Raw genomic sequence first — 72089 nt, forward strand, 5'->3', positions numbered from 1 at the left:
CTTTATTCTATTGTATTTTATTTGGTTTTATTTATCCTATCCTTGACTGCTGCTCTCATTCTTGTTCTTCAGTGGTGCTGACGTCTGTAGTCATGAAGTGTTTTGAAAGGCTCCTCCAGCAACTCAAAGCTGCCTCCCCCACAACTCTGACCCACACCAGTTTCCCTACAGGGCAAACTGGTCCACAGAGGATGCCATCACCACTGCTCTCCACACAGCCTTGGAACACTGGGACCGCTCAGGAACCTACATCAGGATGCTGTTTGTCAACTGTAGTTCGGCGTTCAACACTACCAGCTCTGACATCCTGCTGGAAAAGTTGGCTGGCTTGGACTTGTCTTCCCTCATCTGCTCCTGGATCAAAAACTTCCTGACCAACCAACCACAGGTTGTTAAGGTGGGTCAGCTCTGCTCCTCCATCCTGACACTCAGCACCAGCTCCCCCCAGGGCTGTGTGCTGAGCCCCCTCCTGTATGCCCTCTACACATATGACTGTGGCCCCATTCACCCCTCAAACACCATCATCAAGTTCACCGATGACACAATGGTGGTCGGCCTGATCACGGGGGGTGATGAATCAGCCTACAGGGAGGAAATATGGGAGATGGCAGGGTGGTGCAGCAAGAGAGGGGACCATAGTCCACTTTACTTCAGCAGAGTCTGTGTAGAGAGAGCAGCCTCCTTCAAGTTCCTGGGGACCCACATTTCTGAGGACCTCACCTGGACTGCCAACACAGCAGCACTGGTAAAAAAGGCCCAGCAGTGACTCCACTTCCTGCGTGTCCTGCAGAGGAACCACCTGGAGGAGAAGCTGCAGGTGTCCTTCTACCGAGCCACCATAGAACCAGTGCTGATGTACTGTGTGTCTGTCTGGTTGGCTGCCTGCTCTGCTGCAGACAGGAGGGCTCTGCAGAGGGTCCCCAGGACTGCAGAAAGGATCGTCGGCTGCCCCGCCTGGGGAGCCCCTCCCACCTCGGTCAACACCTGTTCAACCTGCTGCCATCAAGGACAAGATTCAGGTCACACAAAGGCAGGAGAACAGGATGAGGAACAGTTGTTACCCCTGGCTCTTGAACACTACACATTAATACACAACAAAACTTCACAGACTCACTTCTTCTTCTACTATCTCACTGTGCTATATTAGTATGTTCAGTATATCATAACCCTCCTCTGTGCAATAACTGGCATTTGTGCAATATTTTCTTATTTAAGTTTTATAGGGAAAGGCTCTGAACTGTGGCAGCTGCTACATTTTCGTCATGCTCTGTGTTTGATGACAATAACAGCTTTCTGTTCTGTTCTCTGTACTCGAGTTGCTGTAATGCACAAATTTCCCCGTCGTGGGATCATTAAAGTTTTATCTTATCTAAATGAAGGACGGTGGTGGGGGTGCAGGGTTGCAGGCTACTGCTTCTTTCATGTTTTTATTGGGAGGACTGATGGATGTGGTTCAATAATCATGCTCTTATTGTGTTACCAGTCGTTCCCCAGATTTCACTGTGAGGTGAATTTTGGTTTTTCCTTTGAAGTGGTCAAATCTGTACCTGTAAGCTGGAGTGAAACATGAGGTTTGCAGTCTTCCTGTTAGATGTGCTGATGATAACTTTAAAGATAAATACATCAATAATCGAGCTCAGAGGAAGAGGATTAGGAGGTCATGCTGAAGTCTGCTGTGAAACGATCGTGGATCACAGCTCAGATTTGCTGTCTGGGAGAAAACAGGCAAATAATTCACACTGAGGAGGAGGAGGAGGACACTCTCCACCCACGCTCTTTATTTCAGAACCAGGTGCCACATGAGCATGAACTCTATAACCAGAAGTGCAGGATAACAAAAAGTCAACATGTCACTTTGCATCAGTGACTGCAAAAGAATTCATTCCACAATAAGGAAGAGTTACTGTTGAGAAATGCTGCCGTCTGCACTGAGGTGGGAGTTTAACAGTGGAAGATGTATGGAAGACATATGTCCTGCCCACACAGTCATTTCTGAAAGGTGCTCTTCTTGCAGCATCATGAATCATCACTAAATTCAAGTTTAGAGCGTGTTGTTATCCCAGAGAGTGACGTGATGTTTTTGATGCTGGCTGCATCTCACTCTTATATAAATGTGTCCTTTGACCTCAGTCCTTTCATATAGTTGTGATGATCCTGAGTTTGTGATCCTTGCTTCTTAGAGTATGTATTTCTGGCTCCAGTCCAGCCCCATTTGTATTTTTTCTCTGTGACTTCCAGCAAATAAAGCTGAGTTTAAGTTTATTCGCTGTCCTCTAGGTCCCGTATTTGGGTCCTACTCTGCCACCACACAGCTGTCCCATCACACAAATATTCATCACTGAGAGTTAATGTTCCCGATTTTAGAGACGTGCGAAGTTCACATTAGGTGGTTAGAGGGATGATGGCATTGTAGTCAGCATATAAAAGATGGATGTAGCTTCCAGGTCTGAGAAGTGAAGCGTGTGCAGTGGTGTCTCACACCTATATCCTCTAGTGTCCAGCAGGGGGCAGCTCCTCTGCAAAAAGCAGTCTGATTGTATAAAATGAGAAAATGCGCCTGCTGCTCAACCGATCACTGAACTCAGTAAACTGTTTCCTGATGATCTTATGGTCTTCTCTCACTATGATTACAGGCTTTCTGGGTTTTCTACAGAAACATAAGGTCACTGTGAACCTGAATGAAGAATAAAAGTCAAAGTGGAACACAGGAAATGTTGAGATGTGACACTGAATGATATCATAAGAACAGCTGCTGTAATCACAGATCAGACTGACCTGCCTGAAGGGGCTGTTTGCTTCATACTGCTCTCACTGGTATTGTATCACTTCCTGTGCTGTTTTGTGTGTTCTGTGTAGCTCATTTAATTCCAAATCTTTAGGTAACAACTTATTTAATAGTATAATCTTCACATGCTTTATCCCGAACATACTTTCTGCTGGATCACCTGTAAATTATATCCACATTATTCACTTAGTGTGTTTTTATGAATTTTATAGCTTAGCATAGCTATTAGCTTAGCTCTTAGCTGACTCACTAGCAGCATGGCTTCTTCTCCTGTCTCTCCTGCACTTTCTGGGTGTCACATGTTTAGTTACTCCTCGGCCTCCTTTAGCAGTAAAGGTACTTGTAATAAATGTAGTCTGTTTGTAGCTCTGGAGGCCAGGCTTTCTGAATTGGAGACTCGGCTCCGCACCCTGGAAAATCCTGTATCTAGCCAGGCCCCGAGCAGCAGGGAAAACAGGCCAGCTGGGTGACGGTGAGGAGGAAGCGTAGTCCTAAGCAGAAGCCCCGGGTAAGATAAGATAGATAAGATAGTGTTTATTTGTCACATGCACAGTTATACACAGTACAATGCACAGTGAAATGTATTTTGTACCTGCAACCATATATACACACACATATAAATAAGAAGAATAAAAATAAAAAAAAGTAATTCACACTATACACTATACTCTATATACTATACACTATACACACTTTTTAAATTATAATATTTACATTGTGCAATAATGGTCCAGTTAGGGCTCAGAGTTGAGCAGACGGATGGCTTGTGGGTAAAAACTCTTCTTCAGCCTTTCAGTCTTAGTCCTCAGGCAGCGGTAACGCCGGCCTGATGGGAGCAGGGAGAAGAGAGAGTGTCCGGGGTGGCTGGGCTGTTTTAGGATCTTCATGGCCCTCAGCCTGCACTGCTTGGTGTAAATGTCCTGCAGGTTGGGGAGGGTGGTTCTGATGGTCCGTTCAGCTGAACGAACCACCCTTTTTAGGGCCATGAAGTCCTGCTTGGTGCAGTTTCCCATCCAGGTGGTGATGCTCCCACGCATGATGCTCTCGATGGTGCAGGTGTAAAAGTTCCTGAGCACCTTGAGTGGGAGCTTGAAGTCTCTCAGCCGCCTGAGGAGGTAGAGACGCTGTCTGGCCTTCTTCACAGTGATGTTTATGTGATGAGTCCAGGACAGGTCCTGTGAGATGGTCACTCCCAGGTATTTGAAAGTGTCCACTCTTTCCACCTCAGCACCACTGATGACAAGTGGATGGTAGTCCCTCTGCTGCTTCCTGCTGAAGTCCACGATCAGTTCCTTCGTTTTGCTGACGTTGAGCAGGAGGTGGTTCTCCTGGCACCAGTTCTCCAGGCGGGAGACCTCTCTCCTGTAGGCTGTCTCCTCATTGTGAGAGATTAGTCCCACAACAGCAGTGTCGTCAGCAAACTTGATGATGACGTTGGACTCTGACGTGGCCTCGCAGTCATGGGTGTACAGTGAGTACAGTAGAGGGCTGAGCACACAGCCTTGGGGGGATCCAGTGTTGAGGGTGAGGGAGGATGAGGTGAGGTGACCCACTCGTACCACCTGTGGTCTGCTGGTCAGGAAGCTGTGAACCCACCTGCACAGGGATGGGCCCAGGCCCAGGTCCAGCAGCTTAGAGACCAGCCTGGAGGGAACTATGGTGTTGAATGCTGAGCTGTAATCTACAAACAGCACTCTCACATAGTTCCCCTTACCAGTGTCTATGTGTGAAAGGGTCTTGTGGAGGAGGAAGGATATGGCGTCATCTGTGGATCTGTCTGGCCGGTATGCAAACTGTAGTGGGTCGAGGGTGGTGGGCAGTGAGGAGGTGATGAATGTCTTGATGAGTCTCTCAAAACACTTCATCACCACAGAGGTGAGCGCTATGGGCCTGAAGTCATTGGGGCTGCTGGGGTGTGGTTTCTTTGGGACAGGGACTATGATGGACTTTTTAAAGCAGGTGGGAATCACACACAGTTTCAGTGAGAGGTTGAATATCAGTGTAAACACAGGTGCCAGCTGGTCAGCGCAGGTCTTAAGGACACGTCCACTAATACCGTCTGGTCCAGCCGCTTTCCTGGTGTTTACACGTCTAAACGCCCTCCTCACGTCGCGCTCCGTCACAGTGAGTGTCTCCGCCCCTCCGGCCGGGAGCGCAGCGGGCTGTCGGCTTCCCGACTCAAAGCACGCAAAGAAGATGTTGAGTTCATCAGCCAGAGAAGCGTCGGCACTCACCGGGTGTGTGTGTGGTGCTTTGTAGTCCGTGATGGTGCGTAGTCCCTGCCACAGTCCCCTGGGGTCAGACTGTTGTAGTTGCTGTTCCAGTCTGCGGCCGTAGCGATGTTTAGCCTCTTTCACCGCTCTGCGGACGTTGTATGATGCAACCTTGTAGTCCTCCATGTTCCCAGAGGCGAGGCCGGAGTTGTAGGCAACGGTGCGGGACCTCAGGGCGTCGCGGACAGATTTATCCACCCACGGCTTCTGGTTGGGAAAAGTCCTGATGGTCCTCCTAAGTGAAGTGTCTTCAACAACTTTCCCAATAAATCCCACAACAGTTTCCGTAAACTCCTCGATGTCTCCGCCCGCGCTGCTGCGAAACATGTCCCAGTCGGTTGAATCCAACGCACCCTGCAGAGCGGCCTCTGTTTGATCAGACCACCGTGTCACTTCTCTCACAGCAGGGGGTTCCTGCCTGAGCCGTTGTTTGTATTTCGGCATGAGAAGCACAGAGGTGTGGTCAGACTTCCCAAAAGGCGGAAGAGGCTTTGCTTTGTAGCCATCTTTGAATGGAGAATAGCAGTGGTCTAGGGTCCTCTCTCCTCTGGTGGGGCAGTCGATGTGTTGAATCAACTCCGGTATCACCTTTTTCAAGTTTGCACTGTTAAAGTCCCCGGCTACGATGAGAGCCGCATCACGCTGGTTAGCCTGATAGGTGGAAATCGCCTCATGTAGCTCGGATAGTGCAGTGTTTGTGTCCGCCTGAGGTGGAATATAGACGGCGCTGAAGATGACCGAAGTGAACTCGCAGGGCAGGTAGTGGGGACGGCATTTCAGGGTTAGGAGCTCCAGGTTAGGTGAACATGATTGTTTCAGAAGGACAACATTCCTACTGTCACACCAGTTGTTATTAATCATTAGGCACACACCTCCTCCTCTTGATTTTCCAGACTCACTCGTTCTGTCCGTGCGATGAACACTGAAGAACTCCGACGGCTGTACGGCGTGGTCCGGTATGAGGGGAGTCAGCCATGTCTCCGTGAGACAGATGATGTTGCAGTCCCTTATGTCCCTCTGAAACTGTATCCTGGCCCTGAGTTCGTCCAGCTTGTTATCCAGTGACTGGACATTAGCCAACAGGATGCTTGGCAGTGGCGTTTGGTGCGCTCTGCGCCTCAGCCTCTCTCTTACGCCGGCTCTTTTCCCTCGGGGCCTTGTCCGTGACCTGGTCCGTCCTTTGTTTGAGCTGGCCGACTGGAAACGCAGTATCTCCCGAGGCCAAGTCGGGTCGGGAGAAAAAGGTGTCAGAATACAGCCAGAGTGCTGTATTCTGATATTAAAAAGAGTCTGTCTGTCATACGTGATATGACACAGAGCAGGCGGAATTATAAAGTCCAAAATTAGAGCTAAACCTAATATATACAAACAAAGCGTAGGAGCAGGTACGACAGCTGCTGACCTCACCGGCGCCATCTTGAAGGATGGTACACCACCAACCTGTTCACGTCTCTAACCGTTTTTCTCCTCTCAGCGACACACCCGCCGAGGAACAAACTCTGGTTATTGGCGACTCTGTTTTGAGAAACGTGAAGCTAGAGACACCGGCGACCATAGTCAAATGTCTTCCAGGGGCCAGAGCAGGCGACATTCATGGAAATCTGAAACTGCTGGCTAAGGCTAATCGTAGATTTGGTAAGATCGTTATTCACGTCGGCAGTAATGACACCCGGTTACGCCAATCGGAGGTCACTAAAATTAATATTGAATCAGTGTGTAACTCAGCAGGCTTCTCAGGACAACAAAGGTGAATATTAAAATCCCCAACAATTAAAACTTGGCATAATTTCTGTCATGGTCCCCGCCCTCTCCGGGCCAGCAGTGTGTTGTATGGGTGTGTTTTGTTCTTTGGGCAGGCTCGACAGTTGCTCCACCCTCTGGCCGGCCTCCTCCAGCCGTGTGTGGCACACCTGATCTCAATCACTGTTTACTCACCTGTTTTCCCTGAGGCTCACTTGCTGGGTATTTAAGCCAAAGGAAGTCTTCAGTCCTTGCCGGATCGTTGCCTCTATCAGAGCTGAGCCGGGGTCTGTTGGGGTGCGAGTCAAGAATTCTGTGGGTCAGTAAACGTGCTACCAGACCGACGGAGGGTTGGAGACAAGCCTGTGTAATCCCGGACCTCCTCACTCAAAACTTTTGTTGGATTTGTGAAAATAAAAACTGGAAACATTTTACGTCTGCCTCTGCAGTTGGGTCCTTCCTTTTCCTGAACATCATGACAGAACGATCCGGCCAGCTGGACCCAGCAGAAGCAGCGTCACTGCAGGGAGTGCTCTCATCTCTCGGAGAGCAGCTGCAGAAACACGATCAAGTACTCCGGCATCTGATGGCAGATCAAGCAGCGGTGACTCGTAAGATGGACGAAATTGGAAATGTGTTGCAAATGCTATGCTCACCCAGTCGTGCCTCTCCTACAGCTTCTCCTCTGGAAGAGAGCACTTCGCAGTCTGGCACTGTGCATTCCCCGGAGGGCGCTGCCGCTTCCTCAAGTTCCCCGGAGCCCCCGGAACGAGCTCTTCCCTCTCCTGCTCTCTTCTCCGGTGAGTTAGAAGAGGCTCCAGGCTTCCTGATGCAGTGTTCACTTGTGTTTAAACAGCTCCAGAGGACATATGCTGCGGACAGTGCAAAGATTGCATACATGTCTACACTAATGAGAGGAAGGGCATTACATTGGGCACAGACGGTTATTAATGCTAATGATGATCTTTCATATGCTGAGTTTTTGAACAAGTTTAAGTGCGTGTTTGTAAAAAGGGATAGCTGTGACCAAGCAGCCCAGCGCATGTTTAACCTACGACAGGGCGAACGGCGTGTGTCGGATTATGCCATTGACTTCTGGATTCTTGCTGAGGAGACAGGATGGGGGGTGAAAGCCTTACGGGGGGCCTTCCTCAACGGTCTCGCGAACTACATCCATGATGAACTGGCAACTAAAGAGCTCCCATCTTCTCTGAATCAGTTAGTAGCAATGTGCACCAAATTAGATGACCGTGTCCATGAGCGACGCAAACAATTTCGCCCCAGACCCAAGAATCCTCACGCTCAGCCTGTTCCTTCTGATGAATTGATGGGCGCAGGCCCGTCTTTTGGGAATGAAGTGGAAGCCATGCAACTGGGCCGCACACACCTCACCCCAGAAGAACGTAGTCACAGGTTGGCAGCTGGTGAGTGCCTTTACTGTGGTGAGATGGGTCATTTTCTTTTCTCCTGCCCACGGCGGCCAAAAGGCAGGGCCCGTCAGTCCAAGTAGGGGTGCTGGCGGGTGAGTCCTCCTCCCTACCACGTCTAATGGTGCCAGTTATTCTGTCTGTTAATGATGATGATTTCACCCTGCAGGCATTGGTGGACTCCGGTGCTGAACAAAACTTTCTGGATTCAGCTCTTGCTCAACAATTAAAACTACCTCTTATTCACCTCCCACATCCTCTGCAGGTCAAAGCTCTTGATGGTCGCTGGCTGGCGGAAGTAACGTGTCAAACTGAACCCATTTCACTACTCATTTCTGGCAATCACCGTGAGTACCTCTCCTTTTTCATCATCCACTCTCCTCAGAGCCCTCTGGTCCTGGGACATCCCTGGTTACAAAAACACAACCCCGTGATCGATTGGTCACACAACAAAATTTCCACCTGGAGCCAGGATTGTCACAAACAGTGTCTTCTGTCAGCCCAGCCTCCATCCTCTGCCCCGTCTGAAACCCCTGGTTCTGAGGTTCCCAATCTCTCTAATATACCTGTTTGTTACCATGATCTGGCAGATGTTTTCCGCAAAGACTTAGCATTATCCTTGCCTCCCCATCGCCCTTACGACTGTGCGATAGAGTTGTTTCCTGGAGCTCCACTCCCAGCGAGTCGACTATACAGTTTGTCTAAACCTGAAAGAGAAGCGATGGAGACATATATTCATGACTCTCTAAAAGCTGGGATAATCCGTCCTTCCTCCTCTCCATTAGCTGCGGGTTTTTTTTTTGTGGAGAAAAAGGACAAGACTCTTAGGCCTTGCATTGATTTTCGGGGGCTTAACCAGATCACGGTGCGGAACAAATATCCTTTACCGCTACTCTCCTCAGCCTTTGAACTGTTGCAGGGGGCCTCTGTATTTACAAAACTAGATCTCCGAAATGCCTACCACCTAGTCCGCATCCGTGAGGGGGATGAGTGGAAAACGGCGTTTAACACCCATCTCGGCCATTTTGAATATTTGGTGATGCCGTTTGGTCTGACCAATGCCCCAGCTGTCTTTCAGGCATTGGTAAATGATGTTCTTCGAGATTTTCTGAACCGTTTTGTATTTGTATATCTGGATGACATTTTAATTTTTTCAAGAACCCCGCAAGAGCACCAGGAACACGTTCGCCAAGTCCTGCAGAGACTGCTGGAAAATCGGTTATTCATTAAAGGGGAGAAATGTGAGTTCCACGTCCAAACGGTGTCTTTCCTGGGATTTGTCATCGCGCCTGACAGCATTCAACCAGACCCAACTAAGGTAAAAACTGTGGTGGACTGGCCCACGCCTTCCACCCGGAAACAGTTGCAGAGTTTTTTAGGGTTTGCCAATTTCTATCGTCGATTCATCAGAGACTATAGTCGTGTTGTGTCCCCATTAACCGCTCTCACTTCCCCTAAGCAGCCCTTTCTCTGGACGACTCATGCTCAGGAGACGTTTGACCACCTCAAGGATCTCTTTGCTACCGCCCCTATTCTGATACAACCGGATTTGTCACAACCGTTCATTGTGGAGGTGGATGCCTCAGATGCTGGGGTAGGAGCTGTAATATCCCAGCGAAAGAATGATAAATTGCATCCATGTGCTTTCTTCTCTCGCCGTCTTTCTCCTGCAGAGCGGAACTATGATATTGGTGACCGGGAGCTCCTGGCTGTGAAGCTAGCACTGGAGGAATGGCGTCATTGGCTTGAGGGAGCTGAACAACCCTTTATTGTCTGGACGGACCATAAAAATCTCTCATACATTCAAAAGGCCAAGAGATTAAATGCACGCCAAGCTAGGTGGTCACTGTTCTTCACCAGGTTTAACTTCACCATCTCTTACCGCCCTGGCTCCCGTAACGGCAAACCTGACGCCCTTTCTCGTCTGTTTTCTGATCCTGAGCTCCCTCGGCCAGAAGAACCTATCCTTCCAGTGTCCCGGGTGATTGGGGCTTTGACCTGGGAACTGGAGTCTTTGATCCGAGCTGCGCAAAGGGACGAACCGGATCCCGGGACCGGTCCTGCCAACCGAATGTACGTACCCACCTCAGTCCGGTCCCAGGTGCTGCATTGGGCTCACACTGCTCGCTTTACCTGCCATCCTGGTGTGTTCCGAACAATCACGTTTCTTCAGCGCTCATTCTGGTGGCCCTCATTAACCCGAGATGTCCGCGACTACATTGGTGCCTGCACCGTCTGTGCCCGGAATAAGGTCTCCTCGTCTCCCTCCACTGGCTTATTAAGACCTTTGCCCGTACCTGGACGTCCTTGGAGCCACATCTCCCTCGATTTTGTCACAGGCTTGCCCCCATCCTCAGGTAACACTGTTATCATGACTATCATTGATCGTTTCTCAAAAGCAGCTCACCTTGTTGCTCTGCCTAAGCTTCCGACAGCCCTGGAAACAGCCCGCCTGCTCACGGACCATGTATTCCGTCTTCATGGGATTCCTCAGGATGTCGTTTCAGATCGCGGCCCCCAGTTCACGTCTCACGTTTGGAGGGAGTTCTGTACTGCCATTGGCGCTCGGGTTAGTCTATCTTCAGGTTTTCATCCTCAAACCAACGGCCAGACTGAACGTATGAACCAGGAACTGGAGGCGGCTCTCCGTTGTGTGACCTCCTCTAATCAGACCACTTGGAGTACTCAGCTGGCATGGGTGGAATATGCCCATAACACTATGACGTCCTCGGCTACCGGATTGTCTCCCTTTGAAGCCAGTTTGGGTTATCAACCCCCTTTGTTCCCGAATCAGGAGATCGACTTGAATGTACCCTCAGTCCAGCACCATCTTCGTCGTTGTCGACGGACGTGGAACTCTACCCGAGCTGCCCTTCTTCGCACTTCTGCCCGGAATAAACGACTGGCTGACCGGCGCCGCCGTCCTGCACCCACGTATGCCCCCGGGCAGAAGGTTTGGCTGTCTACTAAGCATATCAATCTCCGATCGGAATCAAAAAAACTATCTCCTTCATTTATTGGCCCTTTTGTGATCAGCTCTGTCATTAATCCTGTCTCCGTCCGGTTGACCCTACCTCGCCACATGAGGATTTGTAATTCTTTCCATGTCTCGCAGATCAAGCCAGTCAGATCTAGCCGCCTGTGCCCTCCGGCCGAACCCCCTCCGCCCACCCGGGTCGTTGGTGGCCAGCCTGTTTACACCGTCCGTCGGTTGTTGGATGTCCGCCGGCGGGGTCGTGGCCTTCAGTACCTGGTGGATTGGGAGGGGTATGGTCCGGAAGAGCGTACTTGGGTGCCTCGTTCTGCGATCCTGGACCCTTCCATGGTCCGGGAGTTCCGTCGGGGGCGCCCAGACAGGCCTGGGCGGTCGCCGGGAGGCTCCCGTTGAGGGGGGGGTACTGTCATGGTCCCCGCCCTCTCCGGGCCAGCAGTGTGTTGTATGGGTGTGTTTTGTTCTTTGGGCAGGCTCGACAGTTGCTCCACCCTCTGGCCGGCCTCCTCCAGCCGTGTGTGGCACACCTGATCTCAATCACTGTTTACTCACCTGTTTTCCCTGAGGCTCACTTGCTGGGTATTTAAGCCAAAGGAAGTCTTCAGTCCTTGCCGGATCGTTGCCTCTATCAGAGCTGAGCCGGGGTCTGTTGGGGTGCGAGTCAAGAATTCTGTGGGTCAGTAAACGTGCTGCCAGACCGACGGAGGGTTGGAGACAAGCCTGTGTAATCCCGGACCTCCTCACTCAAAACTTTTGTTGGATTTGTGAAAATAAAAACTGGAAACATTTTACGTCTGCCTCTGCAGTTGGGTCCTTCCTTTTCCTGAACATCATGACAATTTCAGCAAAGAGATCCAAGAAGTCACTTAGAAACTCCTTATTATACCTTGGTGGACAATGCACCACACCACAGTGTAGAGCAGGAGAGTGACCAAACTCAAAAGAAACTGGAGGAGACAACTCTTAAGGCCGTTACACACGGACTCATTGAGTAAAAACAACATGAAATTCCAAATCTTTCGGATACGAACATGTAGTGTAAGCTGCATACACACCGGATGTGTTGCGTTTTTGAGAATAAATCATCCTCATGAAATGCAGTGTGAAAAAAAAATGAAGTTGACATCAAGTGATGATGAACTGGTTCGGATTTTATTAAAGAAGAAAAGGAAAAAACAGAGATTCTGGATCATCCTATTCTCAAGAGAAGGCAGCAGCAAGGAGAATTTTAGGATCTGATCCCGGAGTTTCAGCTGTATCATGGCCGCTTCTGCATGTATTTCAGGATGTCAGAGGGGCAGCTTGAGCTCATGTTGGGAGAATTGGGACCACATCTGAGAAAAATAATTTCAGAGAGCCGATTGACCCGGAGCAGCGTCTAGCTGTGTGTTTGAGGTAAAATATTTTCATATCATTTTATACTGTGTTGTGCCAGTAATCATCTCCTAAAAAGTGATTTGTGATGTTTCTCTGTGGTTTTGATATCTCTGCTTATATTGGTAAACAGACTGTAGTCAAAAGGATTTATGAAGTACTTATATATACAGTGTAGAAAATACTGGTTTTGCAAGTATCTTTCTAGATCTTTGTTACTGTGTGTATGTATATATATATATATATATATATATATATATATATATATATATATATATATATATATATATATATATATATATATGTGTGTGTGTGTGTGTGTGTGTGTGTAAAGATGGCGATTTTGTGTGAAATCTTTTAGTTTTTATTATGATAAATATTTAAAATTGTTTGGACTCAAATCAGGAGGTTTTTACAGATCTCTTAGCACTGCTGATTCTTTCACTACCATTGCCAGCAGTTTTCTCCTTGGGATTTTCACTGTGGCCCAAATAGTGAAAGGAGCTTGTGACATCATCTGGAGAACCATGAAACGCAGTCATATGCCATGCCCTACAGTGGAGACATGGCAGAAAACTGAGGAATGGTGGAACTTCCCACACTGTATAGGTGCACTGGATGGGAAGCACATCATCATATAGGCACCCCCAAACTCTGGCTCTTCGTCTTACAATTATAAAGGGACATTTTCTATAGTCTTGCTGGCAATTGTCAATGCAGACTATAAATTTCTTGCAGTTGAAGTTGGAAGTTTTGACAGCAACAGTGATGGAGGCATCTTTGCCAATTCCCTTCTTGGCAAATCCCTTCAATCAGATGAGCTCCATGTCCCACCTGCCTATCCTCTAACTTCTGCACCAGACCTGGGACCAGTGCCATATGTGGTTGTTGCTGAGGTTTTCCCTATGAAACCATTCCTCCTTCAGCCTTATCCAGGACGCCACCTTCAGGAGGACAGGTAGGTATTCAATTACCTCCTCTCGAGGGCCCCCCGGGTTGTTGAAAATGCCTTTGAAATTCTCAGCCAATGCTGGAGAGTGTACTACAGAAGGCTGCAAGTCTGCCCTGATGTAGCTGACAGTATTGTGAAAGCTACCTGCATACGTCCAACATCCTTAACAATTCTGAGCATCCCGACAGCAGTGAGCCAGGTGAAGATGCTGATGCAGAAGCCTCAGAGGAAACGGAGCTTTGGCCGAGGCTCTGACAGCCGCTGCACCTCGTCCCGGTATGCTGACTCATCCCCGCCTGATATGAGCCCCACCACAGTGGTGTCATCCGCAAACTTAATGATGCAGTTACTGGCATGTATGGAGGTGCAGTCATGTGTGTAGAGGGTGAAGAGTAGGGGACTCAGCACACAGCCCTGTGGAGAGCCGGTGCTGAGGCTGATGGCTGAAGAGAGGTGGGGACCTACTCTTACCCTCTGGGAACGGTCTGTCAGGAAGTCCTTGATCCAAAGACAGGTGGAGCGTGGTATCCCCAGATCTGACAGTTTAGTCACCAGTCTGCCAGGAAGGATGGTGTTAAACGCCGAGCTGAAGTCCACAAAGAGCAGCCGAGGGTAGTTCCCCCCCTGCTCCAGGTGAGAGAAGGCAGAGTGGAGGGCCGTGGCAATGGCGTCCTCTGTGGACCGGTTGGCTCTGTAGGCAAACTGGTGGGGGTCTATTCTGGGGGAGAGACTGGAGATGACGTGAGCCCGGACAAGCTTTTCAAAGCACTTCATAACAATTGGTGTGAGTGCTACTGGCCTGTAGTCATTCAAACCTCTGATAGTGTTCTTCTTGGGGATGGGGACGATAATGGAGGACTTCAGGCAGGAAGGGACAGCAGCCTGGCTCAGGGACTGGTTAAAAATGCTGGTAAAAATACCAGCCAGCTGAGCCGCACAGACCTTCAGTATCCGTCCAGAGACACCATCGGGCCCCACAGCTTTCCTGGGGTTCACAGTTTCCAGCATACGCCTCACCTCTTGCTCTTGCAGCCTGAGGATGCTGCTGCTGCCTGCTGAGGGATGTTGGATGGCTGTCTCTGGTTGCTGTACCGCAAAGCGTGCAAAGAAGCTGTTCAGCTCCTCTGCCAGATTGATGTTACGCTGATCAACTAACAGGCTGGGTTTGTAGTTCAAAATATGCCGAACCCCTTGCCACACCTGCCTGAAGTCGTGGCTCTGGAAACAGTCCTCAATCCTCCTCTTGTACACAGCCTTGGCCTCCCTGATGCCCCTCTTCAGGTTGGCTCTGGCAGCGCTGTAAAGCGCCCCATCACCAGCTCTGAAGGCGATGTTCCTCTCTCTGAGTAAGCTCTGCACCTTTCCATTCATCCATGGCTTTCTATTTGGAAAAACCCGGATATTCTTGTCCACAGTTACAGTGTCGGTGCAGAACTTGATGTAGTCCAGAACAGCCGAGGTGTACTGCTCCAGGTCCTGGTGCTTGAATACGTCCCAGTCAGTTGTTTCAAAGCAGTCCTGCAGCTGTTGAGAGGCACCTTCAGGCCAGGTCTGAACAGTCTTAGATGTAGAAAGAGCAGTTTTGCTGAGGGGGGTGTATGCTGGAATCATAAGCAGGGACAGATGGTCTGACTGGCCCAGATGTGGCAGTGGCACAGCCCTGAAACCCAGCTTGATGTTAGAGTAGACTTTATCCAGTGTGTTGTTCCCTCTTGTAGGGCATTTAACATGCTGATGGAACTTGGGTAGAACAGTCTTTAAATCGACATGGTTAAAGTCTCCTGCAATGATGTGTACAGCCTCAGGATATCTGCTCTGTTGACTGCAAACCGTGTCATGTAAGAGACTAACAGCCGAGTTAGCATTAGCATCAGGGGGAAGATAAACAACAGTGATCAAAACAGCTGTAAACTCACGGGGCAGATAGATGGGCCTGCATTTAACAGTCATGTACTCCAGGTCCGGAGAGCAGTGGCTGTTCACAGTCATACTGTCTGTACACCAGCTGTTGTTTACATACAAGCACACACCCCCTCCTCTGCTCTTACCGGAGGTCCGCATTCTGTCATGCCGGTGCGTTGTCCTGCCGGCTAGCTCGATGGCTGCATCAGGAATGGATGAATGAAGCCAGGTCTCAGTGAAGAGCAAAACGCAGCAGTCCTTCACGGTCCTGTTTGTAGCCACCAGCAGTCTCAACTCATCCATTTTATTCGGGAGTGATCTTACATTGGCGAGGAAAACACTGGGTAACGGAGGTCTATGAGGCCGTTTACGTAGCCTCTCCAAAACGCCAGCTCTGCCGCCTCTTTTCTGCCTCCTTTCTCTGCGCCGTCTCCGTCTGCGACCCCCCCCTCACAGGGATGATGAACCACAAAGAGCCAGGTGGTCTGGCGATGTCCACCGGTATGTTGTGAGAGTGGAGGAAGTCAGCCATAACCGCCTGCTCACTTTGTGCTCCTATATGTAGGAGTTCGTGCCGTCTGTATGTTATAATGTCCGCCCGACATAATGGTGATGTGTTGAGCCACAGTTGAAGCACACATAACAACATACACAATTTCACAGAGCACCGAAAAGGAGAGCACTGAGCCGCTGCGACTATGCGCGCCGCCATCTTTGTTGGATGTGCATTCCCACAATGCAATGCAATGCAACAGCTTTGCATTCATTTTTCAATTTGCTTCATTTTTAAATTAATATTTAATCGCACTATAGATTACAAAATGCAGTGCCAGTCAAAAGTCTGAGCAGACTCACATATGAATGGTTGAGCGAGTCTCACAGTGTGACTGGAACAGTATATATTTTTTTTTCATTGTAAATCAATAATATCTGCAGTCAGAAAGCTCTTAACAAGCTAGAAAAGCAGTTTGACGAAGTACTCAAGACACTAAACTCCGACTATGTGTCATGATATTTGGTGATATTTGATGTTCGGTACACGGCTGCAAACAACATAATTGTAAGCATCCAGTGACTTATATGCGCTGCAAATTCTCTCCGGTGTATATGCTGGGTTTCTCCACCAAATACACGCATATATCCGCCCACAGATACTGGGCCACTTGCTAACATACCACAGGGATCGGAGTCGGTTGCCGGTGGTCAAAATTAGTTTTTGCAGGTAGTTTTCACGATCTTTCCTTGATAATCCCTTCTCATAGATTAAAACGCTATTGAACTCCGCTGTACTTCCGTTTCCAAAATGCGCGCGCATCGCTACCTACGTCATCATTGTTTACAAACAGTAAAAGGGTCTATAGAACAGCATATTTTTAAAAATGTAATTTGTTTCTGACTGACAGAGCCTCATGAAATGTTTCAGAATTTAAAAAACTTTAAGCCATTTTATTTAACTGAGTTTAAATAAACTGTGCAAGAAATGTGTTGTGCCACTGCTTATGTCTTTGTCCTCCCTCTTCTTCCCCACATAAGTGTCCTTCAGATTCCTCCATAACTTCTTAATCTCTTCAGCTAACAAAACAACACACAACACTTGTAGATTGTCCATCACTGTAAAAGCAACGGCAGATGAAAAGAAATCGCGGCACTTTGGTAATACAGTGAATGATGCAATCATTCCAGTGATAGATATAAAATTAAATTAATTAAAAAAACTAACAAATAAGCAATACAAGTAGATACCTTGATCAACATGAAATGATGTTATGATAGCTGAGTAGTTTAGCATAACATAAATTTAAAAAATCCTGCTACTCTGCCAATACAGAGCTGAATATCAGCCCACTGCTATCATAGGGAAGCTCCTCAGCTATCTTCTTCCACACGTCTTTATAATCATTATCTTTATCAATTTTGTCTCTTTTGTCATACAGGACAGCTTTCTGTGAAACAACTACATCAACTCCATCATGTTGAATGTTTTGATTGCATTACCACTCGACAATGCTCTGATTGGTCAGATCTGTTTGTTCGCAGGAGAAACGTCGGAAAAATCGAACTTGATCCAAAAACATAAATGCCACAAATTCGTTCTGTGATATGATGCGGTCGGTGTGAACAGCTGCATTAAAACAGGCGAGCTGGAAAAATATTTTTAACGCATAAAACATCCACATGAAATTCATGGGTCCAGTGTGTAAAGGCCTTTACAGTCAAAGTTTGATTTGAAAACAGTCACTCAACCTCCACCACGAGCCAATCTGTGGTCGGTGAAGAAATAAAAGTTTGGTTCGTTTCAGGTCTGATGGGATCCTAATGGGAGCCATGGCCCAAGCATCAGTAGAGAGGGGAGTTCACACCAAAGGCAGCAAATTCTGGAGATTCACTCCCAGCGTAGGTATAATGGGTTGGGGTGCGAAGGTGGGATCACCTGATCTGAGCCAACAACAAGTACCAGCCAAGAGTCAACAGGATCCAGGGAGCGCCACAAAATGATGAGATGAGGAACCAATCCAATTTGGGAGAGGAAACCTCTGGAAGACCATGCCAAAGAAGCCTTTAGCTTCACCGAACATCTTACTCTGGCATTTGTGATGCTTCTTCCAGCAAAGTGAACCCAGAGGTCTGCAAAGGAAAACTGGCACTCCAGTTGTCCACCATCCAGGTCAAAGACGTGTTGAGCCTGACTGTCCGCAGGACTCCGATTGCTTATTCGCAGGATCCATTTTAAATGGTCAGTTAAATGTCGGATGGTCCAACAGCCTGTCGCTGATTGGTTCAAGCAGAAAACTACGTGATTGGTTGATTGCTGGTGTCTTTGATATCAAGTGAAGCCTGAGCAGGCAGGTATGTTACAAATGAGTGTTCCTTAGGTAGCTGGTAGCCAGCTTGTGATAACAGGTTGAAGTGGCAGTGGATTTAGACTCAGGAATGACCACAACAGCACAGGAATGATGGAGGGAACTTTAGCTGTCGGAGGAAACCTAATTCTGACCTATTACTAAAACTGAAGCAACAATAGTCTGATGGAGAGTACAGGCACAAGCTGGTTTTTAAATACTGCTCATTGATGAGAAGATCTGAAGCCTGGAAAACAGAGGCTCACAACTGCACCTGAGAAGAGGGAGAGAAATCAAAGGGAACCCCAGGCTGCCCGGACCATCAATGAAACGACCACAGAAGTCCAGAGCAGATGTTATGACTGGATTTTATACACTTTATGCATTTGAACACTACTCACAGCACCACCTTTAAGACTACCTGTCACTCAGACAAATTACAATCTGGCCAAATATATTTGGTGACTTATCTCGGTATTTGTATTTATTATCAAATTTGATAATATTATCATATTATCAACTTTCTGAGAGGATGAATGATTGATGTCACTTGCTCTTATTTTGAAATTTTAGCTTGCCCGGCGCCTTGCTGTCTCATTTCTGAAAACATTTGAGGAGAAAAGAGAAAACTGTCTTCACTGATCAACAGCAGCTCCCCCCTCGCCTCCTGTTTCTCACCCAGTCATTACAGACCCTCCTCCTCATCGCTCTGCTCCACCTTCTCACTCCTGCCACACTGATGAGCCTCGTCTCTCCCGTTGCCTGGTAACCCAGCTAATGACAGGGGCTAATTTAACACTGCAGCTATCTACAAGGAAGAAGGTGGCGATGGGCTTGGTGTCAGTTTGGATGTGACTTAGTGAAAGTTGACTCATTCCTGCAGACCTCCTCAGGATGTCTGACCAGGTCTGTCCTGTCAGTGCGTTCATGCAGTATCAGGACGGACCTGCCATCACCGTGTGCACACTGAGCCGGAGTCAGACCCATAAAACGGCTCTGTGAACGTAATCTCACTGCAGCAGGGTGGAGACATGGCACAAATGAGATAAATCAGTTATCTGCAATCAGTCTGCTGCAGCCCTGCCATTTTACAGGAAACATGCACACTCCTAAAACTAAACCTTTATGGACTTAAATAAATACCAGAGTACTGATTATTTATCAGAGCAGTGAATGAATGCAACAGTCTCACTGCAATTCAGGAAATATTCACAAAAATGGAAGCGTGCCTGGGCACTTTTCTTTTAAAGACGCATCTTTTAATCAGGCTCCTCTGTCAGAGTTAATTCATTTCATTTTACAGGCAATGAGGTGATTATTGAGAAAACAAATTCCTTTATTTCACAAATGTAAATACACACACACACACACACCGATCCTGCCACAGGCTCACCGACAGAAACCTTGTTACCATTTTTCCTTCCTGCAGACGGTTGAGTTTGACTGTCGAACATTTTTTCAGCGCTGGTCTCACCTACACCTGTGTTTACCAAAAAAAGCCACCTCCTCAGTGTGCCGCCATATTGAAAATACCTGAAGTCACAGAATTCATTCTTGTGTTCTGATTGGTTCTTGGGAACCAATTTAGGGGCTTTTGACGACACAATGATAATTCAGACTAGACAGGAACGATATTTAGTGGGATTTTACACAAAATTATTTGATTGGCGTGTAATACGTGTGGAAAACATGCCATCAATATCATTCTCATTTTGACAGAGGCTGCCTTTCACAGCTTTTGCATCTGAACTCTTCAATTATTCTGATGAGTTGTTTTGGTGAAGTGGGTTACCTTGAAGATGTAACAAACAGCAGGAAGAACCTGTCACCTGCACTGTTTAAAAAAATAAAAATCCATTAAAAAAGTACTGTCCTTGTAGTTCTCGGGGAGGACATTACCCATTTTTTTCCATAAATGAAAAATTCTGTAGCTTCACAGTATATCCTCTATAATATTTACAGATATTTCCTTCAACTCTAAAATGGAAAATTCACTTTAGTTACCGTATATTTTCTGTACCATTAACAGACACTTCTGTTAATGGTACTATGCAAAACTGTGTGTATGTTACCATTCACAGGTATTTTCTCTTTCCTCCCTCTGTCTCTCTCCCCTCAGCCCCAAATCCATTTAGTTCAGTTTTCAAATCATTTCAGCCTCATCTTCACTCAAACATTCCCATTATCTCCAGGATCCAGACATTTTTCATTCAGTGAGCTTTTCCAACACGACCAATGATCGATCATTGATCACTGATCAGTGTGTTCTGTGTCAGCAGCTTCATCCAGATCAGTGTGATGTAACAATGATGCTACAGTAACTACAGTAAATGTTTCAGAGGAACTGACAGTCTGACAGCTGCAGCTGCCTCATTATAAATCTGTGACATCAATTTCAATTCAATTCAATTTTATTTATATAGCGCCAAATCAGTATAAACAAAGTAAATAAGGTTAATGAAAAGAAACAGTGCATTATGGGAACCCCCCAGCAGACTAGGCCTATAGCAGCATAACTAAGAGATGGTTCAGGGTCACCTGATCCAGCCCTAACTATAAGCTTGATCATAAAGGAAAGTTTTAAGCCTAATCTTAAAAATAGAGAGGGTGTCTGTCTCCTGAATCCAAGCTGGGAGCTGGTTCCACAGAAGAGGGGCCTGAAAGCTGAAGGCTCTGCCTCCCATTCTACTCTTAAGTATCCTAGGAACCACAAGTAAGCCAGCAGTCTGAGAGCGAAGTGCTCTGTTGGGGTGATATGGTACTATGAGGTCTTTGAGATAAGATGGGGCCTGATTATTCAAGACCTTGTAGGTGAGGAGAAGGATTTTAAATTCTATTCTAGATTTAACAGGGAGCCAATGAAGAGAAGCCAATATGGGAGAAATCTGCTCTCTCTTTCTAGTCCCTGTCAGTACTCTAGCTGCAGCATTTTGGATCAGCTGAAGGCTTTTCAGGGAGCTTTTAGGACAGCCTGATAATAATGAATTACAATAATCCAGCCTAGAAGTAATAAATGCATCAATTAGCTTTTCAGAATCACTCTGAGAAAGGATGTTTCTAATTTTAGAAATATTGCACAAATGCAAAAAAGCGGTCCTACATATTTGTTTAATATGTGCATTGAAGGACATATCCTGGTCAAAAATGACTCCAAGATTTCTCACAGTGTTACTGGAGGCCAAAGTAATGCCATCCAGAGTAAGTATCTGGTTAGACACCATGTTTCTAAGATTTGTGGGGCCGAGAACAAGAATTTCAGTTTGATCTGAATTTAGAAGCAGGAAATTAGAGGTCATCCAGGTCTTAATGTCTTTAAGACATTCCTGCAGTTTAACTAATTGATGTGTGTCATCTGGCTTCATTGATAGGTAAAGCTGAGTATCATCTGCATAACAATGAAAATTGATGCAGTGCTTTCTAATAATACTGCCTAAGGGAAGCATGTATAATGTAAATAAAATTGGTCCTAGCACAGAACCCTGTGGAACTCCATAATTAACCTTAGTGTGTGAAGAAGACTCCCCATTTACATGAACAAATTGGAGTCTATGAGATAAATATGATTCAAACCACTGCAGTGCAGTACCTTTAATACCTATAGTATGCTCTAATCTCTGTAATAAAATGTTATGGTCAACAGTATCAAAAGTTGCAACATCATCGCTGTCTCCGTCCTTACAGCCTGTTGACGAGTGAACGACTGTAAAAGCTTCATGTTACAAAAATAACAAACTAACGTCTAACTGGGATTTCAGTGCTTGTAGAAACATAAAGGTCTGCAGATTAATTCGCTCCTCTGACACTCTGACAGCCACTTTATGAAGGAGGAAATGAATGGGAGGTGGTTCAGGTGCAGCAGGAGGGGCGGAGTCAGAGAGACCCTCAGAGTTTGTTGGATAAAACCTGCCAGGTTAGGGTCACAGAGGCTGTTACCATGGTAAGTGAGTCAGAGTTGGAGTTAGCTCTTCCTGGAACAGTTTCCTCGTTGTAGGTTTACAAACCCGGAGTTTTAGCTGAACCTGCTTCCTGGAATAGGCCCCCGTTTGTGTCATGATTGGTCACTTCCTGTTTTATTTTGACAGTCCCTTGTGCCATGTGCTTTGTGTTCAGTGTTGCTTCCCCTGTGTCTAATTTGGTTCACCTGCTCTTCCCTGCTGTTTGCACTTTGCCTAATTACGTGTGTGTGTGTGTGTGTGTGTGTGTGTATGTTTTCTCCTCCTCCTCCTCCTGAGTTTCCCTTTTGTTTGCCAGGGTTTTTGTATTGTGGACTTTTACCTACCTTGGTTTTGGGATTTTGTGTTTTTTCATGTTTTGAAATGTATACAAAGATTCAGCATTAAAGCGTCCTGCATTTGGGTCCAGCCCACCACACAGCCACACCTTGACACTATCTGCTGTACTGAAGTTCTGAGGGATCAAAAATGATGGGAAATATAAGAAGCACCCAATTTGGACCCATCCTGGTGTGGTTTGTAGGGCCTGAAACTAAGATCAAAGGGGGAGGCACTCACTGATTTTCTAAGGAATGACGCAGGTAACCTTTGGCATCCAGTATATGTGAATATAATTGAGTCTCATACTCAACTCCTCACATATGGATGCTTGTTCAGGATCCTGTGGTGGTACTCTGGGTAAAAGCTGGACATAATGCTGAGAAGGAGTGTTTCCAGTGGGACAGTAAAGAGAGAGAAGCTCCTAACAGCTGGGTGAGGAGTGTATTTACTTAATGCTAAATATCTGTCAGCTTTAGGAACGTCACACAAGCATTTAGTTTCTGTGTTGGGATCTGCTGACACTGCCCATCATAGGACCACAGCTGTTTATACCTCACTCTGCATTTAATCATTAGTTATTATTAATCTCTGTCTCTCTTCTTCAGTGTGTCTTTTGTCCTGCGCCCCCCCCCCAGCAGATGACCCCCCCTCCCTGAGCCTGGTTCTGATGGAGGTTTCTTCCTGTTAAAGGGAGTTTTTCCTTCCCACTGTCACCAAGTGCTGCTCATAGGGGGTCGTTTTGACTGTTGGGTTTTCTCTGTATTATTGTAGGGTCTTTACCTACAATATAAATCAGCTTGAGGCGACTCTCATTGTGATTTAGTGCTTTATAAATGAAACTAAATTGAACTGAATCATCAAATGGCTCAACACTGAGCCCATAATAAAAAACACTGCAATTACATTCTGCTTTCCTCACATTACACACTCACAGTGATGGTGGCAGAACAGCCATGCGAGCTTCTGGCCTGACCTCAGGGAGCAGTTTGAATCTGGGCTAATAGTCCTTTTTACAGCACACAGCAGAAAAAACATGGCCGACTGTAGGTAATAACCTTAATGATAGTTCTGCTGTGCTCAGACCTCACTGTAAGCTGTGACAGTGTGACACCAACCAGCTGGCAGCACCTCAAACTTCACCCATTGTTAATTTTATTATCTGTTAGCTCGGTGTCATGTCAGGATGCCTGCTGTGGAAACAGCCTCATAGGAAAGAGTATCAGTGGAACAGAAAGGAGGCTGAAGTCTTCCTCTTCATCACTAATGCACTGACCTGGCTGACACTCTGAGGCTGAACTGATACACAATTTTGTTTTTTGCTTTTGTGTGTGTGTTATGAAGCGTCTTTGTTATAAAACATAGTTAACAATGAGGGTGAGAAGCCTCAACAACGCCCCCGGCAGCCAAAGGTAGACAGAGAAAGACCCAGGGCACCCGGGCAACCATGTGCACACCCCAAAACAAGAAGGAGGCCCCAGATGGAGCCCTCACGGCCAAAGGCAGAGAGACAGTAGCCACAAGCAACCCACCCCACCAGAGGCCAGCCACCCCCGTACAAGCCGAGAACATGACCCCGAGGCCCCAGGCATTGCCTGACACCCAGCAGATCCCAACCCCTGCACCAAAGAGGCCCGAGCTACCCCCAGGCCACAACCCCCAAGAGAGCGCACCAACAACCACGCCAAATATCCGGCCACGCACCCTGGGACTAACAAGTACTTACACCGTGGGGTAAGCAACAATGACAAGCGGGGAGGGGTAGGGACGGTTAACCCCCACCTTCCATGACCCCAGACCCAGCTGTTCACACACACACACACACACACACACACAGGCCACTTGTGGTCCTGGGTGTAGGACCCAGTGTGTTTGAGTTTTTGGACTTTTGAGGTTTTGTTGCCTTATTTTCTGCGATCCCTCAGTTTGGGTTCTTGTTTCCATTTGAGTATGTTTGAGTGTTTCAGGTCTGTGCTTAGTTTAGTTATCTGAGTCTTGTGTATGGTTTAGTTGTTTTGTTCCCCCATTATACCTCCCTGTGTCAAGTCTGCATTCATGCCTGTGTGTTTACCCGTTTCCTGTTTTACTTTGTTAGCTTTGGTCTTGTCTGTTCATGTTCAGTTTTGCTTCCTTAGTCTTGTTAACCAGATTCTGTGCAGCTGTGGTCCCTGCTGTGTCCTGTTTCCCTGATTGCCCTGATGTGGATCTCTTGTCTGCATTTCCCTTAGTTGTCTGTTGGGTCTTCGTCAGTGGTTCCCATGCTGTGTGTTCCTGCGTTCTGTCCCTTAGTTTGTAGATTCTGGCTCCCCTCAGCTGAGTGTTTGAGTTTAATCCTGTCCTGTGAGTCCTGCACTGAGGTCTTATCCTGCTTGCCATTACATGACACCACTCACTGACACATACCCATGTACCAGTCATCATATGAGGATATGCAAAGACCCCCCACCCCCCCACCCAACGGAGTCATCTTATTTTAAGGTCTACATTTATGAGTGAGATTGGCTGGTAATGGATGGGAGTGTAGGGTCTTTGTCTGGTTATGAACTGGGTGCTAACACGGACCAAACCATCTGGCTCCGGGATTTTATTATTTGGGAGATGCTGCAGGTCTTCATGAGTTCAGACATTGAAAGAGGCGAATCCAGAACTGCAACCTGTTCATTGTTTAGTTTTGGCATATTTATATTAAGTAATTCTTCAGTAGCAGCATCAGATGGATTAATCTGTGATGAGTATAAAGCTTCAGAAAGGTCTTTATTTGTTGTGGGTCATGAGTGATGCTCTCAGTCGAGTCTTTAATAGAATAAATGTTTTTTTCTTTATTTAGTTTTAGCTGGTTAGTGAGAGATTTTTCAGATTTATTTCCATGTTCAAAGTTTTCCAAGCGTAGCAGAAATTGTGTCTTCTTATCAAGGATTTCTTGTAATTCCAGTTTCAGGTTCCTCATGTTGCCAATTAAATGCTTCTAATGATTTATTTTTTGTTTCTAATTCAAGTGTTTTTCTTTATTTTTCTTATGTGAGCAATAAGATATTATTTTGCCCCTCATGACTGCCTTTCCTGCTTCCCAAAGACCACATGGTGATATTCCAAATCTCCAGTGCTGTCTGCTGTAATCCTCTGTTTTCTGTTTCCTGTGTCTGAGTTTCTTCTTGTCCCTCTTTCAGTTTAATTCCTCTTTTATTCTGAAGGCTGGCTCCTTGTGTTTCTGTGTTTTTGACTTCCTTCTTTTGTGCGTTGTGCTGACCGAGTTTGCCTGTGCCTTGTTATTCCTTTCTCCCTCAGTCTCCCCTTTGATTCCCTGTTTTCTCTCACTGGCTCTTTGTGTTTCTGGAGTTTGTTCTTTTTTAGCTGATTTGAGCTGTTTGTCCTGCCGTCACTGAGCCCCTGTACCCCCCATGAATACTACCTGATTTTGTCATTAACAGGACATTTACAGAGTCAGAAACATTCAGATCTGACAGGGCGATGAAGCGCTGTCTTACTGCCTGCTGCTCCTTCATGTCTTTTTACTCAGATTTAAAGTTATCATTTTCACCATCAGCCTGTCATTTCCAGTTCTATGTGAGCGACTGAACCTTAAGAACCTCAGTGTGATGACTTCCTTCCCTGACATGAATAAGAAACACTGTGATGTGTTTTGATTTTCTTCAGAGGCTGCCACACACTCAAACACACAGATCAGTGCAGTGACAGAGAGGCTGAGAATGACTCCACTTCATCATTACCAGCATGAGATGAGCAGCAGGGCTAAAGGAAGGTGTGAATGATTTTGATTTTAATCAGACTGTTCAAAGAAGCACATTTGCCTAGTTAAAGGATGCTCTGAGCAGCCTTCTGATCTCTGAGCACAGAGCAGGTGGAGAAGGTGGAGGCGAAGGGCAGCAGGTGAAACAGTAATCAGTTCTGACAGGTGGATGGAAAAAAACCACTCAGTACATCTGAAAACATCCATTCTTCCATTAGCTGCACCCTCTGATCCTCCAGGGTCATGAGTCATTAGTCTCATGCAAACCTACAGGAAACTTAACAGGTATCCCAACTACAAGCTAGAAGGACAGCTAGAAGGTCTGGGTTCAAATCCACCTTGGCCTGCGCCTTTCTGTGTGGAGTTTGCATGTTCTCCTTGTGTCTGCGGGGGGAGCGCTGCAGTAACAGGCTGCTGCTTCTCCAACACCCCAAAGTTTGAGCTCTGATAAATGGGATCACAGCCGGCAGATGTTGAACACAGATGTTGGGCGAGATTAATCCTGTAACCAAAGAACTGTAGCAATCTCCTGTAAATGGGAGTTTTAATATTAAGGGGTGAATATTGTGATTTTCATCATTAGCCTAAATGCCGTGTAGAGGAACAGCATGAGGACTCTATGTACAGTGACTTTAAGTTTAACCCTTATATGAAGCTTAGGAGTTCAATAAGGAAGACCAGAAATCACTCACCACTTTCTTTCCCAGTTGTTTCACCACTTCTCTGACATCACTGCTGCTTCCCACACTGTCAAACTCAATGCTGACCTCATCTCTTCTAGTCCAATCATCTTTCTGCCTGCCTTCCTTGAGCCAGTCAACCTCTGCTCCACTTTAAGTATCACTGCTTACCTGTCATTCTCCCTCCAGATTCATTCATGCAACCCACCTCCTCCCCATCACTACCCAAGAGCTCCATCCAAGCCTCCATCTTGGTCTCCACCACCACTACCATCCAGACTCCAGGGGGTCCTGCCTAATTCCTGTCTCTACTGGGATTCCCTTCAGCTTCCATGGGCCATCAGAGTCTGGAGAGGTTTCTATAAATGTGTTTTTGTTGTGAGATTATATCGTTTCTGGTGGCCAAAAAACTTGACTGTGAAGTTGCAGCTGTGCTGGCAGCTCTGTGCTCCTGCCCTCCCCCTCTCAGACTTCATTAACGTCACTGCTGCCTCTCAGTGTGTTCTCTGGTTTTATCTCTGATTCCTGTTGCAGTGCATTAATGCTAATTACTCCTTAATTGGAGCTTTTATCCAACTTGGGGCTTTCAGCGTGTCTCTGTTATGTTTTCATCCATTATTAAAAATGCTGAAGTTTAAAGCTTGAGTACCACAGTTTGTATAATGGGAGTAGTTTGATCAGGATCATTGGGTCAGTGAGTATGTCACTTCAAGTTCTTCTCAATTTCCATAACATAATGCACATGTCTAAAATACTGTGTGATGTATTATGGAGGCAGGAAAAGGAAAGTTCAGTGCACTGCAGATTTTTTTGTTCCTAACAGTAGAATAAATTGTGTTTACTGTGTTTGATCTGTGTGGTTCTGTTTAATGTAGGCAGGAAGTGATTTGTTTATAACCGCCACTGCATATTCTACAAAATTAATGTTTTTAGATGTGACTAAGACTTTTAATTAAGCTGCAGCTTTGGTGGTGTTTCACAGCCTGAGAGTAAGAGATAAATTTAAATCCAGAGTTCAAACAGGTGAGCAGGCTGACTGATTCACAGGCTCTGCTATAAGGGCCTGTTTTAAGATAATGTATCAAGACTTAGTGAACAATAAAATCATTTTACAATTGCAACTAACAGGAAAAGAAATCTGGAATAACATCACACCTGATAATCCATATTTCTTACTGATGGTCATCAGGTAAAGACAAAGACTTTAGATGCTTTTAAAAGCCTCCAGACCCTCATCATAACCTTGAGGTTATCTTCCAGAGGTATGATTGGTTATCCAGATCTAGCACAGAAGTCTGATAACAAAACACCACCCTGGTTTGGATCAGGGAGGCTGTTTCTCCCAGTCACCCCTCTCCAGGTGTCTCGGTTGTCACACATGTGAGCAGTAAACTCTCCCAGAAGTACCCCGTCCAGGATCCCACTGAAAGACTCCAAGACGCCGCTAAATTGATGGTCAGCCCCTGAGCACAGACAGTTTTTGGTTTTGGGGCTTGTGAGTCCCCACACTTACCCATTGTGCCGCTCACCACGAGTTGCTCTGGAAACGGAAAGAGACCAGCCCCCCTCCAGGAGTTCAGTTCCAGAAACCTTGCTATGCATAGGGGGTGGGTCTGGCTATTTCCAGTGTGTAGCACCATCTCACTGGTGCCAGTTCCTTCTCAACCAATGAGGTATCATTCCATGTCCCATAAGGCAGTCTGCAGGGGTCACATCACCCAGCCACCCGACCCCAGTTCCTATCCCTTAAGGATGGCAGAACCATGTGCTCGGTCACCCCATTTATTCCAAGTCATTGAGGTTGTTTTGATTCGCTCTTTGTCTGGTTCCTCTGCTGCTTACCTTAGGAGAGCCAACCAGGGACAGCATAGCTCTCAGGATCAAAGGGACACAAAAATCCCTCCTCCATGGAGGTGAATATTTTTTGAAGGGTATCATTAGTCTTTTACCTTACGATAAAAATCACCTTGAGGTGATGGCTGTTGGGATTTGGTGCTATATAAATGCAATTAAATTGCTAAATTAGATTAAATTTCATGCAGAAATCTCAGAATATGACACCAGTGTGTAGCCATCTGACTGCTGCATGCAGCTTTCTCACGTTTAGTGTACAATCATATTTTTAATGCCTCTTTTCCATCATTAATTCCATCATGTTAGAGTTCCTGAAGACAAACACTGAATGCAAATGCAATGCCAAGCTTTTCGTGGGAGCTGTGTGAGTAATGTATGAGCTTTGGAACAACATGAAATGTAGTTTTTCTCTTTAATTTCCCAAAGCTGTAATGTTGACTGTGTGCTGAAATGAAAGGACTGTTCTTTAATGACTGAACCGTAACCTGCTGTTGTGCTGAGAGGCGAAGTGGACGTCATCACAGGCAGGCAGCCTTTGAAAAAGATTACATTTGTTTCATCACTCCCTCTCCTTTAATTTTATCTTCTGCGTTGTCCTCGGCTCATTTTTTTAAAATGGATGATCTTTTTAATCACCTGCTGTAACAGTGTGTAATGCCATCATTAGGCAGTGAAAGGACTGCTGCAGAGCAGTGACAGATCAGTGTGCTGCCAGATAGAAACCCACACAGTAATTAAGGTGCAGGAGATAAAACAAGGAGATTCATTTGTTTAGCTGTCTGTCATCTGTCCCAAACCCCCCTCTACCTTTTCACATCCAAGTCTGCTCTTCTGTTTGAGAACTGAAGCTGGATGTTAGTTTGTAATAGGTTTAGTTCTCTTTAGTGACTGGCCAGCTTCTCTTTCTGCTGAAGCTTCATAATGTTTTAAGGTGCAGGTTTACAGAACCAAACTCAGACTCCAAAGTCTGGTAGGATCGCCAAGAATAAAGAAGGAAACAAAAATCAAACCTTTTATTCAGGCCAGGAAAATTGGAAAAAGTGAGCAGGGGTAAATGGTAAATGGACTAGTTCTTATATAGCGCTTTTCTACTCAGATATGAGCACTCAAAGGGGTGAGGTGGGAACACCTAGGAGACCTGTTCTGTTGGGGCTGTGCATCTACTTGTCCTTCCACTAACATATCTGTGGCCTTCAGGTCGTGTTAGGACAGTATTATTAGAAAGCATTGCATCAATTTTCATTGATATGCAGATGATACTCAGCTTTACCTATCAATGAAGCCAGATGACACACATCAATTAGTTAAACTGCAGGAATGTCTTAAAGATATTAAGACCTGGATGACCTCTAATTTCCTGCTTCTAAATTCAGATCAAACTGAAGTTCTTGTACTCGGCCCCACAAATCTTAGAAACATGGTGTCAAACCAGATACTTACTCTGGATGGCATTACTTTGGCCTCCAGTAACACTGTGAGAAATCTAGGAGTCATTTTTGACCAGGATATGTCCTTCAATGCACATATTAAACAAACATGTAGGACCGCTTTTTTGCATTTGCGCAATATTTCTAAAATTAGAAACATCCTTTCTCAGAGTGATGCTGAAAAGCTCATTCATGCATTTATTACTTCTAGGCTGGACTATTGTAATTCATTATTATCAGGCTGTCCTAAAAGCTCCCTGAAAAGCCTTCAGCTGATCCAAAATGCTGCAGCTAGAGTACTGACAGGGACTAGAAAGAGAGAGCAGATTTCTCCCATATTGGCTTCTCTTCATTGGCTCCCTGTTAAATCTAGAATAGAATTTAAAATCCTTCTCCTCACATACAAGGTCTTGAATAATCATGGTTTAAAGTTTAAGGCTTAAAGTTTGCATTATTAGGGGTGTGGCCTCTTTGACTGACAGATGGGTGGTGAAACAGGTGGCTGTAGCTGCTAGCTTTCTGCTAGGTTTTACCTCAGCTAATTAGAACCTTCAGTTCCATTCAGTGTTATTTATATAGCGCCAAATAACAAACCTCAAGGTGCTTTATATTGTTAGGTAAAGAGCCGACATCTTTGAGAAATATTCTCAGATAAAGCAAGTTTAACTCAGCAGCATGCCTTACCTTTTTGTATAGGGAGGCGTGGTGGCTCTACTCAGAGCCCTTCCTGAATGACCAAGTTCCTCACCCTACCTCCAAGACTGAGCCGAGAGATTCTTTAGAGCAGGGCTATTCAATTAGCGGCCCGGGGGCCATATCCGGCCCGCGGACCCCCTTTGACTGGCCCACCCCCCCGACTGACCCAACGTAAGCTGCAAAAACGCAATTAAATCATATTTGCTGTGAGAGTTTTAAAAATTCCTGCCCTTCCTCTTGTACTTTAACGCACCGCTTCCGGTATCGTAGCAACGCCAGCCCAGAATACTCTCTCCAAGTACGACAACCGTGAAAATATATCACTGACAGGTCAAAAACGTAAAATTGACAATGAAAATCGCCATTTTAACCCTGCTTGGACTGATAAATGTGTTTATTTTACCCCAAAGACTGAACTCATTAAGTCAGCATTACTTTGAATATGCAGAAGAAGCTTTAATTTTACAGTTATTAAATGTTCACTTGGTGCAATTTCTTTTGTTGAAATATTTAATGCACTGCATCAGTTGGTCATTCTAGTTCAACAAATGCACTTTTGCAAATACATATAAAATGTTATAGAAGACTTTACTGTTGCAAAAGGTTGTTATTACATTGTTTTGTTTTTTTAATTAAACATATGTGTGGTGAAATTTGCCTTGTTAAAAATATTCTAGTCAAGGTTTGGGCCAAATGTTAAAATTTGCAATGCACTTGAATTATTTTGCTCATCAATAAATGATGCAGTATAAAGCCTTTATTGTGAATTCTTTTATTTATTTTTATGACTTAGTTCAATTGGTAGCATATTTAGAGTTAAGTCTCAAGAAATAATGTAAGTAGGGGTCTTCGGCCCAGTGGCATCTCAAAATTTTCAAATCTGGCCCAAAAGAAAATGTAATTGAATAGACCTGCTTTAGAGGATGCTCCTTTCTGCCACTTGTATCCTCAATCTCAGTCTTTGGTCACTCCCCACAGCTCGTGGTCATAGGTGAGGGTGGAAATGTAACCTGACCAGTAAATCAACAGCTTCACCTTCACGTTCTGCTCACTACAACATATGAGCGCAGCATCCACTCACCGCCAACACTGCACTGATCTATCTGTGCAGGGATAAGCTCTGATTTTCATTTCCACAGTGGATCTAAAATAATTTCAGGTGTGCTCAATTTTGGCTTCGTGGGGTAGCTGTAGCTCAGGAACTAGAAAAGGGCACTTACTAATCAGAAGGCTGATGGTTCAGTTCCTGGCTGCTGCAGTCTGCATGCCAATGTATCCTTGGGCAAAATACTGAACTCCAAGTTGCTCCTGATGTGTTCATTGTGAAGTGTGAATGTTAGCTAGGAGGCACTTAGGTGCTTGTATGAATAGGTGTGAATGAGGCATATTGTATAAAGCACTTTGAGTGCTTAGAACAGAAAAGTGCTACATAAGAACTGGTTCATTTATAAGAACCAGTCCATTTAATAACGCAGATGGGTCGGCTGGGTTACAGTTTGTGGTAATGAGTCTAGGGCTGCAACGATTCATCGATTAAATCGATTCTAAAAATTTATCGACACAAATTTACTGTGTCGATGCTTCGTTTAAACTCTGCAGCGCTCAGCTGTCTCGGTGTAAGCGGCGCTCCTCACTAGCATTAGCAGCATTAGTGCTGACGTTTTTTTGTGGGTTTATTGGGGGCTGGCAAACCAACATAGAACTGCATTACCGCCACCTACTGGACTGGAGTGTGAATCACTCACGTATACACAAGCACACATTCTAAAAAGCTCTCCGTCGCTGCGATGGATTTCATTTAACACAGAGTGGATCATCACTAGAGTTGCCACCTGTCTCATAAAATACAGAACCCCGTATGTTACGGGACTCCGTGGAATACGGCTCCGTAACATGCCGTGTTCCGTACTTTACGGGACGGGTGGCAACTATCGCTGACATGCATTTCCACGCCTCCACTGCTCTCTGTGTGTCTGTGTGTGTTGTGCTCGCTGAGAATTTCAGCTGCTATTTTTGTCTTTACTTCAGCTGTAGCTACCAGAACTGGTTTGCTAGCGAGCGCGGGCCATTAGCACTAGCGATGGTTCGGTACCGGAAGGCCCGCCCCCCAGGACCGAGGGGCTCCTTCAAAATATTTTTTATACTTTAATCCCTTATTAGTGACTAAATATAGACCTGCAGTAGAAACGTATTTTCGAGAATGCTTGTGAATACAAAGCATTACACCATTACTCACACATGCGCCATGGCTCCCGCAGCCACTAGTTTTTCAAAACACTCATAGCAGGCAGCGGTTTGAACTGCGCAAGCGCAAAGAGGCGAAGCTGTGACGGTGAGCTCAAGTAGTGAAAAAGGAAACGTTTTTCCAGCGTCCAAAACAGCAGCTTTTTCTTTTAGTAACCACCATTAAATCTGTGAAACAGCTGGAGGTCCTTCATCAAGCACCTGATCAGCAAGTGTTAAGGTGAAGAAAAGAGAACTTTGTAGCTGCTCCATTCACCGCTGTTTGTTCACATGGCGAGAAACTGCAGTACGGAAGTTAAAATATGCAGATAAACTGTTAATAAAAAAAAGTATTTCTTATCCGATTACTCGATTAATCGCTGGAATAATCGATAGAATACTCGATTACTAAAATAATCATTTTATGCAGCCCTAAATGAGTCGAGTCCTCACATGAATCATAAAAAGTTTTCTTCTTTGGTCTTTTTTTAATTATCAGAGAGAGGCTTCTGTCTGTTGGTGAATATCGTGTTGACTGGATCTCAGTCCTCTGACTTTCATCTCTCTGCCTCCCTTTCATCTGTTGCTACAGTCTCCTCTGGGTTGGCGGGTGTTCGCTCTGAGCGTGTCTGTAAAATGGAGCTGCAGGTGCCTTCAACACCACCTGGTCGGGAAGCAAGTGTTGGTAAATTCTCACTGTAGGTGTTTGTGCAGAAACTAGGCCGAATTCTGAAGTTCAGGCTCGGGGCAAACATACAGCACAGCGCTGACTTCATCGCTGCAGTTCTTACAGAAGAACTGGCTGACTGGTTCCCAGTACTCCCAGTCAGTGAATGTGTCCCCATGTGGTCTGGATCTTTGAACACAAGAAGAGGCAGAAACACGAATGAGCATCTTCTCGTTTCACTTCAGATCTGCAGATTAGCTTAAAGCAGACTGAGCAGAAGCTGCGTGAAACAGTAACAAAGACATGGATAATAATGACAACTGTAAATGAAACTTGCATGCAGGACTGAAAATACACACATTAATGAGCAATGTTCTCATAAACAGCTGGTCATGTGAACAGGGAGGGGCTGCTCCCTTATTTACAGAAAATCCAGTTTATTTACCTCGCCCGTCTTTCCTGATGCAACCTCAAAGGGATTTGTCTCCTCTTGGTCTCAAACCAGGGACTTTTTATATGTTAGGCAAATGTGTAATCCACTGCACCACAGAGCCACGAGGCACACAGCAACATGAAAACATTACAAAGGGACTGAAACTGAAGTAGAAATGAAGCTTGAAGGAAGTCACTGATTCTATCTTCAGGGAGGTCGGCCAAATCCTGATGACTTCATTTTAAAAACACACACTGAAGGAGCGTGCTACATGCAAACACGTGTAACAATTTCCCCTTTAACCCTTGTAAGACTAGGATGAAAAAGTGCTTCTCTCAACTTGGACCAGATCAGAAAAAGTAGGTGCTCTCAGGGAGGACAAATGAAACGTGGACAGAGGTTTGAAGAAGGCAACACAGGAAAAATGTATTAACACCGAAACAAGCTGGAAAAAAACAAGGATTCAGTAACGACTGAATTTCTCACTGTATAAAAAATACAATATCAATTAGTAAACCTTCTGAAAGAAAACTGCCCCCCCCCCCAAAAAAAAGAGAAATAATAATCAAATTTTCAAAAATAGTCAAGGGTCAGGTCAATGTCAAAGGTCTCTCTATGTAAAGCGTTCAGAGATCTCTCTATCCGGTTGGTTTGATTTCCTTTTGTTAACTTAGGTTTTGTCTTATGTGGAATACTGTGACAGACGTCTCCTTCCTCCAACGAACAGCACAACAGCCGCCGGCGTTACACCCTCCACGCGTGCAACCCCGCCTCTCCACTCGCCATCCTCCCTCTGGCTCGCCATCTTCAGAATCCACCCAAAAATGGGGGTTGGGAAAAAACCAACCTGCATAAAGCAGTAATTGATATATTTTTTTCTTAAAAGAAAACCAATATATTCTTTTCTATCTATATTCTTAAATCTGTCAATCACGAACTGTACAGTATGTTTCTCCATTCGTAAATCAATGAATATGAGTTATTCAATGTCAATGTAGCTGCACATTAAAAGTTGTTTTTTTATACAGCCAGTACACCACATCTTACTCATCACAGTGTGATAAAATAACTACATCAAATCCACATTATTTAATTTAATATAATTAACTAAACTACACACGCAGTGTGTGTAGCTGCTCAAAGTACAACCTCCATAGCGGTATCACATGTCCTAATGACACAGCAATAACTAGACTCACAAGAAAATCCAACAGAACAAAAATTGAACAACCACTCAATATAATACAATAAATCTGGCTCCGATTGGTTTTGTTTTTTCTTTCCATCACAGAAACCTTTTGACACATACAAAAGAAATATTTATACTCAAAGAATAAGTAACAATATAGTCAAAATGGCGGCGACTAGCATATTAGCCAACGCTAAAAGAAACTCACTCACCGGAGCTTTTTCACTCGACAATATAGCAATCTGATGAGGCAATGTCCGTCAAAGCGGCTCACTCATGAAAATTTTCACTCAAAACAACGTTCAAAAAGTGCAGTTCCACTGTTAATCCTGAAGCTTAAGAGGCAGCAGAGCGGACGACTCTCCTCCTCTCCGCCGTGTGTGCTCTGATCAGCCTAATTGCAAGAAAAAGTAAAAGCGAAGAAGAGAAAAAACAAACGGGACTACACAACGTGTGGGGTGTATGCGCACCCTGCTGGCAGAAATAAAAATTGCATGAGGTTTTCACTAAACACTTGAGAACAGGAAAAATCTGGAGGTTTCCTTATTAGTGCAACTAATGGGCGTTACACACATCCAAACATATGTGCAATAAAGTGCCCAGAATAGAACATATTTAAGGATAAACTAACCTACAAAAATGAATTTTCAGCTGATGTTTAAAATGGATGAAACGATGAAGGGTGTTTCAGAGTTCTGGGTTTAAAAGAAGGAACAGCTACTATGCTTCGATCAGAAGGTTGGAGAAATCGGCTGCTCGAATAAAGTCTCAGCAGGTCTGATGGATAAGCAGGACCAATGTGGGGCTTTGTGTGTGATTGATCTGAGGCTGAAACGAGTCCTGGATTTAACTAGAAGCCGATGAAGGGAGGTGAGAACAGAGTGATGTCAGCATCAGCAGTTTCTGTCATGGCTCCTGTTAACCACGCCTTGTGTTTCAGGGGTGGGACCTACTCCAGTTCCTGCCAGCTGGGTTACTTACCTGCTCTCCATCAGCCAATTTCCTGATCCCTTTTTAAGAAGAAAGGCCTTTAGTCAGTGCTGGACCGTACTCTGCATCCAGTTAGTACTAAGCCTCTCTGTGTATCACTCCAACGAACTTTCCTGCTGATGATTTATTTTTCGCTCTCTGCGCAGAATGCCAAGGGCCACGCGGGTAGTCGAGTGACGGAGAGGAGTGTCCATTGGAGGGTTGGAGTGATCCTGTTTCAGAGGCAATCAACTGGATATACATCCCTGCAATATTTATTCTTACCTGTCAATAAATCTGTTAATCTTCTTCAGTCTGCAGTTGAGACTCATCCCTGCTGCAAACATGAGAGTTTCTTCGTAGCAGTTTGGTTGCTACTTTCTAGACTAAATCAAAGTAAGCTGAGGGGGCAAAAGTCACCTTTATGACCTTTTTTTACCTTTTATGACCTTTAGTCTTTGGTTTAAACCTGTTGCATCATCAGTTTGTCAAAAAATGAAATAAATATTTCAGGATGTTTTTGAAGAGTTCCTCTTTGGCCTGAGGACAGGTGTGTGTGTGTGTGTGTGTGTGTGTGTGTGTGTGTGTGTGTGTGTGTGTGTGTGTGTGTGTGTGTGTGTGTGTGTGTGTGTGTGTGTGTGTGAGATTACAGCAGCATCAGTGTATTTAACACTGTTTCATCGGTCAGTGCACTGAAGCGTTATCAGTTCCTCTGAACTCTGCTGAACAACAAAGTTCACAAACTCAAGCCAAAAAGGGAAACCTCTGTCACTGATGTAACTGCATCTGGCTGGTGATAACAGGATATGACATCATAATCTGGCAGACAGATGCATCATTATTATCTGAAGCAAACAGTCAGCATGACAGAAAATTGAAATCCGAGTCACAACACGTATTTCACCGAATGGATTCTGAAAGAATTCCTTCCACAGACTGAGAGCAGCTTCTGCTTCTGTCTGCCTGACTCTGACATTTCCACCCCTGACGACTGCTACCTGTAACCTGATTTCCTGTGACATCAGAGCGGGCTCACCTCTGATTGGATTTGGCTCCTGTGTGAGTGACAGCACAGTGTTTTCTAAAGACTGAACATAGAGATGAAGCAGTGAGCTGCAGGCAGCATCTCTGTTGTTCAAGGTTTACCTCCAATAGGTCTCAAGTTTCATGCCTGCAGGGCTCCTGCTCTTCTCTTCCTCTGGTTTATTGTGTTTGTTGCTGTTTTAAATCTGAACTAGACCCTTTGATCTGAAGCTCATCCACGTTCACCTTTCAGACTGAGGACAGCAGGAATGTACTCTAAAGACAGAGCAGATGAGCTGTGTCATTGAATTTAAATGGTATTTGTCACTTTGTTGTACACATTTGAATGTAATTCAAAGACTAATATCAAAACAAGCTGCTGAAAAAGGAGAACAAAAGATTCATGTTGTCCAAATAGAGGAAAGAGTCTTTGTGTCTGATGTGTGTTGGAGACGTTTGTGTAGCACAAACTGGAGATGGATCGTAAACATTTCCTGACTCCGTCTTTCCGCCCTCATCTGTGTGTGGATAATGTGTTGCTATCACCATGGTTACAGTGCAGGCCTGTGAAGTAAGCTGCCGCCTCAGGCTCGCCATCAAAACCCTGCTGAGGAGGCTGCGACCCATCGGGTTAACCCCCCCAGAGACGGTCTGTGTACGGGTCGGCCTCGAGTCCAGTTTTGTTTTAGTTCGAGGAAATCTGTAAAAAGACATTTTTAAAAGTGCATAAATGAATGTCTCCTCTTAGGATTTGGATGAAATACTCACCTTAAGCACAGTGTGCATAATAACTATAATCAGTTACTGATGACCATATCCTGTTGGATGGAGCATCCATATGTCTGTGTGCTCCGTGAAAGTTAAACTCATCTGCAGAGATCCAGCTCTTCGGGAAAGCAGGACGATGTTTGTCGGCAGTGGCGGTTTCTGATATGGGAGACATGGGCAGCCGCCCAGGGCGGCATTTCATCTAGGGCGGCATGACCGCCCCCCTCCCCCCAACACATTGCGATCGCCGCAGCAGCGCCTACCGCACTACTCCACTTGTGGGGTAATGAGCGCCCTCTGCCTGCTGTGTGGTGCATGTAGCTTTCTGCCATGGTCTGACAGGTTGTAACAGAAGGAAAGGGGCAGGCGGGGGATCCTCTCTCTGTTTCGCTGTCATTGCTTCACTCGATCGTCACACACACAGCGCTGCCCTGCCCCCTTCTCCTCTCAGCCTGGGGTGCGAGTCGAGTGAAGCAGTGATGGCGTGAGAGTGAGACTGTCAGCCGGGTTCATTCATTCATGGCTGTACAGTTTGGGCCTGGTTACAGCCAACAGTAACCGCTGAATTATAAAAAAAAAGCGACTTTTGCTGGCAGTCTCTCGCTAAACCTTTCATCCTCACTGACACTGCCATATCAAGATTAACGCGAAGTGTATGTCCTAATATTGAAAAGTTTTGCATGTCTCGCAAAAGTTTTGCGAGACATGCAAAGCTGACTTTTTTTTTTTTTTGTCCTCCCATGTTTTTTTTCCCCATGTTCCACAGAATGAATCTGTGCATCTAATAAAATTAGATTCCCACAACTGATAGAGCACAAAGCCCATTTCATTTATAATACTGTAAATATGGTCATTAATTCACAGTATTTGTGTGAACCCGAATCCTGATGAAAAAAATAACACAAATACAAAACTAGACAGTTTGGACAAATGTTGGTGGATGGTGCAGTGTTGCCAGATTCAGCAGCTTGTGAACACATTGGGCTGGAAAATTATATAGATATATCTATATAATTGTAATATTATATAGATATATAATTTTACAATAAAAACTTCCTAAAAACCTACCAAATATGGTGAAAAGCAGCCAAAATTTTAGCAACTCACCCAAAGCTCTGTGTATTTACGTCCGCCAAGGAGGTTATGTTTTCGGTCGCGTTGGTTTGTTTGTCTGTCTGTCAGCAGGATTACTCCAAAAGTTATGAACGGATTTCGCTGAAATTTTGTGGAGTGGTTGGAAATGACAAGAGGAAGAAGTGATTAAATGTTGGCGATGATCCGAACCGCGATCTGGATCCAGGAATTTTTTTAAGGATTCTTCAGTATTGCGGGATACAGGCAGAGCCTTCCCCTTTAAGAATGTAGCCTTATTAGGCTGAGAGAGACCACCCACTTTCTCTGCCCCGTGTGTGTATGCTGGCTAGCCCGGGAGACAAGCGCGAGGGAAAAAGTGTGTTCGGTGGCGGTGGAAAAAGGAATAAAAGTTCTGTTGCTAAAATCCTTCGACTTGCTGCATTTCTCCGCCTTGCTGAAGCTGACCCACATGGATGAGCAAGTTAGTTACCAGCCACGAGCCAAGCGAAGTAGAGACCAGAGGTCTCCCTACTACGTTAGGAGCCGCGATCTGATCGAGGTCACACACTATTGCGGGATAGGGGGTTATTGTTGTCTGTGAAAGATGAAAGATTATTTCACAGTATTTAGATACACGTATTACAGCGTCAGTGACCCTATGGCCTTGGCGGAGGTTTGCGCTCTCTGAGTGCTTCTAGTTAAATATATATCACACCTGGTGCTATTAACATGAGTTTCAATGGAGGTTTTTTTTGTGTTGGGCTGGCAACTGTCAGTCAGATCTGACAACCCTGTGGATGGGCGGTGGTTATAACCTATTCAGCTTCAGTGCAAATTACGGCAGATGGAAAGGAAAAGGTCAAAGCCATCAGGTGTGCAGTTTAGGAAAAAGAGAAAAGAACAACAGGAGAAACAAGCAAAGATGAAGGTAAGCAGAAGCTGTGTAATATTTCAGTTTCTTCCATGTTTTTTCAAATAAAATTTAAAAGAAATTCTGAGTGTGCCTGTGATGGTGGGGGGACCTTCTGTTAAAACCTGTTTGTCAGACCATGGCAGAAAGCTACATGCACCACACAGCAGGTGCTCATTAACCCCCAAGTGGAGTAGTGCGGTAGGCGCTGCTGCGGCGATTGCTATGGGGGGTTGGGGGGGGCGGGGCGGTGGGGATGCTCGCCCAGGGCACCAAACAGGCTAGGACCGCCACTGTTTGTCGAAATGGTTTTAAAGGACATTTTGTTCTAATTATCTTGCTGCAGGTAAAATGCACCATTACATGAATGTCACTGTGGAGCATTTTTCAATCTGCAATAAAAATCCCTAAAAACAGACATGAAATCTGCCCCATCATTGCTTCATCGTTGTGAGTGAGGCTTCGTGAGGATGTTTAAAGAATCTGGTGCTGTTCTTGTAGGCACAGAGTGGGCATAAAAGAAGAAAAGAAGAAGGTGTAAGAGGAGCTCTCAGGAGGAGGAGGTGTGAAAGGCTGCAGATAATGGACTGTTTGACATTTAGATGGACTCTCAGTACAGATACTCCCAGCAGGTAAATAACACCTGTTCTCATTATCCTGCAGTCTGAACATGCTCTTCAAAGCTACTGCTGCACTCAGTTTCCCCAGATTTATTATTTCAGTAGGCGGAGTTGGTCTGGTTAGGGCTCTATGTATTTAATCAGCTCATTTCCAGCTTTTATTCTGAGTAAAGACTGACTGGCTTACAAGAAAACACCTTGTCTATACTCTACTACAAAGGAGCTTGGACTCATAATTCAGTCACCTGCACTCCAGTCCAGAGGGTGGCAGTAATGCACCTAAAGCTTTTTGATAACTGCCAAAGAGCCACTAATGGATTCTTTATGGTTTCTGTTGCTCATAAGATAGTGCTCAGTGGATGAACTGAGCTAAACTGCTAACATATTTATTTAACCCAGCTCGCCACAAAAAGTCACTTTTGTGGTTTAAGAAAGCACGTTTCATCTTTCCTACTCCATAAAACAGAAGCATGCAGAGCTGCCCTGCATCCTGCCCGGCTTCCTGCTCCTTCATGACTCTAATCAACTTCCTCTTTTATTCAATAAGACTTGAAACCAGCGACTGAGACCATAAACTCATCAGAGACCTGTGAGCGTCCATCTTTATAACGACACAATGGGCTTTAGTTGCTCCTTCTGCAGGTCCATCTGATTTCTTTGTTCAGCCTCACATCCCAACACTTCCTACTTTCATCCACAGTTCAGCTGCAGGGTTCCACTTTTTTATCCTCATCCAGGTTCAGTGACCACCTCTGTAGAAAATAGAGAGGCTGCAAACACCTGGATACAGGTGAAGCTCGTTCTTCAGGATTAATGTATGTAACAGGAAAGACCTTCTCAGTCAGAGCTTATACGTATGCATGTGTTTGTAGGTGAGGTTCACACAGTGTGTGAAAGCACGTAGCTCTCTGAGCTGCAGAAACGAACACAGTGACCCTGAGTTTAAAAATACCAGCGCAGAGAAAGTGTGACGTGAAAAATGAACCCAAATGTGTTTATTGTTGTCTTTTTCATTGTGTTCATCTCCTTTATCTCCAAACAAAAGAACATTTGAGCCCAGATTGTCGTTTGATCTGTTCAGCAAACAGAATCTGTGTAAAGGTTTTAATGTGAAGGATCGCTCTGTGAGGCCCGCAGGTCGAGTCTTTATGCTTTCGTAGTCCTCGTCGTCTCCACGTGGCTTTGTTGGTCAGTCCACCTTTGAAAAAGAGATTTACAGTCTCAGGACTCCAGAGTTTTAAAATGGCACCTTCACAATGATAATTAAAAAATAAAACTCTATTTTTTTCTCAGCTTTTGTTGACATGGTGCACTCATAAATTTGCAAACATGCCTGATTTAAATTTGACGTGATCTCCTCTTTGAGGCGTGATTTGTTAGTTCGATCCGTGAAAGCTTCAATATATATTTCTTAATGTTAGCATTTGGTGGGATATATGCAGCAGTTAGAACTTCCAGTGATTTCTCTGGGAATGATTTGCACAACAACCAAAACTGTCTCCAAGTCCGCGTAACAGTGAGCTTGGACAGCTTTTCTGTTATTGTCCAAACTGCAGTAATTTGAATTCGGCTGATCTGTGGACAGCTGATCTGGTGTCAGTCAGAAAGATGCTTGGAACTGGTGGCTTGTGTGGTTTTCTTGCTAGCCTAGCTCAAAGCTCCGTTTCTCTTTACGATGCCTTTACCGATGTCCCTTCCTCCTTGGTGCGAAAACATGGAGCGCTCGGTGATCTGGCTAACTCAGGGTCGGCGCGTATTTCCAATAATCATCATGGGTGTGTGTGATCCTACCCTCATTCACACAATTGCACTCACACACTAACAGACCCATAACATTTAGGGAAAAAAGCACGACCGGGGAGCTCCGATTCACAGCGTCCATACGTGCCACCATCTAAAGCAACATTAATGCTTATAGAACAAGTTTTTATTGTAAAATAGTGTGTAAGAATCTATATTCAATACTGTTGCTCATCAGGGAAACTAAAAGACAAAGTAGACCCTCCTACTGTCCAAGCGATCTTCCAGGAATGGTGACGTGATTTTCCAGAAATCTGATTGGTTTATTGATTTCATACCTGTTGATCTCTAATCTGGAACCTAACCTACTCTGGACCAGTTTAGGTTTGCAGAATAAATTGCAAAGCTGATATACCTCAGTAATAAGTGAACCAGCTTCACAGTACAGATAACCCAGGGTTAGCCCTGAAGTTAGCTTGATCAGAGGAAATCCTGCCGCACATTCTCAGTGCCAAAATCTGCACATCGCTTTAAAAATTGGTGACCAAACTGTCTCAAAACAGAGTGTGAGAAACATTTATTGCAAAGGAGCATCCACAGATCTTTTCCAAACTGTAAATTAGAAAAGAGGATATGTGGCAGGTGGCTATTAAAGCTAAAATGGGGGGGGTCTAAATACCGGGCTGGGCACTGTTCTCAGTGCAGATTAGTTTGGTTGTTATGGAGAATTAACATCACTGTGGAAGGATTCATGTCATTTTCTCAATGATGCAACATGACAGTCAAAGCAGCACAAAGCAGAACTTCCCTGTTGAAATGAGGCTAAAAGGTCACAGGTATGACAGCTGGGAAGATAACCTGGTGGGAAGAGCACTCTGTTTTTGTACCTGTGTCAGGGACCAACACCTCTGCTCAGCTGCATATTAAGGTCACAGGTGTGTATGGAGGGTTTGTATTCAGACTTGTGTCACAGAACATCACCGCACTTCACGTTCACCCTTCCTGATCTGTTGGTTTCACTTCAAACCTTTCGGCTCTCCTCCACATCCTCACTTCAGTGACATCGGCGTGTCTCACCTGTGGTGCTCTGGTGCTACAGGTGTGGGCCTCACTGTGAGACGTCACAGCTCATCAGGTCTACTGTGAGGGATCTCAGGGGGTTTAACATGAACACAAACACACAAAAACTTGCAGGTTATTCCAGACTTCTGTTCAGATTGTGCATTTTGAATCTGAATCACGTTGTACCTGTTGTATCATAAGCTGTAAGCACAGCCTGTAACACAACAGCGTCAGTGAATCAAGGCAAATATGAAAAAATAAAATCAATGATGTAACAGACTGGCATTTATATGGTCCTAATTTACAGCTCCAAGTGCTTTACACTACATTTAACGTGTAGACTGCTTTATTCCATGCCCTTCATCCACCTCACAGTTAGAATGAGCAGTTATTCTAACATGGGAGGAACCCACACCGGAACACACAGAACATGCAAACTGCACACAGAACCATGAACCCTCGGTGCTAACCGCTGTACCACTGTGCCGTCCACAACACAGCTCCATTCAGTAGAAAAAAGTGAAGTAAAATAAAGCAGCTGAAACTCAAACACAATAAAACTGTGTTAAAATCTGAATATGACGCAGATAAATGAATGCAATAAATCAAAATGAAAACCGAATGAAGAGTTTAGGTAAGAGAACATTAAAGTGTAACGTGCTGTGAAATCAGCTGTTACCACGACAGAACAGATGTTTCTCTGCCTGATGTGACAGATGTGTTTGTACAGACTTGTCAGGTGTGGCAGGTTTATCTGTATTTGAGTCTGATGGACAGGTGGAAACAGCTGAGAAGCTCTGAGACGCTGGCCTCTTACACACTCCTGTCAGCAGCTGTTTGTGGGCTCGGGAGTGATGATGATGATGATGATGATGATGGTGAGCTTTCACTAAACTTCTCAGCTGCACATATTTAAAGACGTTTTCTGTTCACATCAAATTTCTGCCCCAGTTCTTCAGAGGACATGAGGACATCAGATCACGCAGCGTCTGAAAATCTGGTTTCCCCACATTCCCCACACTGAGACAGAAAGTCTTTAAATATGTTTCACATGAAACTGTTTGAATCACACGTTTGACACAAAGGAAAAACTCCAAAAACAGACCGATAATCAAAGTGTCCGAGTAAAACAAAGGAGCCGTTCCACCCCGGATCTGTTTTACTCGTTTCCTCTGAGCCTAAAAAAGAGAATTTCAGATATTAGATGTGATTGTTATTATAGATGAATACAAAAGATGTTCCAAAAATGTTTGTGTTGTTAAAATGATTCCAGTGATGATGATCTGTGCATCAGAGCTTTGAAAATGTCGACAGGAAGCCATAAAAATCTTTTTCTGCTGCAGCACAAACATCATTTCAGCCACAGCGATCTTCACGAGTCACGAACCGTCCGGTCACAGAATCAAAGGTGCAGATATGTCGTCATATTTTTGCTTTCTCAGTTTGAGATCGTAAAACCAGAAGCAGATAAACAGAGATTGTACATCAGGGCCCATATTTGGATTGGCCTTACCTGGAAAACAGGCGTAGCACAGAAACTGATGTTTTTCTCACTGAAGGCCAAATAGTCTCCGTTTTTGTTCATGCAGACATGACAGCACAATCCATCCATCCGTCCATTCATCAATTTTCTTCCATTTGTCAGAAGTTGGGTTGCTGTGGCAGCAGGCTACGCTGGTTCTCCTCAGCAACTCTTTCCAGTTCCTCCGGGGTCTCGGACTGTTCCCACGCCAGATGAGATATAAAGTCTTCTGTGGGTTCTGGGTGTACCACAGGGTCTTCACCAGGTGGGCATACCTGAAAAACCTCCAGACACCTGATCCACGTCAGGTGGTTGCTTTGGACATGAAGGAGCAGAGGCTGTTTTCAGAGCTCCCTCTGGATGTTGGAACTCCTCATTTTAGATTAGATTAGATTAGATTCAACTCATTGTCACTGTGCCCACAAGACACACAACTAAATGATCGTTCCAGATCACTCATCCAGAGACGAGCATCTGCGGTCATGCAGCCAGAGACCAGCACTACATTTTATCCCTGTGGCTGGGATCAACCACAGGGATAAAATGGAACTTCATTTCAGCCACTTCTATTCTCAACTTTACTCTTTTAGTCATTACCCAGATCTCAGACCAAAGGTCGGAGCATAGATGGACAGGTAAATGGAAAGCGTTGCCTTTTGGCTCAGTGGTTTCTTCACCCCAGCAAAGACCCACATCACTGCTGGCACCACATCAGTGCACCTCACACTCCACCTTTCCATCTTGTGTGAATCCTCCTCCTCCTGTCTGTGGCCATAAAGTGATGCAAATGATATTCAGTTCAACATAAAACATGTTTTAACTACTGAAGTGATCACTGTTGATCTGAACTCTCTTTGGAGATGGTCGTGGTTCTGATGCTGCTGTCAGAGGAGGATGGAGGACCTGCTGATGAGCATCAGCTTTTTTATAACTCTGAAGTCTGAGTCTGTGATCATGATGGAGGAGGAAAAATATGGGCTGTTCAAGCCCTATTAATATCATAAAGTGTGTGTGTGTGTGTGTGTGTGTGTGTGTGTGTGTGTGTGTGTGTGTGTGTGTGTGTGTGTGTGTGTGTGTGTGTGTGTGTGTGTGTTTTCAACCCATCAGAGAGGACATCTGTCCACTTCCTCCCACAGAACCAAGCAGACAGCCATGAAAACTCGAGTCACGCTGCCAGATGAGCGGCCTGAAGGTCGGTCACAGCCACACGCTCATCCTCTGAATCTTCCTCTCAATCCAGAACTCATCAGCGCTCAGGAGGATTCCTGTCATTATGTTTATGTTTGTTTATTCAGACCCCCATTAGTATCAGCAGCATGCTGCATCAGCTACTCAACATATAAAAAGACAAATTACATTTACAAAAAACAAACAAACAAAAAAGACAAACATCAGTATCAGAAACCAAACAAATATCAGGAATTAGGGCTGAAAAATCAAACTCAAATGCCAAAAACTGCGGCTTCTCTAATGGTCACTTGAGCTGGCTCCACTTGTCAAAGAGGCCACGCCCCCAATAATGCAACCTTTAACAGGAAGCGGATTTCCTGAAGACCGGCCACATATCATCTATAGCACCACTGCTTAGCTCCCTGAATAATTTTTAAACCACAAAGCAGAATCCTGCAGCTTGAAAAATGAAGCTGACGCTTCAACAGCTGCTGCAGTTCCTCTGCCGTCCAGCAGAGGCAGCAGTGACTCAGTCCCCATAGACTCCCATGTTAAACCTTTGCAGTAGAAATAAACATGTTTACAGCTGATACAGAAACTGCTTTGGTCTCTGTGGATAATTTCCCCTTCATAATAGCTGTACGGGGGCAGGATGTTTCTGTAACTCACCTGTTTAATCCTGCTGCCCAGACACTGGCTGCAGGTCACCCACAGGGTTAGGGTTAGGCTCCCCGTGGTTTCACAAAAACAGCACATGAATATCAAGATGGGAATAAACAAGTTTTTTTTTTTTTTTTTACATTAAAAGTTTATATTTCATTGCTCTAAGTGATTCTTTACAGCTGTAAAAATGTACAACCTAAATATTAATTAAAAATAAAGTTTTAATATATCTTGGTTTACTTCTATCACCTGGTTACGGTGGCCGGGAGGTGCAAATCAAAATGACAAAATCTGAAACACTTTTACAAGTGGCAAAACAAATTTACATTTTAGAAACAAAATCACATTTTAGAAAACAAATTAACAATACGAGAAACACTTTTACAACTTCAGAAGAAATTAACATTTCAGAAAACAAATTAACATCACTCGAAACACTTTTACAAGTGGCAAAATCAACCGGAAAGGGTAGGTACTAACTCCAAGGCTGACCCGGAAGTGATAACGGAAGCGGGCATTTCAACCCAAGATGGACAGCAGTCGAGTGGCGTTTTGCCCGTTTTGCGGGGCACATATGAGTAGATTAACGCGGTTTTGTTTTTCTTGTGGACGGTCCTTAGAGTTTTTAAACGGCACAGAACAGACAGAACGACCAGATATGCTGCAGCAGTGCATACGATATTTTAATGAGGGTCACTCATACGCTGTAATCGTAGACATGATGGCATGTTTACACGGTGTACACATCAGCTTAAGGTCGCTGAAAAGCAAACTGAATGATGCCGGGTTATATCGCAGAAAGGATTTGTCCTCTACCGACGTCATAACTAGGGCAATACGAGTGGAACTTCGTGGACCTGGACAGCTGTTTGGCTACCGCATGATGTGGCAGGTACTCAGACAAAAGTACAATCTGCGAGTGAGGAGGGATCATGTAATGAATTTGCTCCAGGAGCTTAATCCTCAAGGGTGCGAGAGGAGAGCACGCAGAAGGTTTATAAGAAGAACCTACCACTCCATGGGACCGAACTATATGTGGCACGTGGATGGTTATGATAAACTCAAGCCATTCGGTCTGGCACTTTCAGGGTGCATCGATGGATTTTCCCGTAAAGTACTGTGGCTTATATGTGGCGCAACAAATAATGACCCATCTGTGATCGCTCACTATTTCCTGTCATGTGTGCGAAACCTCGGTGTCATCCCCATGAGACTGAGAACCGATTGCGGCACGGAGAACGGGACCATGGCCGCAATTCAGTGCACGCTACGCCACCACCACAATGACTACTACTCTGGAGCGTCCAGCCACATGTATGGCTCATCCACAACCAACCAGAGGATTGAGTCCTGGTGGTCCATATTCAGAAAGGGAAGGTAAGTGGTATTCATACTTTAAATTCATTTTGAGTGACCATCGTTTAAACATGGATATGAAAATTATAACACTATATTACTGATTTTTTATAGGTGTCAGTTCTGGATGGAGCTATTTGCAGACCTTAGAGAAGCTGGATACTTAAATGGGAGTCACGAGCATCAGTGTCTGCTGAGATATTGCTTTGGTGATGTTATTCAGAGGGACTTGGATGAGTGTATGAGACTGTGGAACAGTCACAGGATCCGCCCCTCCAGAACAGCATCATGTCCAGGAGGAGTGCCAAATGAGCTCTACTACTTACCACACAGGTAATACTTTGGTGATAGATGGTATTTTCCATTTTATCATAAATTTAAATGTAATCATATCTTCTCTGTAATATAGGTTTGGCTCCAGAGACTGTGGATTTAAAATCGAAATGACTGAACTGGATGCCTTTCCTGACGTTCATCTGACAAGAGCTCCATGTGGGGACCCAAACATGCAAGAATACTTGGACTTTGCAGTGGAGCACAATCATTTACAGAAGCCAGAACAGTGGCAGTCTTCAACTGAACTGTATCTGAAACTAAAAGAAATTGCTCAACTATGAATTGAAGGGAAGTTTATTGTAATGATGGTGGAACATGTACACAACTTGTCACCCACAGTTTCAGTATTTAAAAGTTGGAAATAAATGAATGAAAAACAATTGTCCAAATGCTGTCTGAGGGGAAAAAAAAAAAGACATGCTTGCTTACCGCAATTTTAAAGTATTTTAACAAAAGTAACTGCACCTTTAAATGCACATAATACCAACAAAGAACAAAAAACATTTTGAGTCCAAGTTTCCCTGCTTTAACATACCTGATTCAGATGATTGCAGTTTAAAAAAAAAAAAAAGCCTGTTAATCAGTTATTCAGGATCAGGATCTCTGATCTAAAACGTGCAGGGCATTGTGCCTGGATGACCAGGTTTGAAAAACACTACTCTAATGGTTATCTAGCTATATAGTTTATAGACAACCAAATCCTGGACTATTTTGAATTCCAAAGTCCATTTGTGACTTAAACACACTATATGAATCCAGAAATGGTAATTTCAACAAGTTTGAACATGTATTTGCCATTGGGAGTGGAACGTCATCCAGGAACTCTATTTGTGGCAGTGGTTCCAAGCCAGATGGGGGAAGTGATGTCAGCCCAGTTGCAAACATCAAAATGTCTTCCACAGACACAGCAGCCTCGCCTTCTGCAAAGAAATAAATGTTCAAATATACCAGGCTAACGTGGTTTTCCAAGTAGGTACAAATAAAACCTTACAAACCTTCACAATCAAGGAGATAGTCTGCCCAGCAGGCCAAGGTTTGGCTTTCTTTCAGTCTCCTATTACTCCCTGAAGGGCTGAGTTGAGGTTTGAAGAGTCTCTCAAGCTCAAAGGCAGTCAGTCGCTTTTCACAGTGGCACAGGACAGGGGTCAGCAAAGTAGGGTGTTGCTGTAGTGCAGTCAGGAACTGAAGAGCTGAAAGACCATCTTTGAATCTACAAAGTGAACACACTGTTACACAGATATGTAGATGTTGCACACTAAGGCAAAATTGTTTGTCACAGTGACTGATAACAGATACACGTGCCATGGAGCATCACAAACTAAACATTCCTACATTAAAAAAAAAGAAAATTACATCATTAAAAATATCTTACCTGTCAATTACAGATGAGTTGCGGTCAAAAATATACCACTGGAGGTAGTCGGCCACAATTTCTGTCTTTTCGTCCACAGCAGCCACATGTCTAAGACAGCCTGCTGTCTGCAACATTGTGCTGTGTCTCATGATACATTCTTGTAGAGCATCCAATGTAGCAGCATTCTCAATCTGAAAGACAAAGAGACATACCCAACACATTAAATAACTATGTGTTAATCTTGACCATTTTTATTTAGTGACATATATAGCATGCTGTAACCCTACAATACCATAAATTCATAATTCTGCAAATGTATATGTGTGGGAACTAAACATCATCATTGAACAGTGCAGGAACTATGTTAAACTCTGTCCTACCACACTGGATTTATGTTATCCCCACCTCTCGCAAAGCTTTCCCTATTTCTTCATCAGTTATTAAATTAACTGTTGGTTTGAATGAAGGCTGGCCAGCAAGATACTGTACAAGATCTTCTGACAGGAAATGGGGTCCCGGACCTCCATGTACAACTGAAACTGCAATCATCTGTCCTGCCAGGAAGTATTCATCCTCCCTAACAGCTGTGAATGAATTCATATTGTAAAATGAAAACATACATTATTTACTTTAAGATATTGGGGGAAAAAAAAAAAAAACATATTCTGTGTCACATATCTGTTTACTAATAACCATCCATTAGTATAGCACATATCTAACCCTATGCATACCATTTGCATTATAGACCAAGAACCGATGTCCCTCTGGTCCATCAAAAATTGGCCGGTCTTTCAGGTGCTTCATTAGCAGAGTTAAAAAATTCTCATCTTGGACCACCTGTGTCAATCCCTTCCTCATAAACACCTGCATCATCGGTAAATCTGACCAGCATGTCACAGTTTTCAGAATATGATGAACGTCTGAAAATGACATTACCTGTCCTGGCTGAATTGTAGCTTGATGTCCCAGTGCATCTCTTAAACACAATGAAAATAATAAAATGATTACCACAATAGTCATATAAGTATGTAAACAAATACATGACAGATTCCTCTTGGTTGATAAATCATTAGAAAGGTTCTCTCTCTGTGAAAAAGGCTAGATGCAAAAATCTACTTACCTTTCATTTTCAGACTTATCTTTGGGAGTTCAAAAACCTGTGAGGAAAGTGCATAAATTTATCAGCAGTTTCTAATAGCTTCAATAGCTAATTTGTGCCACCACAGTTTCACAGTGAGCCGAATCAGACAGTCCAGTACTGATTACACGATCAGTACTATACAACTTACCTGGACGTGTTTTCGTTCTTTAGCCCGGTGTCTTCCTCTAGGCCCGTAGTTAAAAGACTGACGCTCTTTGGACTTCGACCTTCGGTATTCCAGGAACTGTTTAAATGACGGGCAAGGTTTTTCTGCTGAAATTAACAAAGCTCTGTCTCAAAAAACAAAATGAGCTAACCAATGACACTAATAGCTTTCATTCGTATTGGCTACTTCAGATAGCGAGCGCTATGCTGCACTTACTTTGTTTAGCATTATCCGGCTGTTGATGTTACACCCTGAGAAGGGGAAAGGAAATCAATAAATACACTCGAATGCGATGCTTCTCCTTCAGCAGCTTCATTGAGAATATATAATTATTTTGAAGTATACACATAGATACAAAACATTAATATGGAACACTATAACAAAAGTACACATCAGTCAGTTCTAGGACAATATCACAAAATGATCTTCCTTCATCTGTCTCCACAGGTAAATAATGATTTCAACCAAGGTACAATATAATTTCCCCGTCCTCCCTTGCAGGTGAACCCAAATATGACATAAATGCCCAAGCAAATTATTAAACACAAATTTAAATCATCAAACTCCAAAGTGTTGAAAAGAACATTTATATACACACATCAACAGACATTTTTCCTTATTCCTATTCTCTCTACAATAGTTGTTCAGTACAAACAGAACTAACACGCACATGCATCGCCATCACCGTATGCACACATTCTGGCGGCGCAGTGCACTATGCTAGCGGCAGCGTAGAGTACTTAGCTCAGCTAGCTAGCCAACAGTATGCTACAAGAAATGCAAAAGAAATAACACTTCAAAACGTCTTGAACAGGTAGTGAGTCAGTCTACAGAGAGTCAAACAAAACTCGGCACATATCTCCACAGCTTAGGAGCACAACACTCATCACATACCTGAGAAGGGGAAAGGAAATCAATAAATACACTCGAACGCGATGCTTCTCCTTCAGCAGCTTCATTGAGAATGAAGCACCGCGGCCGGAGTGCCCCCCTCCTGCAGTGCAAGGTATGACTAAACGATCACATATCCCACACATTAACAAAAAGGCTCAACAAGTAGATCACCGATGGAAGAATGATAGGTTATATTCTTAACAATTCCCATGGAGATATTTACCTCAATTATGAACTTTGATTAATAATCAATAGAATAATAAAATCAACCTATCACACTCTCCCCTACAAAGTTAGATGTCGTCCCGACATCACAGCACTCATAACCCAAGGGTTCTTAAGTCATTATATCCTAGTTGGCTCAACCACGTGATCGGTGGGAGGGTACCGCCAATTAATCACCCAAATTTAGTGATCTGTTCTCTTCATTCATCATTTTCGGCACTGAATCTGTGTCTAGTATCCTTGCATAATTATAGGTTGGTAGGTCTGGAATGGATTGGTCCACAGTGTCACTGGTCGAATGTGTTGATATTGTATGGGCTGATGTTGGTAAAGCCTTTCATTTCCATATGCTGTACTATAGCATGTTGGAGTCCCAAGTTGATCATAGGTGAAGACTTTAGGGGCTCGTCTTTCCCTCCTTGGTGCACCATCTGTCTGTTCTTTTTCTCCTCCAGGTGGCTCTGGATGTTGGAATGCTGGAATTTCATCCACTGCTTTTTCAACTAAGCTCTCATCCCTGTCCTGATAGTTCTCTTCCTGTGGCACATTTTCCTGCTGTGTTTCAGGCTCATCTGTGTTTGCTATGAGCCTTCCTTCAATCAATTCATCATCACTCAAATTTTGTTTCTCCTGACCACTGTCCTGTTGTGTGTCTGCACGCTCAATCACTCCGTCTGCATGGGGCATTTGAGAGTGTATTACTGGTTTGTAACAGTACACCCATTCCTCTTCTTCATCTTCCTCTTTCTGATCTGCATTTTCTGTCTCTGTCTCCTTCACCCTTCTTTTCTCTTGCTTTGGTGGTGCTTTTGGCTCAGTTTCCAGAGGTAAGTAATCACACGGCAGCAACAAGTTGCGATGCATGGTTCTTGACCTTCCTCTTCCTTGCTCAGGCTTGACTTCATACACCGGGAGGCCTTCTGCAACCTGACGGATCACAACATGAATATCCTGTTCCCAGTGATTACGAAGCTTTCCAGTTCCTCCCCTAGGTGTCAGGTTTCGAACAAGGACTCGATCGCCAGGACATAGCACAGAGCTTCTTACTTTCCCATCATAATGTTTTTTACTTCTCTCTGCTGCCTTCTTTGCGTTCTCTCGTACTATTTCATGTGCCTCCTGCATTTCTTGTTTCCATTTCTCCATGTATGCTCGGTGGTCTGTTTTCCCTGTCCCAGTGGTGAGACCGAACAGGAGATCAATAGGTAACCTTGGGGACCTTCCGAACAGAAGGTAGAAAGGGGAAAAACCAGTTACCTCACATCGCGTGCAGTTATATGCATAGATCAACTTGTTCAGGGATTCTTTCCAGCTTGTTTTCTGCTGATCAGTAAGTGTCTTTAACATTTGTAATAGTGTTCGGTTGAAGCGTTCAACCTGCCCATTTCCTTGTGGGTGATAAGGTGTCGTTCGGGATCCTACTATGCCACAGTTCTTTTTCAACTGGGAAAAGAGTTGGTTCTCAAATTCGCCACCCTGATCATGGTGTATCCGTGCTGGCAGTCCAAACTTCAAGGCATAATCGTTAAATATACGATCAGCCACTGTTTTGGCAGACTTAGAGGTGGTGGCATAAGCCTGTGCAAAACGAGTAAAGTGATCAACGATTACCAAGATATACTCGTATCCACCTTTACATTTGTCCAAGTGAAGAAAATCTATTGACACCAGTTCAAATGGCTGTGTGGTAACAATACTTGTGAGAGGGGCCCTCGTTTCTCTACATGGTGGTTTTTGTTTCAGGCAAGTACAGGTCTTTGTCACATAATGTTCAATGTCTTTTTGCATGTAAGGCCAAAAGAATCTATCCCTGACCAACGATGTTGTTCGATCAGTGCCTTGATGACCCATTTCATCATGCAATTCTCTCAGTACAGTGGTTTTATACTTCTCAGGTAGTACAAGCTGTGTCTTGTTTGTTGTCTTCCTGCAAAGAATGCCATTGTTATCAATATGAAGTTTTTCCCATTCACGCAGTAGGCACTTACTGTGGGTGCTTAATGCATTGAATTGTTGTCTTGATGGCCTTTCATTCCTTATTTTGCACTGCATTATTGGGCTAATGTTTTCATCATCCTGCTGTGCTTGCCTAATCTCTGCCACTGGGAATGGTTTGTGTGTCTCTTCACTGACTGCTGTACACTGGAGAGGGGAAAGCATTGCACAGACATTTGCTAAGTTAGATTCTTGTGTCTCAACAGCTTGGGTTATTGTTGCCACACAATCTGATCCCACTTCCTCTGTGCAGTGTTTGATCATTTCCTCTATTTTAACATTTATTCTTGACAGGCTATCAGCATCCACATTCTCTCTCCCTGGACGATATCGGATGGTGAAATGGAAATCTGCGAGCTCTGCCACCCATCTACATCCTGTTGCATTGAGCTTGGCACTTGACAGAATGTAGGTGAGAGGATTGTTGTCAGTGAACACTGTGAACGTAGGCGCATAATAGAGATAGTCTCTGAATTTCTCTGTGACTGCCCACTTTAGTGCAAGGAATTCCAATTTTCCTGAATGTAGGTGATAATTCCGTTCAGCTGCAGTCAATGTTCGGGAACCATAAGCTATTACACGGAGCTTATCATCCTGTTGCTGATAAAGAACTGCCCCGAGGCCCTGGTTTGAGGCATCGGTGTGGAGGATGAATGGTTTAGAGAAGTCTGGGAACCCGAGGATTGGTGGTTCAACCAAACAATCTATTAGACGTTCCAATATGCACTGGTGTTTTTCAGTCCACACAATTGGCTTATGGGATGGCACAGCTTTGCTCCTTCTTGTAGACTGTCTTGTGTTTGTCCTGTTTTGCGGCACATTATTGTCTTCTGCTGTGCCTTTCAGTAAGTCATAAAGGGGCCCTGCAATACGGGAGAAGTCCTGTATATACTGTCTATAGTAGCTTAACAAACCCATGACAGTCCGCAGCTCTCCCACATTGCTTGGCGCCTTATCTTTCAAGCTCTTACTACTATGGTGTCACTTGGGTCGATTTTGCTACCTTCTGCTGAAACAATCCTTCCCAGGTAGCGAACCTCAGGTTTAAATAATTCGCACTTACTGGGTTTTAGCTTGACTCCATAATTCCTCAGCAGTTGGAGCACTTTCCTAACATGACTGACATGATCCTCAAATGAGTGACTGTACACTAGAGTGTCATCCAGGTATGGTACACAGATGTTGTCTCGCACCTCTTCCAGACACTCTTCCATGCAGCGTTGGAAAGCTGCAGGTGCATTCATTAGTCCGAATGGGATTCTTATCCATTCGTACAGGCCCCATGGTGTCACAAATGCAGTCAAAGGCCTGCTCTCTTCATCCATAAAGCCCTGATGGTAGGCCTTTCCCTGGTCTAACAAGGAGAACCACGAGTTGCCACCAAGACTGTCGAGGATGTCCTGCACTCGAGGAATTGGCTGTCTGTCAGGGTGAGTCTTTTTGTTGAGTTCTCGGTAGTCTATACAAAGACGTAAGCTACCATCTTTTTTTCTCACACAGACAACTGGTGAGGCATAAGATGAGTTGGACTTCTCTACCCATCCTTGTGCAATAAGGTTGTGCAGGTATTCTTTCATCTCCTTATACAGTGGCTTCGGTACTGACAGGTAAGTGCGTGCCACAGGATCCAAATCCTTGAGTGATATTTTCAGTTTCAGCTTTTCGATACGCCCAATGTCATCATCTGATTTAGAAAAGGAAGCGCATTCATCACGAAGCATCCCTTGTACCACCACTCTTTCAGGTTCACTCAGATGGCTCAGATCAATTGGTGGAACCCATGGAGTGTCAGGAACCCGCCCACTCTCTGCAGCTACGTGATTGACTAACACTGGGGGACACTGATTTGGTTTCTCTAAAATTGTAGCTGGATACACAGCTTGGACTTGCTGTAAGGTGCCCACAACAGTTTTTCCTGATAACTCAATGTCATGATCAGTGGGATTTTGCACATCGAGAGCAATGTAAGGAGGAACACCCTTTCTGAGTGTTATCAAAGTCTCACAAAACTCAAGCCCTTCAGCCCACTGAGGATTTATGTCAGGCTCAAAGAGAAGGGTAGTGTCTTTATTCAGTGGCTTGGTCTGCACCCTACAGTCAATCTGCACAGAGGTGTGTTTGGGTACAAGGATTTTCTCTTTTGACGTTCTCACCACATAGTCATGTGATCGGTCAGCAGTCACCAGATCAACGAAGGTAGTGACATTTTTCTCTCCAAGGCATGGGAAAGCCACTCTCAATGACTCATGCAGCTGCTCTGTTCTTGCGGTATCCATTTGCTCTACAGTACTGGTCTTCACTATTTGTTCAATGACATTAAAGCCTATAATGGGCTGTGGAAGGTTTCCACCTTTCATCACTAACATGGGAATAACAAGTTCTTTAGAGTTGGCTCCCTCAGCAGCCAAACTAAAATTGACTTCAATGAAACCCTTATAAGGCATGTTCTGTCCATTGGCAGCTGTGATTTTCAAGTCATCAGGTGCATCAAGTAACTCAGAGATGTCTTTTAATTTTTCATGTGGTAAATGTCTCTGTTTCCACTTTTCATCAACAATACACACTTGGGAGCCTGTATCCCATAACGCTTGAGTTCTGCAGTTTTGTATATAACATTCAACCATACACTGCTTCCCTACAAGAGCAACAAGACGGGATTGGCTATCCACCTTTATGGGGCGTACAGAACTTGTTTTTGGGTGAATGTGCTGGTTTACCTGAGGTTTTGGTTGTTTATTACAGTTTTTTCTGTGTTTTGGCCAATGTTCAGCTTGACAGATCTTAGAACAATAAATGCTTTTTTTACAGGCTGCACACCTTCTGAGTCTTTTGAGTTTCCCATGAACACCACAGTGGGAGCAAAGCTGTTGGGACATTACACTATTACTAGTTACTCCCTGTCCCGCGGGGGTAACCCTCTTCCGTTTAAAGGACCATCCCTGTCTTGTCTAGGGATTCTCACCCTGCAACCTGCGAGGAAGTGCTCGCTACTACCACATCTATAGCAGTGGGTGCAATATTCAGTTCCACTTTGCTGGCAGCCAACACACTTTCTGAGGCGTGCACGATTTAGAGTGGGATACTGGCGTTGTGGTGCAACTCTCGGCTGATTCTGAGCTGTATCACCTCTTTGTCCCGACCCTGCAGGAGACCAGTTTTGTGGCCAGTGCTGGAGCGGAGGAGGAGGAGGAGCACATTCTGGCACCATGGGTAAGGCAAAGTACTGTGTTTGTGCTGAATTGGGCTGTTGGATTGCCTCTCTGATTTGTGCAACTTCAGCGCCCAAGTTTTTCAACAATGCCATATCAGAACGTATTTCTTTGAGTTCATTCAGCAGGTCGGACTGGGGTTTGATGTTGGTTTCAGGATTTTGGGTTTTTCCTTTTTTATCTGCAGGAGTGTCAGACTGGAGTGAGTGCACAGTGGTTGGCCGCCCCGGGGAAAGTGTTTTCTTTTTCTTTTGTCTCTCTGCTTCATTTGCACAGGCAACATTGAGTTTCTCAAGAAGCAGCTCATCACCAGTTGTTGCTTGTTGGAGGTATGGCTGCAGGTCACTTCTGATGTTGTCATTCTGCAAGCCTGTCAGAACTGTGTGGAGAAACATGCTTTGCACAGGACAGGATCATATCTTAAACCAGATTCCTCTTCCTGTGAAGCAAATAGGATTTTTTGTCTCAAATCCAGAGCTCGAATTAAAAAGGTTTGTGGGGTTTCCTTACTACTCTGGACCTCTGATGTGAGCTGTTTGTACAGTTCTGTTGCACCTTTTTCTTGATAGTGGGACCTCAGAATCCTCCTCAAGGTAGGCAAGTTAAGGTTGGTTCTGCCCTCCAGATAACTGCGTAATTGTAAGCCTGGTGCTATTGACCTGATTACTGCATCAACTATTTCTATTTCAGGAACTCCTTTGCTGATGGCTTGTTCAATTTGGTGTGCTAGACTGGAGAAGGTAAGTTTGTCCTTTTGGCCTGGCTCACCAATCTGGCCAGCTATTCTGAATTCTCGGCCCCATGGTAATGATAGGCAGGGCTGGGGGACCTGTTTGGCATGGTTATCCTTCCCACTCACAGACTGTTTGGTTCCACTAATTGGATTTGTTTTTTCCAGTCGTGATAATGCTAAAGCCAACTGGAGTGTCTCTATCTCTCTTTTCAGTCGCTCTTCTTCTGAAGGCTGGGTGACCTGCTCTTGTGTCTCATTTGTCAGGTTAGCATCTGAGGTTATGTGTTCTAGTGCACTATTCTGAGTAGCCTGTTGCAACTCAGCGATTTTATCTTTCAAAACCAGGAACTCAGCCATACCTTGATCCTCAAGCTCGCCCAGCTCCTCTCTTTCTAAGTGCCTTATGACATATGAAATTAGGGAGGAGCGGCTTCTACCTGATACATTTTCAAGTTTTGAACCACCAATACAAAGAAAATCACAAACTTCAATCAAAGTGTCCTTGTTCAATGTGTACAAAGCTCCAAAAACTTCTAATTTCAAGTCCTCCAACTCTGAAGAATCCATTTCAGTCTCTAGTTTTTGCAATGTATTAGTGTGATGCAGGACCTTCTCTTTGCAGAATAGACAGTGTAGCTCTCCTGGTACCAGTAGATGACCTCAGATTGCATGCGGATCCCTCTGCTCGGTCGCGGAACCACCACACCGTATCTCTCAGCCCGTTTGTAGATGAAAGGGGTTGAATGATGACCAGGGCATCTATCTGGGACAGCGGACCCTCATCACATTCATCCCAGCGGTGCCTCCAAAATGTTACACCCTGAGAAGGGGAAAGGAAATCAATAAATACACTCGAACGCGATGCTTCTCCTTCAGCAGCTTCATTGAGAATATATAATTATTTTGAAGTATACACATAGATACAAAACATTAATATGGAACACTATAACAAAAGTACACATCAGTCAGTTCTAGGACAATATCAAAAAATGATCTTCCTTCATCTGTCTCCACAGGTAAATAATGATTTCAACCAAGGTACAATATAATTTCCCCGTCCTCCCTTGCAGGTGAACCCAAATATGACATAAATGCCCAAGCAAATTATTAAACACAAAATTAAATCATCAAACTCCAAAGTGTTGAAAAGAACATTTATATACACACATCAACAGACATTTTTCCTTATTCCTATTCTCTCTACAATAGTTGTTCAGTACAAACAGAACTAACACGCACATGCATCGCCATCACCGTATGCACACATTCTGGCGGCGCAGTGCACTATGCTAGCGGCAGCGTAGAGCACTTAGCTCAGCTAGCTAGCCAACAGTATGCTACAAGAAATGCAAAAGAAATAACACTTCAAAACGTCTTGAACAGGTAGTGAGTCAGTCTACAGAGAGTCAAACAAAACTCGGCACATATCTCCACAGCTTAGGAGCACAACACTCATCACATACCTGAGAAGGGGAAAGGAAATCAATAAATACACTCGAACGCGATGCTTCTCCTTCAGCAGCTTCATTGAGAATGAAGCACCGCGGCCGGAGTGCCCCCCTCCTGCAGTGCAGGTATGACTAAACGATCACATATCCCACCCATTAACAAAAAGGCTCAACAAGTAGATCACCGATGGAAGAATGATAGGTTATATTCTTAACAATTCCCATGGAGATATTTACCTCAATTATGAACTTGATTATAATCAATAGAATAATAAAATCAACCTATCACACTGACATATCCCCTGTGCCTCTGGACCTTCCGTCTGTTCGGTCCCATTTAAAAACTCTAAGGACCGTCCACAAGAAAAACAAAACCGCGTTAATCTACTCATATGTGCCCCGCAAAACGGGCAAAACGCCACTGAACTGCTGTCCGTCTTGGGTTGAAATGCCCGCTTCCGTTATCACTTCCGGGTCAGCCTTGGAATTAGTACCTACCCTTTCCGGTTGATTTTGCCACTTGTAAAAGTGTTTCGAGTGATGTTAATTTGTTTTCTGAAATGTTAATTTGTTTTCTGAAATGTTAATTTCTTCTGAACTTGTAAAAGTGTTTCTCGTATTGTTAATTTGTTTTCTAAAATGTGATTTTGTTTCTAAAATGTAAATTTGTTTTGCCACTTGTAAAAGTGTTTCAGATTTTGTAATTTTGGTTTGCACCTCCCGGCCACCGTACCTGGTACCTTCCTCTGTAATTAGTTTAACCTCAATAGTGCTGGAAAGCATTGATATAAAAGGTACTCCTGAGCGCCCTCTGCAGACGAGTGCATGCACACATTAGTTTACTTTCACTAAAAAAAGTGACGGCTCGGCAGGACGCTGGCCGGCATCGAGAAATTAGCAAAAACAAAGGAGTGAGTGAGCGGTTAGTGCTGCACAGTACTGTGAACGCTGGTATCAATCTAATAGCAGGTGATCTAGGTCAGTATTGCTGATTCTCATGCTTTAAACTGACAAAGGAAGCTTTGCAGAGGAGAGCGGCGCATCATGATTTATGAGATGAATCATCATCAATTTACCAAATCTGAACGTATTTCAATGAACACTAAATCACTGTGATTGCTTTCCACAATATTTAACGCAATAAAACATTTTGGCACTGGGTTTTTGGAGAGCTGGAATATAAATGCACTCGGTTTTATTTGTGCAGCACATTTAGTCACGTTCTTCAGACATGTTTCATAGTTCATGTCTGAGGAATATTTTTCTCTTCTAATAATTTATGTAACAGTTCAGTGGGCTGAATGTCTGAATATAGTATAAAATTAATACTGATGCTTCAGTCACTGAAACATCACCTTCACCACTACATGAGCTACCTGGCTCCCCTTTGCCTTTCTGAAAGGACTGTGACCTCTGACCTCTGTGCTGGGGGTCTGGGTCTGACTGATTTCCTTCCTCCTGCTCGTTCTTCTTCACGTCTTTATCGAAGGTGGTTTTGTTGCCACAGTAGAGCGTTTCCTTCCAACACCATCCCTGTTTGCAGCGTTTTCATTCACAGCTGGAAAGAACCTACAGGACGCTCTGCTTTCTCTCTCACACCTGCACGGCTGAGTCATGTGACCACAGGACAGCTAATCACAGCAGATCAGGCAAAAGGGGGTGGAGCAAAGCGTGCCTGCACGAGAGGAGGTGTTTGCACAGACGTGTCCACTTTCTGATGAACAGGAGCAACGTGCTGAACTTACAGGAGACAAAGTAAAGCATCGCTCCAACATTAATACCAGCACTGGGGCCACAGAGCTCCATTCATTCTGGATGAGCTCGAGTGCGTCCCCTACAGCGCAGGAAGTCCACAGAGAGGGCTCGATCACTTCATTGGTCCTGCAGTTCTCTTCAGTCTGATGCTGAATTTTCAGGCTGCTGCAATTAAACTTGAGCCTCAAAGGCTGAAGCATCCACAGTAATGATCACCACACCGAGTTAAATATTTAGAATCTATCTACATTTTTAAAGCTCTTTATAACAAATGAATCAATATTTGAGTGAAAGTGTCGGAGGAGAAATCCTCAGAGAGGTTTTTCAGTGTGTTTGCTGTTGGATTTTTAACAGTGCGTGTCACTTTCTGCGTCAGTAATCAGACACTGATGGAAACAGTCAATGATCGGGTGCTGCATGTGGTTACTCAGTTTATTCCTCATAATAATAATTTCAAAATACAATAAAATAAAAAAATTAATAACGCTTTCTTGGTTTTAGTGAACAGTCATATTTCCATGTGAAAATAATGTTCAGTAATTACATATACAATGCTGTGCAAAAGTCTTGAGGCACCTGTTTTGTTTTTTCTTTATATTTTGGGAGGAAAATGGTAGCTGGATGCATCAGCTTGTTGAACTGGGTGCAAACACACATGGAAATCCAGCATATGAGGCAACAACAGAGTGTGTTCAGTATTTGGTGTGACCTCCTTTATCCTGAACTCTCTGAGGAGCTTCCTGTAGTTTCTTTAAGCAGTCTGCAGGAACACTTCTCCAGGCTTCCTGGAGGATGTTCAGAGCTCTTCTGTGGATGTTTCTGCCTTTGGTCCTGTTCTCTGTCGGGATGATCCCACACTGCTGCAGTGATGCTGAGGGAGGCCGATCCATGACTGATAGGGTTCACCTGTGTGTTATTCTATCAGGTATGTTTTTACTGCCCTGACAGTGTGTTTGGGATCATAGTCATGCTGAAAAATGAAGCAGTTGCCAATCAGAAGCTTTCCTGATGGTGCTGCATGAAGGATCAAAATCTGATGGAACTTTTTTGTAATTCCATCGATTTAAACGAGATCTCCGCCTCCGGCTGAAATGCAGCCCAGACATGACGGAGCCTCCACCGGGCTTCACAGATGGCTGCAGACTGTTGGAGCTCTCCTGACCTCCTCCGTACATACTGATGATGATGATCCAAATCCAGATTTATTTATAAAGAACATTTAAAAATAACAGAGTTAACCAAAGTGCTGTACATAGGGAAAATAAGATAAAACCAAAAACACACACATCTAAAATATATCTAAGAAATCACAAGATTATAAAATGATACAACAGCTCAGAGAGCTCGCACTCTGATTTGAAGGTCAAAGAATAAACATAAGTTTTAAGACGCACTTTAAAAACATGCAGAGTGGAGGCTGACCTAACATAAAGGGGCAACTCGTTTCATAGTTTAGGGGCTATGAAAGCTCGGTCCCCCCTGTTCTTAAGCCTAGTTTTAGGAACACTGAGAAGTAGGCTGGTCTGCAGATCTCAGTGACCTAGAAGGAACGTAAGGTCTTGGGAGTTCGGTGAGGTGTGATGGGGCCAGCCCATTTAGAGACTTAAAAACAAACAATACGATCTTAAAATCAATCCTAAAATGCACAGGAAGCCAGTGAAGGGAGGCCAGCACAGGGGAGATGTGCTCAGTTTTAGGAGTTCTAGTAAGAAAGCGAGTGGCTGCATTCACACCATTTACCACAGGCCTCACATAAGGATCAAGTGGGCCCAGGTCCAATTTCACAGTACTGCTCAAACTACTGGGTCTAAGTATACTGACCTCAGTCCTGTTTTCATTACAATGTAAAAAAGTTTAAAGCCATCCAGGCTTTAATGTCATTAAGACATTCAGTTAATATTTTCAGAGAGCCGCCATCGTTTCCTCTCAGGGGCAGATAGATTTGGGAATCGTCAGTGTAGAAGTGGAAGGAGATACCATATCTTTTCAAAATCAATCCTAGGGGAAGTAAATATAAAGAAAGAAGGATCGGCCCCAAAACAGAACCCTGTGGAACTCCACATAAAAGTGGGACAGATGAAGTTGAGCCTCCAAAACTGACTCTAAAACTTCTCTCAGACAGGTATGACTTAAACCACTCCTATGCTATGCCTTTAACCCCCACACAGTGCTCCAGGAGAGAAATGAGAATACTGTGGTCAACAGTGTCGGCGGCAGCTGTGAGATTTAAAAGAATTAAAATAATACAATCCCCAGAGTCTGTAGCCAATAAAATATCAATAAAAACTCTTAAAAGAGCTGATTCTGTGCTGTGAAATGACTTAAAACCAGACTGAAACACCTCAAGGATCTTATGTGTATCTATAAAAGGTTGAAGCTGCAGAAGAACCACCTTCTCTAAAATCTTAGAAATAAATGGGAGCTTAGAGATTGGGTGAAAAATTAGAAAGCACTGAGGTGTCAAGATTTGCTTTTTTCATCAAAGGCTGCACCACTGCTTGCTTAAAATATAAGGGAACAACACCAGAAACAAGACTACTGTTTATAATAGATGTATATTAGGCCTGATGGTGTCAATAACTTCCCTGAATAAGCGAGTTGGGATAATATCAGTGGGACAGGCTGAGAGTTTTAGCTCAGAAATTAAGGATCCATGCCTCCATCAGACCTGCTGCCACTGATGTTCAGTCCTGTTCTTGTGTAAAGTGGGAGACCTCAGCCTTTGCTCCCTGTTTCCCTTCCTTAAGAACGGCTTCCTGACAGCCGCCCTTCCACTGAGATGCTTTCAGTGGTTCATCATGTTTCACTCATTCCTTTGATTCTCATCTTCCAGCCTCAGTGAGAATACAAACAGGAAGTCCATCCATCCATCCATCCATCCATCCATCCATCCATCCATCTATCCATCCATCATCCATCCATCCATCATCCATCCATCCAATAATTATTGATAAGTTTTAGTTATGTTTGTTTTCTAAAGCCATCGTACAACAGAGGCAAAAGAATTACTGATGATGTTCATGAAAACAAAAAGGGAATAAAGAAGAATTTGAACTTTTCATCATTAAAAGAAAAGTGGAGCAATGGAGTGGAACATAAAAACTGTGACAAAAAGATGAAGATGCTTCAACTAAAGACATAAAAACTTGATGGAAAAGGGAAGTTAAGAGGAAGTGGCAGTTTGTGATCTTGCATTCGGAGGGGGAGGATAACATCTGACAGCAGCTCTGTGATGCGCCCGAGGAGCAGAGGGAGATGCAGAGAGAGGAAGAGGAGGAAAAACATAGAAAAGGTCAGAGCAATAAGAGCAATGCACTCTAACATCTGAGCACTTTTAGCCCTTCGTTCACAGGTAGCATGGTTTGAATTGCATGATGGGATCTGTGACAGCTGTTAGCAGCTGCACATCTTCACTAAAAAACTGTCAGATGCTGTTTTTCTGTCTGATGTGACCACCTGTTCACTAAAGACCGAGCAGCTCAGGGTTGAAGCCGAGAGGGTTTGGGAGATTCAGGAGCAAATGACTGAGCACATGCAAATGAGCAGCTGCTATTTGACCTCTGACCCTCAGCTGTTTTTTGTGAGCACTTCTAAATAAAGTGAACTGTAACAGTAGGTAGATAGATTAAAGTGCTGGCTGCCCTTCCTTGTTTCCTTCCATCCCCTCTTCTCTGTGGGGGGGTGTGGCCTCCTACCTCTTCCTGCTGGGCGGGGTCTTAACTGCACATCGTCCTCTGTTTAACCCCTTAACTGGCAGCAAAAAAATCACCTGACAAAAACTACATAACGCCTTCTGGTCATTATTGGCTCTGAACAACCCATTTCATAGCCTATTAATCGGCTGCGTCTGGTCGCGGGCCGAATGAAGTGCATTTATATGGCAGGCTAGACCCGCCCATTTTGACTGACACCTCATTCGGCCAATCATGTTAAGAAATGGGTTTCCCAGAGCCAATAATACTCAGAGGGCGTCACGTAGCTTTGTCAGGTGATTTGGTGCAGCCAGTTACATGATTGGCCGAATGACGTGTCAATAAAAATGGGAGGGTCTAGCCTGCCATATAAAAGGGACTACAAACGGCCCGTCACCGGGCCCTTGCCAGTTAAGGGGCTACAACGGGCTCTCCAGCCACTTGTTGCTGTGCTACAGCTACTTAATGGGTATCAAACCATCCCTTGTTCTCCTTCTGGAGAGTATGGGATGGCACCGGCCCACTGAAATAAGATTGCCTTTCTCTGGTCTCTCTTATGTATATGAAATATATGTTGAACATTCAACCTGGACACCAATAAGCTACTGAAGGATTTGATCTTTCACTGAACTAAAAAGTCTAAATACTTTTTTCCACTTTGAAAAATTGTCCAACTCAAGGTTTCAGGTCAGCTCCACATTTCACATAATAAACCTGCAACAGCACACAGGGCTGCAGGTTTCTACACAGACTTTATTTCTGATGAAATGTTGTGATCTGCTGCAGATATGGAAGGATGCATGCACACACTGAGAAGTTACCCGCTGAGCTTTTCTGTCGACAGAGCGCTTCAGGGATGCAGTCGAGCATCCACACGTTTTTCTAATCAAACTAGTCTCTGCTGATCATGAAGAATGAGCTTTGGATTGTGGGGTACTGAATCATGAAGCATTGCTTTCTCAGCCTTCATCACATAAATATTATCCTGTGTAGGAGCCAATGTGAACTTACGATGGTGCAACTTCAGTTTGTAGCTGTATAGTGTGTTCTTTATTTGTTATTGTTGGCTGTTGTTACTACTGCTTGTGTAAGGCCTTGAATGGCATTAGATCTGATGTTAAAAGTCCATTTGTTTTGTTGCTCTAGGTAGTTATTGAACGAGGCACTGTGCATGCTCACTAGTACACAGAAGTTAGAATTTTTTTTTTTAAAGCCTGTCATGTCTGGCAGTGTTTGCAAGCAGAATTGTGATCTGAATGCACTGTTGTGCCAAACATATTTATTCTTCCATCATAAGCTCTATAGAGTCTCTATAAGCTTTTCTTGTTAATGTTTGTGTTTTTGTGTGTTTTATTTTATTTATTTATTTGTGTACATATACATTTAATTCCAATTGACAGACTGAGGGAAAAAAAAAGAGAGAGTAAGGGGAGAAGACAGAAAAAGAGGACAGAGCACCACTAAACTAACCAAAACAATTCAAATACTGCAACTACAAAAAAAAAAGAAGAAAGACAACATACCAAAACAGAACAAGCAATACCTGGAAAAATAACTATGTGGAAAAGGCACAACAAAATGAAGCATGATTGCATAAGAACAACAATTTTGTTATGCTGTGATTGTGTTAGTGTCTGTGTCATGGAACACACTTACCAACGAGGGCAGAAAGCCGCCGCTCCGCCCACAAGGAGCCAGAGGCAGGCAGAGAGGGACCCGGGAAATCCGAGCCATCCGCAGCCCATCAAGAGCCACGAAAACCCGCGGCCGCACATTCCAGTGACAACCGCATGCCCACCCCAGCAGAGGGGAGAGGGAGGTCCCAGATGGAGCCCCCCCACTCAAGGGGCAAGGGCCCCAGGGAATTTGAGGCATCAGGAAACCGGCCCCCCCAGAGGCCAGCCCCGCATGCAGGCCGGCGGCAGGGCCCCAGGGCCCAGGCGCCCAAGAACCACCTGACATACCACAGAGCACCCCCCCCCCCCCCCCCCCCCCCCCCACGCCGGAGAAGCCCAAGCTGTCCCAGCCCACAGCCTCCAGGAGAGCAGGTCGACACCCACGCCAGAACATCCAGCCCGGCCCAGGAACCCCAAGGCACCCACACACATATGCACACACACCCACCCACATATGCTCATGCGCACACATACACACACACACATACACACACACACACCCATTCACCCACCCAAATACACCCACGAGGACTGTGACAAATGCACAAAGATACACATTCATCCACATCTACCCACCCTCTGAGGCCAGGGCAAGTAGACACCCCACCCGGGCCAACAACGACCCACGATGCTGCCAGCCCAGCACCCAAAGCACCATCCGACCCCCCCCCCCCCCCCCCCCCCCCCCGGGCAAGGTGCAGGAAACCTGGGTGTGGGATGGCCCACCCCACCCCCCACCCAAATTATAAATGTCGAAGTGTATGGCTTCATGTTTTTGAATGCATGAAGTGTATAAGATGCAGTTAAAATTGAAGGAACAGCTGTGCCTCAAGCATCCATCAGTGCTCGACCACACCACCCCCTCAAAGCCCTTAATGTCTAAAGTGCCATTAAAATTGGGGGGGCTGATGGTAGACTGGACCAGAGTGGGGCCATCTCAGTAGCCCCCTCTCATCATCCCCCATGCCAGAAGTTAGAATTGAAGTGTGGATTAGCGGCAGAGCCAAGTGCAGTGGAAAAAGGTTTTTTGACCGTATTGCAATTCAAGAATGATGCTGTTATTATCTGGCTACCTTCTATAACGTGGATATTTTCATGTGTGTCTAATCTGAGAGAAGCTAGGTTATATGTGGATGAAAATGTAACCTGGATGAACATGATGGTGGAAATAAATGCTCAAAACTACGACCTGGTTCTTATTTGACTGGAGTAAGAAGTGAAAACGGTGCGTACGAGTCCAGCCCATCATTCTTGCCTGCTGCTAGTACCGTGAGAGGCTTTGAAATTACATTTTAAATTCACCACAACATTAAGTCAAAAACCCTTTGCTCTGGCATCTTTTCAGGACCATGTCGCAGACATAAGCAATCAGGAATTAGACAGAGCCCAAACAGATTATAGTGCTTCCTAAGATGACGTGGTGGAATACTGAAAGCTTTGATTCACTTGATATTAATCTGGATAACCCTGGGAATCATTTCCTTGTTTAAAGCTACAGCTACACCTTGTCACAACATTATTGAAACATTGTAAATGATGATGCAGAAGTTGCAATTACCAACGAATTTGCCACAACATGCTGGCTGTGAAATTTACTGATATACACAACATCATATACACTGCTACAAGTTCAGGGTCACACAGAAATGTCCTTGTTTTTGACAGAAAAGCTCATAACTTTAAAACTGATCAGAAATGACAATCATTGATTAAAATTTACAGAGGTGCATGGGGAACATTCTGAGCATCGATCACTCTGTGCCCCAAACTGTGTTACTTGATACAAGTTAATGTCATCAAAAAGCTGATTTCTCATTAGAAGAATACATTTCCACCTCTGAGGAGCATCTCAGCCTTTGTGGTTTCATCAGATGATGTCCCTCACTGAGCACACATGAAGTCTGACCATCTGTTTTTCCTCTGTGAAAAGACGAAGAAAGCAGAGTGACAAACCAATCCACTTTTTCAGATGCTGCATTTAAAGAAAAGCCTGACGTTCCATAAAGATCCGATCGCTGATGTTCTCATGTCCCCTGAAGAACAGAGGAAAATTTAATCTGTCTTTAAATATCTGCAGCTGAGAAATTAAGTAAAATCTCATCATCATGCACTTCCTGACCCCCACAAACAGCTGCTGATATGATGCTGACAGAGGAGCGTGTCAGAAAGGCCATAATCTCAGACCTGTGTCCATCCTGTCCTTCAGAGGTCCCATTGGAAGCTGAATTTGGGAAGTGAAATGTGAGCAGAGGAGTGGAGATCAGCTCGTGCTGTGGCTCAGACGGTGAAGACTCGCTGTGTGGCAGGCAGATGGACCCAGATGCAGAACTTAGAAGACCAGACATAAACTCAAGAAGCAGCTTCATTCCTGAGCAAAATACAAAGACATGCAGGTCAGGAACAAATAATCCCGCAAATGGGAATCTTCTAGGTAAACACACTACATGGAGGGACACAGCCAAAGGATCATGGGAGACATAACAATAAATAGAAACACAAGATAACGAGAGGAGATAAAACAGGAGGGAGGAGTGCTCAGAGTAATCACAGATGATGAGATGGGTGGCCAGTGTTTTGAGTTTCCTTTTGTATAGTTCTGTTTAGTTGCATTCTTTGGGTTGTGTTTTCTTAGTTTTTGCTGTTTTCCTTGGCTCCTGTTTACCCTCGTGATCTTGTCTTCCATGTGTCCTGACCCTTTTTGTGTTCAGTCTTCCTTCGGTAGCTCCTTGTGTGGTGTTTAGGTTCCCTCTGTGTTTTCTAGTCCTAGTGTTCTGTTAAGTCTGCGTGTGCATTGTGGTGAGTCACTTCCTGTTTTATTTTGACAGTCTCATGTTCACTGTGCTTTGTGTTTAGTTTTGCTTCCCCTGTGTCATTAGGTTCATGTGTTTCACCTGTTGTTTCCACTCTCCCTGATGTGTATTTAAGCTCTCAGTTTTCCTCTGTTCTTCGTTTGTGTCATCATCAGTGTTACTCCCTACCTGTGTGTTTCCAGTTTAGTGGTTTCTTTTTCTCCCAGGCTTCGTGTTTGACTTTGCGATGGTTGAGATTCCAGGTTTTTGTGTTTGTTTTTTTGTTGTTGTTGTTTTGTGTATTGTTAAAGTCACCTGCAAATAAAGAAGTTTTAGTTTAATTCTGTCTCCCGCATCCTGCGTTTGGGTCCACCCCTTCCAGCACACAGCCCCAACACTATCAAAATAAGACAGGAAATAACTAACACTGAGACCAAATGTTCAAAGACTCAAAAATACAAACTAGACATCAAGAAGAAGACAAACAAATGCAGAGACAAGTTAGGAGGACCAGAATTTAACAAACCCATCATCACCTAAAACAAGCAGGGAACTAAAGGCACAGCCAACCAGAAATTCATAAGCACAAGTAAAGTAAACATAAAACCACAAACAAAAGGATCTGGTGCATGAACATAAATCTCATTGAAAAACCAAAAACATAAAATGAACCTAAAGAACTTTGGAACAGGAGCACAGGGCAAAGGTCTGAGAAAGCTGAATATCAACACTACCGAACAAAGAAGCAAAAACCAAAAATAATTAAAAAAACTGAACCCTGAGTAGAAGACCCAGGGCCCATAACAACTACAACTGGTTCATGTGAACATCTGGACCTCCTGCAGCTTCAGTGTTAGAATAAATTCAGCAGACACATGGAGGAGATGCTCAGAGGCTGAAGCAGCTGTTTGAGTGGGTCTGGTACAAAGATTCATACATCTTGGGAATAGCTCAGAGTGACAGGAGATGAAATTATTCTAAAGACATTCTAATCTTAAAAATAGAGAGGGTGTCTGTCTCCTGAATCCAAGCTGGGAGCTGGTTCCACAGAAGAGGGGCCTGAAAGCTGAAGGCTCTGCCTCCCATTCTACTCTTAAGTATCCTAGGAACCACAAGTAAGCCAGCAGTCTGAGAGTGAAGTGCTCTGTTGGGGTGATATAGTAATCCCACTCACTCATCCCTTGACTGGGATCGTCTGGAAGACATGGCAGCCGCAGAGGTCGATATCCCCTTCCAAATCTTCCTGTTACTTGTGGCTCAGATGTTCTCTAGGAGGCTCTTCTGGGTCCATTCGGTGATTTTGTCTGTTCAGGCTTTCCTCTCCCTTCCTCTTCAGATTCCTCTTTTGCTCTTAGCCAACAGCATCCAGGTCTCACAGCTGTATCCAAATTTCTGAAATGACAAGTGATTGAAACAGCTTGAATCACCTTCAATTTCGCCTGGATAACTTGGATCAGGTCTTCTTTTACAGGTGCTGGTCATGAAATTAGAATATCATGAAAAAGTTGATTTATTTCAGTAATTCCATTCAAAAGTGAAACTTGTATATTATATTCATTCATTACACACAGACTGATATATATTATAATATATATGAGGATTTTTAGAAATGTTGGGCAATTGAAAAGTATGAACATGAAAAGTATGAGCATGTACAGCACTCAGTACTTAGTTGGGGCTCCTTTTGCCTGGATTACTGCAGTAATGCAGCGTGGCATGGAGTCGATCAGTCTGTGGCACTGCTCAGGTGTTATGAGAGCCCAGGTTGCTCTGATAGTGGCCTTCAGCTCTTCTGAATTGTTGGGTCTGGTGTATCACATCTTCCTCTTCACAATAGCCCATAGATTTTCTATGGGGTTAAAGGTCAGGGGAGTTTGTGGCCAATGAAGAACAGGGATACCATGGTCCTTAAAGCAGGTACTGGTAGCTTTGGCACTGTGTGCAGGTGCCAAGTCCTGTTGGAAAATGAAATCTGCATCTCCATAAAGTTGGTCAGCAGCAGGAAGCATGAAGTGCTCTAAAACTTCCTGGTAGATGGCCGCATTGACCTTTGACCTCAGAAAACACAGCGGACCAACACCAGTAGATGACACGGCACCCCAAACCATCACTGACTGTGGAAACTTTACACTGGACCTCAGCCAGCGTGGACTCTGTGCCTCTCCTCTCTTCCTCCAGACTCTGGGACCTTGATTTCCAAAGGAAGTGCAACATTGACTTTGATCAGAGAACATAACTTTGGAGCACTCAGCAGCAGTCCAGTCCTTTCTGTCTTTAGTCCAGGCGAGACGCTTCTGACGCCGTCTCTGTTCAAGAGTGTCTCGAC

At 44.5% G+C, this 72089-nt stretch overlaps 2 protein-coding genes across 5 annotated transcripts; one reads left to right on the forward strand and one right to left on the reverse strand.

The window, feature by feature from the left end:
• The first annotated feature begins 47712 nt into the window (after positions 1-47712).
• Positions 47713-48967, forward strand: LOC115783022 (uncharacterized). The gene is made up of 3 exons (XM_030733611.1): positions 47713-48371; positions 48465-48683; positions 48760-48967. Exons 1-3 carry the CDS (start codon positions 47713-47715, stop codon positions 48965-48967), a joined length of 1086 nt encoding a protein of 361 aa, XP_030589471.1.
• A 326-nt stretch (positions 48968-49293) lies between these two features.
• Positions 49294-51341, reverse strand: LOC115783572 (G2/M phase-specific E3 ubiquitin-protein ligase-like). 4 transcript variants are annotated; one of them, XM_030734461.1, is made up of 7 exons: positions 51330-51341; positions 51161-51197; positions 50772-51016; positions 50446-50624; positions 50059-50231; positions 49682-49896; positions 49294-49606 (listed from the first exon to the last, which is right to left on the reverse strand). In XM_030734461.1, exons 3-7 carry the CDS (start codon positions 50971-50973, stop codon positions 49371-49373), a joined length of 1005 nt encoding a protein of 334 aa, XP_030590321.1. In that variant the 5' UTR covers positions 50974-51016; positions 51161-51197; positions 51330-51341; the 3' UTR covers positions 49294-49370. The 4 variants fall into 4 exon arrangements, 3 of the variants coding, with proteins under 3 accessions (XP_030590321.1, XP_030590322.1, XP_030590319.1); XR_004020220.1 differs by lacking the exon at positions 51330-51341 and having other exon boundaries at positions 49682-49912; positions 51161-51328; XM_030734462.1 differs by lacking the exon at positions 51330-51341 and having other exon boundaries at positions 50977-51016; positions 51161-51328.
• Positions 51342-72089: the final 20748 nt, after the last annotated feature.

Source organism: Archocentrus centrarchus, chromosome 7 (assembly GCF_007364275.1).
Source record: "Archocentrus centrarchus isolate MPI-CPG fArcCen1 chromosome 7, fArcCen1, whole genome shotgun sequence".
NCBI classification, from domain to species: domain Eukaryota; kingdom Metazoa; phylum Chordata; class Actinopteri; order Cichliformes; family Cichlidae; genus Archocentrus; species Archocentrus centrarchus.

Bases quoted from the DNA above. Each gene is read 5' to 3' on its own strand.
- LOC115783022 (XM_030733611.1), top strand. From the start codon at position 47,713: ATGATGGCATGTTTACACGGTGTACACATCAGCTTAAGGTCGCTGAAA. The intron at 48,372-48,464 runs GTAAGTGGTATT...GATTTTTTATAG, and splicing joins TCCATATTCAGAAAGGGAAG to GTGTCAGTTCTGGATGGAGC. The intron at 48,684-48,759 runs GTAATACTTTGG...TCTGTAATATAG, and splicing joins CTCTACTACTTACCACACAG to GTTTGGCTCCAGAGACTGTG.
- LOC115783572 (XM_030734461.1), bottom strand. From the start codon at position 50,973: ATGTCATTTTCAGACGTTCATCATATTCTGAAAACTGTGACATGCTGG. The intron at 50,625-50,771 runs GTATGCATAGGG...ATTCATTCACAG, and splicing joins CTTGGTCTATAATGCAAATG to CTGTTAGGGAGGATGAATAC. The intron at 49,607-49,681 runs GTTTGTAAGGTT...ATTTCTTTGCAG, and splicing joins CTATCTCCTTGATTGTGAAG to AAGGCGAGGCTGCTGTGTCT.